The sequence below is a fragment of the Xyrauchen texanus genome, chromosome 5 (genome assembly GCF_025860055.1).
Source record: "Xyrauchen texanus isolate HMW12.3.18 chromosome 5, RBS_HiC_50CHRs, whole genome shotgun sequence".
NCBI classification, from domain to species: Eukaryota; Metazoa; Chordata; class Actinopteri; order Cypriniformes; family Catostomidae; genus Xyrauchen; species Xyrauchen texanus.
The window spans coordinates 27,143,835-27,215,923 of record NC_068280.1 but is presented as its reverse complement, the minus strand read 5'-3'; the positions used below and the strand labels follow the sequence as shown (position 1 = coordinate 27,215,923).

The following is a 72,089-nucleotide window of genomic DNA, read 5'->3' as shown; positions in this document are numbered from 1 at the left end:
GACTGTTTGCGTTATTGCAAATCTATGTTGCATTATGTCTAATGTTTTAATGCTCATAAAATAGTACCCCCTACAGACGATGATTGTGGTAGATCTCCTTGCGATACTACAAAATATTGTCGTAAATGCAATAAACGTTACCATACAGCCAAAAACCCCAAACCTCATAACTGTCCAAATGATAAATGTCTACATTGCGGGGATGATGTAAGCCACGAAGGCCTCCACCAGTGCTTCATACAGCCTACCATACCCAAGGAATATACAGATCGTTACATTTTCTATGATTTTGAAACACGATGTGATAATGGTAAACATATAGCAAATTATGTGTGTGCCATGACTTTTGATGGTGAGACATTTGAATTTGGAGGTGAGGGATGTGTGAGACAATTCGTTTGGAGGTTTAGACAGCCGAGGTACAAAAATTACACTTGGATTGCACACAATGCAAGCGGGTTTGACAACTTTTTAATTCTGGAGTATTTTTGCAATGCAGGACTCCAACTTAACATAGTAATGCAGGGCTGTAGAACAATTTTCATGTATGATGAGACTTTTAGGCAACGTTTTATCGATTCTTACTCATTCCTCCACATGGCTCTGTCTAAGATGCCATCTGCGTTAAATTTGGAAATGAAGAAAAAGGCTTCTTTCCTCACTATTTCAACAGACAGGAAAATCAGACTTATATAGGTCCATACCCTGCTAAAAACTACTACGGGTACAACTCCATGACAGATAGTGCCAGGACAAAATTTGATCAGTGGTACGAAACAGTCGATGGTGAAGTCTTTGATTTCAAAAAAGAGATTGGCATCTACTGCATGAATGACGTCGTTTTATTACGTGAAGCATGCATTAAATTTAGAGATGAATTCCTACGATGCACGCAGGTAGATCCTTTCAGCTACGTGACTCTTGCTAGTTGCTGTATGGGTGCTTTCAAGATGCAATTTCTCTCTAGAAATACACTGGCTCTGACACATAATAATGCATACGTCAATCAGTATAAGACATTCTCTAACATCTCTATTGAATGGCTTGAGTATGTGAAAAAACACGTGACGTAGACATTCACCACGCGCTAAATCACGGTGAAGTGAAATTTGGAGGGTACTTTGTTGATGGATATTACGAAAAAGATGGTGTACTGAAAAGCTCTAGAATTTGCCGGATGTTTTCACCACGGTCACGAGTGTCGTTACAGATCTGACTATGTAAACCCCCTGTCAAAAGTGCCTTTTGGAGTGCTCAGGATGCAGTTTAATGACAAGATTGATGTTTTGCAGAACGCATACTGTTTAGACATTGAGGTGATTCATGAGTGTGTATGGAAGAATCTTAAGCAAACTGACCCTCATGTAATTGCGTTTATGACTACTTATTCGGCACCTGAGAGACTGAAACCACGTGATGCACTCTTTGGGGGGCGTACAAATGCTTACAAGTTGTACCACAAAACTTCAGAAAATGAAAAGATCAGATATGTTGATTTCACGAGTCTTTATCCTTACTGTCAGGCTCGAAAAAGCTACCCTGTTGGACATCCTGAAATAATTTTCAAGGATTTTGAACCCCTTGAAAATTATTACGGACTTATTAAGGCCACAATGCTACCCCCCCCCCCCCGAAAATTGCTTCATCCTGTGCTTCCTTACAGGTGTGCAGGGAAACTTACGTTTCCTCTATGCAGAACATGCGTTGAGAAACAAATCAATGATACATCTTGTACGCATACAGATGAGGAAAGGTCTATCTCAGGCTGCTGGGTGAGCATTGAATTGTTGAAGGCGATTGAGAAGGGGTATCTTGTAATGGAGGTCTCAGAGGTGTGGCACTTTGCAGAGAAATCGGAAACACTGTTTTCCGATTATGTAAAGACCTTTCTGAAATTTAAACAGGAGGCCTCAGACTATCCCTCTCACGTAGTCACCGATTCAGACAAAAAAGCCTATATCAATGATTACTTTAAAAAAGAAGGGATTAACCTCGATCCTGCAAAGATCTGTCACAACCCTGCTCAGAGATCTATCAACAAATTGTTGCTGAATAGTCTGTGGGGGCGTTTTTCAATGAGAGAAAATCTACCCACTTCTAAACTTTTGAAAGACCCAGAAGAATTTGCTCACATCATATTTGGCTGTCAGTATGACGTTAAATATTTCACATTAGGTGTCTGATGAAATTGCGCTGGTGCAGTACAAACATGACGATGGAGCCATGTACAACACACGGGATGTGAATATATTTCTGGGGGCCTTTACAACAGCACATGCACGGTTAGAATTGTATAGCCTTATGGATAAATTGGGTGACAGATTGTTGTATAGCGACACAGACAGCGTTATCTTTATCTCTAGAGACGGTGATTGGGAACCTCCTCTGGGTCCTTATTTAGGAGATCTGACTGACGAAATCGGCAATGATGATCACATCACAGAATTTTGTTCAGGAGGGCCTAAAACATACGGATATCGCACTGCAAAAGGTAAAGTGTGTATGAAAGCAAAGGGTATAACTTTGAATGCTGAAAATTCTATGGCGATTAGATTAGACACTTTGATCGGTCTTGTTGACAGTTATGTAAAATCGCATGACACCAAACACGTCCTAGCCTACACAGACAACATCGTGAGGAATAAAAAGAACTTCACTTTGCAAAACAAGTCAGTTGTTAAAAAGTTTCAAGTGGTGTATAATAAGAGGCTGCTTTTCCCTGATTATACAACTCTACCATATGGCTACTAATAATTTTTTAAACCACCGCAGTGTGCGGGAGGTTGATGGTTTTGATTTTAGACTTCAACATCCTTTTTCATGTGTAATAAGTGGACCTTCAAATTCTGGAAAGTCTTATTTTATAAAAATGTTGTTGGAAAATGCTGTAAATATGATTTCTAAAAAGATTGAAAACATTGTGTACATTTATGATTGCTGGCAACCTATGTATGATGAACTGTATAAATTGTATAACATTAAATTTGTGGAAGGAATACTGCAGTCTCTGAATGATGATGTTTTATTACCTGTCAATAAAACAAATCTGTTAATAATTGACGACATGATGAAGGAGGCAAGTGGAAACTCTGAAGTGGAAAAGTTATTCACTCAATACATTCACCATAGAAACCTCAGCGCTATTTATATTGTGCAGAATTTATTTTTCCAAGGTAAATCCAGCAGAACCATCAGTTTGAATACAAATTATTTAATATTGTTTAAGAATCCTCGTGATAACAATCAGATAAATGTGTTGGGAATACAAATGTACCCCGGAAATACAAAATATTTTATGGAATGCTATCAAGATGCTACCAACCAGCCTTTTGGATACCTCATGATAGACTATAAAGCAAAAATCCCTGAATGTTTTCGTCTCAGAACAGGGTTGCTTTCAAACCAGCCAGTAGTTTACATTCAAAAAAGAAAACCGTGATTTTGGTAAAATGTCTGCTAGACTATCTAGAAACCTCCCCCTGTTAAAAATGCTATTTAAAGCGACCCCCATGCAAAGGCGTCTTATTATGCAATCAGCATCTGACGAGCTCATTTTAACATTGTGTGAGATTGCATTTAATGTACTCTATGGCACAATCCCACTAACGAACCAGCAACACAAACGGTTGAAGAGGAGAAAGACTGAAATTAAATACATAGCCAATAAAAAGATTGGTGTGTCCACAAAAAACGCATGCTCAACCAGAAAGGAGGATTTCTTCTTCCGCTTTTGAGCATAGCAGTCCCCTTTATTACAAGTCTGATAATGGCTAAACAAGGTTGAAGATGGAGTATGCTGAGAAGCTGTTTTTAGTGTCTCAAAACCAAATAGATAAACTGAAGATGTCCAATACCCGAGAGTCTATTCAACAAACCGTAGAAGACGATCTGGATGTTGCTATAAGAAATATTTTGAATAAAGACAATTTGGATACTCATGAGAAGGCTAAGCTTTACACCTCGGCTTTACAAAGATTTTTAACGGTAGTTAAACAGGGTGATCGAGATAGTAACACATTAACGCTTGCATTAACATCCCCCAATGAGTCTCGCAAAGAACAATCTGTTAACCCTGTTGAAGATATTATAGCAGATGTATTGAAAAAATGTCCCATTGAGATGTGTGAAAAATGCAAGATACATCATGGATAAAATGTCTAAAGCCAAAGAAATGGCATCTTGGAATGATTCGGGGGAGTTTGTATTTAAACGCATTACTATACAGGGATCACACGTGATGGATCTTGTAAAGAGTATTACGGCTCCGCATAATATTAGGGATGACCGTAGACCTCATGGATGGACTGAGTTTTTGCAGGCAATTGCTACTTTAAACATCCCCTATTCAACAGTGCCAAACGATAAGGTTAGACGTGTAATAAGTTCATTTAAAACCAAACCGTCTACATCGCCCTCTACCTCTACGGGTCAAAGAATGTATTTAAGTACGCCTTCTTCTAAGGATTCAGATGTATCACCGTTTAAATCACCGTCTCTTGATCAAAAGCGTATGGCTGTCATTTTGATATTGTATAATTGTATATTCATTTTTGTACAAATTAATCATATGGTATTCAATAAAGCTATGACATTGGTACATTTGACATTGTGCTCTTTTTATTTATTTGAAGCAAACATTTACAAATCATGTGTTTAACATAAACGTTTCACCCATTTGCACACATTGCATACACTTAAATGTAGTACTATTACAATGAGTTATCCTTAGTTTTTTCACAAAATGCGATACATATTCATCATTTTTAATTAAATCATCGCTATAAAGCATCATAACATCATCATAAGCACGACCTCGAATCATATGATATAGAAAGAAAATACAATGATGACCGCATGTGTCAGACATAAAATGCTGAACTTGTTTAGCTGAATATTGAATGCGTGTTGAATTCGTTTTTAGAAAGGCAGTGATTGATACAGGAAAACGAATAAAATCAGGACTATTACCGAAACTGTCAAAGAAAAATGCTGAACCATCCTTATTTATGTAAATTGCTAACCAGTGTTCACCGGGAGATGTGCAGGGTCTGTGTTGATTATGGCTGACGTAGGTAATGTTCTTAAGGGGTCCTTCGGTAAATGATCACACGGTAGTACTCCAAGAAAATGCGTGTTTTGTGTGATTCTGTCTATAGCCGCTGTAAGTTGTATGGTATTCATGTTTTCAATTAATAGTAGTCAACAAGTACCTGTCTTCGGTTAGAAACTTCAATGATGTTGTCAAAAACAGCATAAACAATCAGATTAATGGTTCTTGGAAGCGGTTGTCTGAAACGTACTTCTAGTCTGATATTCCCAGACTTAACAAGCGAGATGTGTTGACCACATTCTTACGTCTGGAGTGAGGTTGAAACCATAAAGTGTATAACCCTGCAGAAAATCTTCTCTGTCGATTACCAACGCTTGGTTTTTAGATGTCTTCCAGACGAAAGTGCAAGCTGGTAAAATTCTCGCACGGCGGTGCCTGCTCCAAAGTCAGGTTGTAATGGTTTGGCGGGGTGTTGCTGACCATCCACATAAACAGCTAGAAACTCCAGATCGTAATGCTTAAATGCAAAAGGGTTTTTATCGTATGCCCCTGTAAAAGCATCATTATCGACCATACCCAATATGATGGATTTGGGTAATGTACCTAAAAACAGGTTTTCCTGGTTTGATACACGGCCTCCAGCTGGTATGGAGAAATTTTTCAGGCAGACCCTGTCAATGGGGTATTTGGCAGTTGTTGAGAGTAGTGCTTGAGCGTGCCCCAGTCTCACTCCTGGTGATACAGATACTTTTTTAACAAACAGAGAAGCTGTCAAAATACGCAGTTTGTATGCTATAGCATCACTCCTCATTAGACAAAATTCATCTTTGCCTCTTGTCAGACGGATTTTAATGTCCACCCCATTAAGCATTCGTTTTTCTTGAAAGAAAATATCACTGTGTATTGGTGATAAAAGCTCAACTACTGCACTTTCGTTGCTAAAGGCAGCCCTCTTTGTCAGACCAATGTTAGCCCCTGCCGGATCGCCTGCATCCATATGTCCGGCAGAATCTTTGTAAAATAAACCTGCTGAGAAAACACTTTCCAATGTATCTTTACCATAGTTTAAAAGGCATTCTATAATACATCGATATGGGTAAGTGTTTGTACTCTCTGAAATTAACCTATCACCAAGCGATACGTCAACCTGTGAAAAAATAGTGTTTCCTGGATAATTGACCAGTCCAACAGGAGTCCCATCTCTTATATTTGAACCGTCCGGATTTGTGATTTTAACACGCATGTAAAGCAGTGTATTATTTAAATCTATATAATCTTCACCATTCCCCGCTATGAAAAATTCCAATGGAGCGCTGTCCGATATCGCAGATAGAGGAGGGATTTCAATGTATGTGTTTTTTTCAATAGCCGTCTGAGTCATCGGTACTGTAAACAGATCCAGTTCGGATTTAATACACTCTTCGGACATGGTGTGTAGTAGTGCCATGGTTTAGAATCTAGTTTTAACAGATGAAAAACGCTTCACAGCTCTCTTTCGTTTTCGTTGCCTAACTGCGGTTTTCTTAGGGGGTTTCCTGGTTTTCTTTACCGCCTGACCACTCCTCCCCCTCCTCATTCCAGGTGGTTTAGACCTCCGTTTACGTAACATAACCATTAACCCCGAACCTTCTTGAGATTTATCATTATTATTAAAGGAATGTGTCATAGCTCTGGTAACAACGTCGCTGGCTATGTTTTTAGCAGCGTTTTTAAGGTGTGGTTTGGCTATGCTGAAACCTCTTTTTAACAACGGAAGAGCCATTCGAAACAAACCCCTGAAAAGGCCTCCGAGCCCCGCCCCATACATGACCCCTCCCCCAGAAAACCCCGGCATTCCACCGCCTGCTTGAGTTTTATAATAGTTTACATAATGAGTGGGGTCCATTTGGTACGGATTATAATACGCCATTTTTAAAGGATCGGTTGTTTCACAGGCCTGAAGTGTAGTTTAACGATGACTTTGCCGTAAGAAAATGGCACTTCCCTGTTTCTGTCGTCTTTGAGCTCAATACAAATCTCTCCAATATAATGTTTATTCACTGACACGTAGTGTACTCTGTCATATGCAACACTGACTATTTCACGATCCGATCCGGTTATATGTACACATCTCAAAAGCGGGGCATGTGCATCACCCACAGATTGATATTCGATAATATCTGTGTACATGTACATGGTGTAAAACCCTCCATTTATGTCTGCTTGGTGTGGCGCGTACACTGGCGTAAAACCGGGTTCGATGCTTTCATTTCCAGTATAATCATTTACAGCTACCAATGGTTTCTTCGGTATTACACCCAAAATAATGGCTAGTTTACCGTGGAATGTTAAGGAACTTCCTGGTGCCGCCATCATGAACACTTTGTTTTTCACATGATCGTAGCCAAGACGTGCATGCCGAGGTAGCATAGCATTTAGCTCCTTAATTACAAACAAAACTTCGTCATAATAACCACTTTTCAGCTTTATCTTCACAAGATGACTGAGTCCGTCGATAACCTCTCTGAATTGGACTTTCGCGTCATCATCAGTAATAGTGTACCATGATCTAGGGTATTCAATTTCAGCCACACCCACCTCCCAAGGACCTTTTATGTTTATAGGTTTGGCTAATCTTGTTCTGTAATTTGAAATTCGGTTTTCGGGGTAAAGATCTAATGAAGCATTGCATGGCAATGTAACATAAAACCCTGCTTCATCCATGACCGTTTACTGCAGAAATGAAGTCAGGTAACAAATGTTTTATTTTTATATGCTTTAAGAGGTTTGTAGATCTACAACAGCTTTTTCATTAACCCAGCTGTCAAACTTCGGAGGCCACCCCACCCATCGTACGAGCACCATGGATCTTTTATCACGCTTCTTCTTGTCAATATCTTTTCTACTTTAAAAGCTTTGTCCTTATCCACAATAATTTTTTGTAACTCCTCTTCATAAAATGATCCATCGATAATCAGATAGTAATCAGATGGTGGTTGTCGTGGTATACATTCGGTTATAGTGAAGAACTCATCTGTGTAGTTTTGTTCATAACCCTTGGTAAAAGGACCCCTCATCTTTGATATTCTAACCACGTCGCCGATTTTGAATTTAAATACAGGCATCTTCTTACACACATTACCATACAAATTGTCATAGACGACCGGTTCATTTTCTTTGTTGACATCTACAGGCCTCATTTTAATACTTCTGTGATAACTACTGTTGTATCCTTGAATAATGTCTTGTAAAACATTGATGTAGCGTTTAGAGTTTATAGCTGTTAAATAACGCCACATCCGTCCTTTTAACGTTCTATTAAAACGTTCAATAACGCTTGCTTTCAATTCACTCCCCGTGCTGAAATGGTAAATGTTGTGTTTTTTAGTTAGTTGTTGGAAATGTTTGTTAAAAAATTCCTTCCCCTTGTCAGTCTGAATTTTCTGAGGGATTCTACCCTCTTGTAGTATTGAATTAAAGGCATTGGTCACCGCCAATCCAGTCTTGTTCTTTATACAACGTACCCATGCATATTTGCTAAACACGTCTATACATGTGAGAAGAAATTTAGTCTTGTCATTTTCCGTAGAATATATTGACATATCTGCCAGGTCCATTTGAAACTGTGTATCAATACCATAAACAACGACCCTATTCCTTTTAAAATGATGTCGCAGTGGTCTGTGGAGTGTATAAGCATCTTGACTGGCTAACCAGTCTGAAACTTCTTTATCACTTAGCAAATCACCACTTTCCTCTAATACACCACGTTTTAATCTACTCACACCCCCTAAAGAGCCGGGGTTTGATGGTGTGTAGTACACCTTATGCAATTGCTCAGTCATGTTATCAGATCAGACACCACCTAAATAATGAAACAGTGATTCTATAAAAGTATCCTTTTATTTTAAAATTAGGGGTAATCATACAATACATGCTTAAATAGTCAAATAGAAACACCAACATCAACCAATGTCTAGATATTGTAGGAAATTAACGCATGTATCAGTATTTTTGTCAATCAGGTAATTAACCAGTATCAACATTTTCAAAGACATGACTATCACTCCTTTCGTTTCTTGACAATAACATCACACATGTATCCGTCACAAATGTACATAAGCATATTATATCAGATATTTTACAGACATTATCGCATTCAAACAATGAATTTAGAATGTTTTTAAGCAACAAACAGAGAGAATCATTCTGGTAGGCATAGACTATATCCATGTGTTTTTTTAGACAAATCAGCCGTTTGTTAATATAGGGTTCATTTACAAACTTGTTTTGTCCAGAACGTTCATCATTAATGATCTTATACAGCATATTGGTTATTTCACATTGAAGTCGATGTCTCAGAATAAATGTAATCAGGCCAGTAGCTCCACAGCAGTTCCCCATTGTTAGCATCAAACTTTGGACCCAGCCGAACAGCCTTTCCAACCGTCCACAGCGTCGTAGACAGCCTGTTCACAAGTATCATTCACCAGCTTCTCACGGATTTCACGTACTCTCTGTAGAATGTTCGGCTCCTCTCTTAGTTCACACAACACGCCTTCGACAACTCCATGGATTCTCTGAGGATGCGGTGTCAATCCAAATGGTTTTAAAGCCTGGCCGATGACTTGGTTTAACATAGGTTTAAACAGTTTACTGGAAATTTCTTCAAAATGAGTGTAAAAGAAATACTTGTCAGGATCAAACAAGCACGTGTGCTGGATCTGACTGGGGTGATCCACTTCACAACCGTAGCACAACTCTTTTAACTTTAAATCGAGGAGATGATCCAGAATGACCACTATGACTGCTTTTATGAAATTGAACCCCTTCACACCAATAATGCCATCCGTGTCGTCCTCTCCCTTAAGAGCCGCTGCATCCGGAAGTGGGCATCCTGATCCGTGGGATGAAATGAACGTTAGATTGCTGTAGCCAAGCTCCATGCAAAACTTGTCAAGCCAATGGCCGATGTCAGAAGACCCTACAACAGGGTCATCTCTTGCTGAAGTATCTGGGTCATTGGGTGATGCGACGGGCCCAGGAAGATATGTAGTAAAGTGAGACATGTTTGTTTGAATGTTGGTTTGAAATGCGGTCAGTCACCGCCAGCCTTTAAGGTCTGTAGAAGGTGGGCGGAGTTACACGGTCACTCCCACGCTTTTTCGGGGTCAAACAGGCTGACCTTAATTACATTGTATTGGTCATTTGCATCACACCATTTAAACAGTTTGTCTATCTTTGAAAAAACATCATTCAGTATAGGAATATCTTTCCACTGAAACAAAAACTTCATTTGGAAACATTCATTGTGCTCTGTCTCTGGGAAAGGACACCCTCTGTCACTGAGACCCTGTTTGTCCTCGCTGGTAAGTATGTAGACATGGTCAGCCACCCTCTTGATAGTGTGGTTACCAAACACACGGTCTCTTGGAAATGATTCTGGAGATGCTCCATTATTCAGATCCCTCCAAACACGACTGTAAAATACATCCCAGTCCTTTTCCGTGAAATACAAACAATGGTCTTCATCCATTGCATCACCCTTGTTGAATAACTTAACAGTACAAGATGTTCTGTCAAAGTCGTACACACACAACTGTGTGTTGTTTAGATGAAATTCATATTTCAGATCTTCTAACGGCTCATGGAGAGACCTGGTCATGCCTGGACCATGACATCTCCTCGAGCCCAATATATCTTAGTAAGTCTTTTTACATCATTTAACATTGTTTTTTTAGGAGTGCTGGGAGCAGCCATTGCACAAGTGGAAATCACAAAATACTTGCTGAATAGTTGCAATGAACAAACCTAACCCTTTTTAAATACACCGATGGGGGTATCAGAACAGACACGCCATATCACAGCATGTAGCCTACAACTGCCGGAGGGAGGGGAGGGGAGGGGGGCGGAGGGAAAGGTCAAATGTACAGCAATTAAACCATAAATCAGGGCCATAAATCATTTTTTGTCACAACGTACATAATACATACTACTGAGGGGTGTGGCATGCAAAAGGTGAGTCCAATTGCACTAACAAGGGAGTTGAAAAAATGGTGGGAGAAATTAGATTTGCCAAAGTGTTACAGGATGAAGCGTTAATGGAGGCATGTTGCAATGAAGTACAGAAAAACAAAGCAATGAGGATCAAGTCCATTTGTAAACAGAAGTGGTGATTAGTAAACTAGTAGGGTATAAACAATGGGTTATTGGAGTGATTACTGGAGTGCCATTGGGAGTGTCTATGGAAGAGTTAAAAAGTCATTTGAATGGAGGGTTTGTAGTTGATGCAAGATGTTTTTTGATGAATAAAGAAGGAAATAGTGTGGAATGTCTTTCAGTAATATCGAGATTCAAAGGTGTAATTTTGCCGGAAAAGGTCAAGCTTGGCTATATCAGCTACACAGTGAGGCTATATGTGCCCCCTCCGTTAAGATGTTGTAATTGGCAAAAATATGGACATGTAGCAGTAGTATGTAAATCCAAGAAAAGATGTGCGCAATGTGGTGGTGAGCATAATTATGGGAAATGTGGAGAGGCAGTGGGGGTTAAATGTTGCAATTGTGGTGGAGCTCATGAAGGATGGGAGGTAAGTAAAAGAGCAGTGGAGGTACAGAAAGATAGAGCGTGGAATAATAAAATGCATGCAGAAGCGGTGAAGGCAGTTGAGGCAAGATCCAAAGATAAGGCAAAGGAGACAGAAGTGCAAAGGGGAGTTAATGAAGAGTTAAGAAATTCATGGTTGGAGGGTAGAGATTTGGAGGATATGATGATTGTGAGTAAAATAAATGTTTTGATATGCTTGGCAGAAGTAATCAATTGTACAGCCCAGACAGAAAGGAAGACAGTTAAGATTCAGATTATAGTAAGAGCAGCTGAGAGATTCTTAGTGAAGGGTGATGACATGGGAAACTGTTAGGGATGGCCTGGTGATGAAAACACTGGCAAGTCAAGAACTGTGGTTTGGTTAATAGTTGTAATGATTTTAATTTTACAGTGGAATGAGAGGCGTTTTGTGAATAATGGGATGGAGTTTAAAGGTTTTAATAATGAGCCCAGGATTGATTTTGTTATAAAAGGTTATGTGAGTGAGAGAAGAGATCGCAAGGTGTGTAATGATGGGGGTTGTATCACTTTGATCAAAGAACGATTATCTTATAAAGTGGTAGGTAGATGAGTAGATAGGGGAGAATGTGGTTGTGGAAGTATGGGTAGAGAAGAAAAAATATGTAATAATAAACTTTTACAATCTTTGGCAGAAAATATTATTGAGTGAACTAGAGCAAATAGAGGGTCAAAGTAGAATAGGGGAATTTGGTGTGGTGATTTTAATGCATAGAGTACTTTATGGGGGGGGGGGGTTTAATAACATAAATAAAAAAAAGTAATCAACGATTTGTTGGATATGAGAAATTTGGTCTGCCTAAATGATGGGGCATATACAAAAGGGAATTTGGTTACAGGTCAGGAATCAGTAATGGATCTAACATTGGTATCGGATTCTCTTGGGGGGATCACTAATGGAAGGTTTTAAGAGAGAGTACGTAGGAAGTGATAATTTTCCAATATTAAGCTCAATCATGGTAAATGTAGGTAGAATAGAGTCAAGATAAGGTAGGTAAATGCAGATATGATAAAGCAAATTGGGAGGAATGTATGAAGTTGAGTGAAGAACGGTTGAAGAACATAAAAATTGGAAAAGATGGATCAGTAGAGATGATTAGAGGGCAAATAATACAAGTTATACAATCATCAGCAACAAAGTATATTCTAAGTAGTAAAGGTAGGAGGAAAATTAAAATAGTTCCTTGGTGGAATGATGAGTGTTCAAATGCAATAAGAAGGAAGAAGCAAGCATTTAGGAGGATCAGGATATCACATTATTTTCAGCATTTGATAGAGTATAAACAGGATCAAGCAGAAGTCAGAAGAACAGTAAGAGAGGCTAAGAGGGTATATTGGAGTTCATTTTGTAGTGAAATAGGGAAGAATATGCCAGTAGAAGAAGTATGGAGCATTATTTAAAAAATGTGTGAAATCCAAAAGGAATATGGGTACCCAGTTATATATATGGATGGAAATTTAGCAGTTAAGGATGAAGATAAAGTGGAAATGTTTCTGAAGGCTTTTGTCAGGGTAAATAGTTCAGATAATTGAACAGAGCAGAGTAAGAAATTAAAAGAAGATATAGTGAATGAATGTCCAGACTTAATTAGGAAAAGAGAGGCAATGTATAATATTTGGATGTTCCATTCTCTATGTCAGAATTAAAACGAGCAGTGAGAAGAATGAAACAAACGACCCCGGGGCAGGATGGGATTAGTTACTGTATGGTGAAGGATTTTAGTGATGTTACAATGGAAGTGTTGTTAGCATTTTATAATAGAATATGGACGGAAGGTGTATTGCCAAAGAGCTGGTAGGAGGCATTAATTATAGTGAAGCCAAGCAAAGATCCAAGTATCCCTACAAACTATCCCCCAATAGCTTTAACTTTATGGACTGAGACAGCCCGCGGACGGGCCCTTAAATGTACAAAATAAAAGTATGCGATAAACAAAACTGCTGTGTGTACATTGGTACACATGCCACATATCTTTGGAAAGCTACATTTCTTGATTTTCTATTGATATAAACCATTTTAAGATACACTCACAACAGCAGGTACAATCTATATCTTTGTCAGACCACCAACATATAAACAACCAATAACAAAATTTAGGCAACTCACCTATGAAGCCTCATAGTATTCCACTGATCCATAACTTCCCGACAAAAACGGTGTTGTTTCATTGTCAAATGTCCAAACGATCAAATCAAGTAAAATGTTTAGTCCAAATCACATTATTACATCAATAAAACATCCACAGACTCTTGTTGCATCATTTCAAAGCACCTGGCAGCTGTACCTAATCTTTCACATATTATCGGTAATAACTTCAGTTCAGATGTAAACATTTCCTATATCCGGTATCAAAATGGAAGCACGCACTCTGACCTTTCGATTGACACCTCATTTGACCCAATAGGAGCTTCCATTTCCTGTCCAAAGCCTTCAATACCCAACCACAGTCTGTGTCGAATGTATGGGCATACCCACTTTCCTTTGTTTACTGATCAAACCAATTACATCGAAGAGTGGAAATGACTGACGCATCGTATAGCCAATGAAATTCTGAAAACAGTGATATGCGGCTTTAGTGGGACGATTAGGGCATGGTCTGTAATGTGTGTGCGCAAAATTGCCTTGCCATTACGGAGTGTTTTGTGCATCTGTGCGTAAAAGTATTGGAGAGCTGTTTTGGAACTGTTTACACATTTGGCGATTTAAATATGGTGAAACGGACGCGAAAAACAGCATTTTCACCCCAGGATGTGATATAAGAAGGCATTTACTGTGAAAATGATGAGTTTGGAGGTGAAATTTCTGAAAACAATACAGATAATTCGGAGGCAGATGGAGAGATGAGACATTGCTCTGGACAAGTAAGTGTTTTCTTGTGTTTTATAACATATATTACTGTATATTCCGCATAAATAAGATTTAGTTTGAATAATGAATACACATTTTGTAATTACCCTTTGTCGTATGTTTCCTCAGTGAGTGTTTGAACCGTTTGTGCGTGTTTTTTGTATTTGTTTGTGCGTGTGTGAGGTTTTAGTTCATTGTTTGTTTCAGATCTATTGACATGCAATATAGATGTTTTGTATATTTACTGTAAATATGTATTTATATATATATATATATATATATATATATATATATACATATATATATATATATATATATATAAATGGACACTGAAATACATATATAAATAAATCAATAAATATAAGTTGAAAATAAGAATATATGTTGTGTTTGAGATTCTATTTGTTACAATGCGGGAGGTGGGGAGGGTAGGCCCATCTATTTGTTACAATGCTGAATTCATGGGGGAGGTGTAGGCCCATCTACTTGTTCCATAGTACACTGGCAAAGTATACAGTATTTACAGTAAATATACATACAATAATACATATTTACACAGTCGAAAAGAAAAACTATATATATATATATATATATATATATATATATATATATATATATATATATATATATATATATAGAATACAGAAAAGATGGAAAAGTTGTGTCTAGCTTTGTAAATTACATTTATTTATTCTCACTAAATCAGATAGCGATTGGGAGCCGGATGCGGGCCACATAAAGTGGAGCAGCAGGACAGCACCTCATCAAGAGAGGAGGGCTTTCAGAGAGACCCTTGCTGAGGAGCTGGCAGAGTTGGGGTCTCACTCCACAGCCAGACCCGTATCTCCTGCTCCACGAAGAGCACATCACAGGCCGTTGCACATCACCAAATCTTGCACCGCTGGTCGTCTGAAGTGCAGGCAGTGTCATGCAAAGACACCAGTGAAGTACTCTTCCTGTGATGTGCCTTTGTGCTTTGTACCCAAATGTGACTGCTACAATGACTGGCATGTTGCTAGAAACATGTACAATTTTATAATGGTTTGTAAATACTTTGTGTAAAAATTCATGTAAATAGTTTGTTGTGTATTTTTTATATAAACAAATTGTCCACCATAGCACTAGTTTTGACTGTTTTATATGCACAACATTTAGTTTCAAGAAGGGAAAAGGCACTCTAATGTGTTTATGCATCAGTTACTCTGTGTCAGCAAAACTAATAGTGGATCGGGATATGGAATATGATAGCTCTAAGTGTCATCTTTCATTAGAGCCCAAAATTATGACTGTACGTTGAAGCGTTCAAAAGTAGTAGCCTTTTTGTCCTAGGTTACCAAAGGGTCCTTTTGGAGTATCCACAAGGCACTTTTGTAAAACGCCTGGGTGTACCCTTAGAAAAACATGTGTAAAATATTCATTTTTTATGGTATTGTTATAACATTTGAACTTGGACTAGGTAAGGCTTCATGCTGTGATCCCATTGTGTTCTCAAGCTAATAGCTACAAGTTATAGTCATTTGCAGGCATCTGTATGCAAAAACAAAATTTCAGGCGGAAAAACAAACTTCTATTTCATTGTGTTCAAACTTCTATTACTCAAAATCAGTAGCACTTACAGTAATTCTGACTGCTGGGGAAAAACTTCAGAGTGTCCCCTTTCAAATGTGACCAAAACCATGCATGTACTCCAAACGGTTCAAGAACAGCTTTAAATTTACTTTGGGTATGCCTTGATTAGGCGTTTTAGGCTAATTTTACAGGATTGGGAAGAATTAACTCCCCATCTGTGTAAAATAATGGAAAGAATGGTTACTGTTAGACTGACATTATTTAAAAACAAAAATTACTTCTCTCCGTATCAGAGTGGGTTTAGGGGTAGACGAGGGACACTGGATCCAATGATATCGTTAGAAGCAGATATAAGAAAGGCACTTATTTATAAAGAATGTGTAATTGCTGTATTTTTTTTTATACAGAAAAGGCATATGAGATGTTATGGAAAGAGGGATTGTTAATCAAATTAGTGTGGGTGGGTATAGGAGGAAGAACGTACATCTGGATAAAAGAGTTTTTAATTGGAAGAAGAATTAGGGTGAAGGCTGGGGTAGCTATATCCTTTAGTGGGGTTGTGGACAATGGAATGCCTCAAGGTAGTGTAATAAGTCCTCTATTGATTATCATTATGATAAATTACATTTTTTCAGTGGTAGATATAACAATTGGTAATTCATTGTTTGCTGATAATGGGGCTCTTTGGTATAAAGCAGACATATAGAGTATAATGTGAAGAAGATGCCGTCTGCATTAAATAAACTAGAAGAAGTTTTCAGCAGAAAAGAAACAGATTACACAGTGTAAACATTTGTTTTATTTCCTAATTGCTTATGCCTCAAAAGTATAGAAAATGGCTATTATTCCACAAAAATTTTGCTTTTGTGACCAGGACAGTGATATTTTGAAATTTACATATTTTCCAGAACATTCCAGTAATATAAATAGTTGTATAAATACAGAGGCCTTTAGCCCACCAGTTCAGTTTAGTTCCAGCTGCCTAAGTGGATACATATCTGCATTTTTCTGAGATGACATCAAGAGACTGCAAGCATCCGGCAGACACATTTTGCTGTGTCTGCGGCCAATTTATAAAGACAAGAGCGAAAAAGTACTGTGGAAGCATCTGCTAAGATGTGTGAGGCCTACAAAGCATATTTTGGCATGCCTGTCATAGACAAACCCTGGGCACCTCATTTCACCAGTGAGCACTGCAAAACAACTCTGGAAGGTAAGATGGACAATTGTTGCTTGGAATTTTATGTTATAAAACTTAAAAAAAAAAAATTGCAAAAGTTTTTAATTTTAAAATGTTTTACACTTTTCAATGTTATTTAAAAAATATATCATATATGACAAATGTCTCTGAAATAAATGTATTTCTGTAGGATCGTACAGAGGGGAAAAGAGAGCCATGAAGTTTGCTATCCCAAGAATGTGGTGGGAACCCACTGACCACTCAAGCAACTGCTTCTTCTGCATGGCGGACCCTTCCAAATGTGGGACTGGCAAGAAAGCACCTTCTGTCAGGTGTCCAGACCTTCCTTCATCCATCGCCCCGGTGCCACACTGCCATGAGCTCCCCGTACCACTCCTCTGGAGAGAGAGCTGCCGTCTTTAGAAGAGAGCAGCAATCAGAAAGTGAGGAAGACGATGTAGATCCAGATGACTATTTCACACAGGATTTCCCAAGTAAGGCTTGATATCTGGGCAGATTTAGGTTAGAAACTGTGACATTTCTTATAAAACTAAATCATATATTTGATGCTGAATATTTGATGTTTTGATTACAATTGTTTGGTTAACTACGATCGCTGATTGCTGTTTTGATTTGTGAGATCGTCATTTTAGGGTGAAATGTTATTTTATTGAGTGATCTGAACTAACGATTCAATCTCGCTGTTACCGGTGTGTATCCTTCGTTAAATGGCATGCACCCCTGTTTGTACGCTCTCTCTCACACACACATTGAAATTCACGGAGCGAGCAGCACTACGGTTAATGTCCAACTCAGGCTGGTGTTTTCAAATTCTCCTGCCTGTTTCCTTCAGTTCCTTTGTGTGTCTGCTCATTACCACTTGCACGTGGTATTAGCTCCGTTGCTCTGGATCTGATCCAGCCATCTTTCTTTCCGAATGGAAAGGTGGAGCTGAGGAGAGAAACCCATACTACCCCAACCAAAAAGACCTCAATGGCTTGATTAGAGATCTTGGTCTCACCAAGTCCAATGCCAAGCTTTTGAAGTCTAGGCTCAAGCAGTGGAACTTGTTTGATGAAATTGTGCAAGTCGCATATCAGAGGAAGCATCACCCATATTTTCCAGCTTCTTCACCCATCAAGATGGGCTTAACTACTGCTGCTTGACTTCACGGAGTAAGGATCATTATGAAATAAATATTAGCCACAGAAGAGGTGCAGATTTTGCAATCAATACTGGCCCAAAGACTATAAGAAGAGACAACTACATAATTATGAATTGTGCATTAACTATTCCTTATTCCTTAGTCCATCAACACACGAAAATTGGACAACTATTCTATAACCTTGCAGGAAGTCTATGCCAGTCTTTACTGGGTGTTTTTAGGGTATATTTGCATTTAATCACATGCGACTGCAGTGTTTCCCACGGGATTTTGTGAGACTATGGGGGGGTGGACCTCCGACTCAGACTGCTAACGTTAATTTATGTTAATCATCATGATGCTAACTTTGTCAGTAATATTATCTGTTTGCTCTTGTACACTGATGATGATACATTTTGTGTCGAGTAGTGTATAAATGCAGTGGATACATTTAATGTTAGTTAATAACCCTCTATGATCATGTTGGAGAAAAAATGGTCATTGGATAGTACATTTTGGATTTTACTCATCAGATATTTGACCTCATGTAAGCACAATGTAACTAAAAAATATATTAAGCAAACTGAGAGAGGGGGCCTATTCATATATATTCACACAATATAGTATATTGTAATTTATATTTGAATTTGCTTTATAATTTTAATCGCATTTTAACTTTTTAAAAATGTACACATTTCACATTCTATTTTTATGATGTCATGAAATTACATTTTTATTAATGAGACAAGCTGTTGTCACATTTGAAATGTCATACATATTATTAACAAAAAAATAATGAAAATTAGGGGCTGACAATTAATTGTCAAACAAATAATTGCGATTATGATGATTAATTGCCTGTTTTAGGTGTTTCACTAATATGACAATTAATTGCCATATAAAATCACTATGACCCAGCCAACCTGTATAGCTGTTATATTATATTGTATTGTATTGTATTATATTGTATTGTGCAATAGTAAAATATTTCTGCCTTAAATTCTTCACTTTCACACATTATTTTAAGGCTCTCTGATTAACTCACAAGCCATTATTTCTCATGATGGAAGACACTGAGATTGTGTTTCTTGCATTTGATCATCTCAACAGAAATAGAGCAGGACAACTCCTCTGTCTCACTGTTGCACTGCGTGAATAAACCCCATTTGCATTACATGGCCGTTAATTGAAACTGGAGTCCTTTGCTTTCACAAAATTAATAAGTTTATACCTTGTTTATTTTTCACGGGAGTTTGGCGAAAGTCTCTATAGACAACATGCACATCAGAACGCTTGAGCAGTGATTCATCTTCACAGCTGAATGACACAAGTGCTTTTTCCTGTGCTCATCAGACAGCATGCAGGGAAAGACGAGGCTGAATCCAGCTTCAACTGTTTGTATTCAGTAAAAGGGACTCTTTATAAATCTGACTCTAGTGACTACACAAATCTATCACTGGCGAGTGAAATGTTAATTTCATTATTAAAAGTGCGGCATCATTTTATTATACCTCACTTTACTTGTTGCCATGCTGTGGCTAATAACGTCTAGGTTACGTATGTAACCTCCGTTCCCTGATGGAGGGAACGAGACGTTGTGTCAGAGAAGCGGCACTAGGGGTCTCTCTTGAGCGGCGATATCCACCTCTGATCTATGAAAAAAGGCCAATGAGAAGTTGGCAGCCGGTATTTGCATGTCACACCCCCGGACATACGGGTATGTAAGCGGCGCAAATACGGGAGTTCATTCAGGATTTTTCTGAGGAGCCGGCAATGGTCCGGCCACAACAGTGGCTCGGCTCAGCGACGTGGCGGGGAAGACACAACGTCTCGTTCCCTCCATCAGGGAATGGAGGTTACATACGTAACCTAGACGTTCCCCTTCTGTCGCTCTCTCCACATTGTGTCAGAGAAGCGACACTAGGGGTCCACTTATAAAAGTGCCATGCGCTGAGCCTCTTTTCTCTCTATTTTTCTTGCATAGAGCAACTACGGCCAGGGCCCTTACACGCATTGAGGGAAGGGGGTCTTAGCTCTTCTTTCAGGGGGCGAAGACCCTGCGGAGGCCACACCTACCCGGCAGGGGAGGCAAAGAGTGGCAAATGCATCACATGGCCTGTTAGGGCCTATGTGGAAAAGTTGGTGCAGTGGTAGATCCAGCCTCGTAGAGGGGGGAAGCATACAGCGCACGGCGACCGAGGCAGCTATAACTGCCTAAGGGAGACATGGGGTACCCGTAGTGGCTTGGGTCGGCGAGTTCCTCCGCTGAACTGCGGACCCAAAAGGGCTAGGGAGGAGTCAACCAGCGACCCGAAGATGGGGTCTCCTGGGAACGGAGGCGCACTATTTTACCTTGGCTGAGAGAAAGGGTGCCAGGCGCAAGCGATTCACCCGGTCAGAACGTCAGCATGTTACCGAGTTCTACGGGCTCGGACCTGAGAAAACACGGGACGATACTGACTCAACACAGAGATTGTAAAACCTCAAGAAAGTGTTAGGTGTTGCCCACCCTGCTGCTCTGCAGATGTCTGCTAGGGAGGTGGCCCTGGCCAGTGCCCATGAGGACGCAACACCCCTAGTGGAGTGAGCTCGGACCCGCAAGGGGGGAGGCATGGCCTGGGTGTGATAAGCCCATGAAATGGCGTTGACAACCCAGTGGGCAAGCAGACAAAGAGCTGCACAGAGCGTCTAGTGCTCTGCGTGCGGTCCAGATAGATACGCAAAGCACGTACTGGACACTGCAACGAAAGGGTTGGGTCTGCCTCCTCCCGGGGCAGCGCTTGCAGGTTCACTACCTGATCTCTGAAGGGTGTGGTAGGAACCTTGGGCACATAGCCCGGTCGTGGTCTTAGGATCACGTATGTGTCTGCCGGACCGAACTCCAGGCAAGTGTCGCTAACAGAGAATGCTTGCAGGTCCCCGACCCTCTTGATGGAGGCGAGCGCGATCAGCAGGGCGGTCTTGAGAGAGAGGGCCCTGAGTCCAGCTGAATCTAGCGGCTCGAAGGGGGGTCTCTGGAGGCCCGTGAGGACGATCGAGAGATCCCAGGAGGGGAATAGGTTAGGCCGGGAGGGAGTTAGCCTCCGGGCACCTTTGAGGAACCTGACAATTAAGTCGTGCTTACCAAGAGACTTGCCGTCTATCGTGTCGTGGTGAGCCACGATGGCGGCGACATACACCTTGAGGAAGGAGGGGGACAGCCTCCTCTCCAGTTCGCGAACAGACACCACTTTAGGGCGTAAAGATGCCTGGTTGAGGGGGCTGTGGCTTGGTTGATAGTATCTATGACGGTCGGTGGTAGGCCGGCTAGATCTTCCGCATCCCGTCCAGGGGCTTCCTCAGGGGAATTCGCCAGGGAGGGGCTGTCGCGAGGAGCGTGAGGTCCGAGAACCAAGTCCGGGTGGGCCAGTAGGGGGCCACCAGAATGACTTGCTGTTCATCCTCCCTGACCTTGCATAGCACCTGTGCAAGAAGCCTCACTGGGGGAAATGCGTACTTGCGCAGCCCCACAGGCCAGCTGTGTGCCAACGCATCTGCCCCGAGGGGAGCCTCTGTCCGGGCATACCAGAGTGGGCAGTGGGAGGTTACTTGGGAGGCAAACAGGTCTACCTGGGCCTTGCCGAACCGGTCCCAGATCAGCTGGACCGACTGGGGGTGGAGCCTCCACTCTCCGCCGGGCAAGCTTTGTCTTGACAGCGCATCCACTATCACATTGAGGTTGCCGGGGATGTGAGTGGCGTGCAGTGACTTCAGTCGAGCTGTGACATGTGGAGGGAGAGTACTCCGCCTTGGCGATTTATGTAGGCTACGACCGTGGTGCTCTCTGTCCTGACTAGGACGTGTTTGTCTCGAATTAACAGGAGAAACTTCCTCAGGGCAAAGAAAACAGCCAGCAGCTCTAGGCAGTTGATGTGCCAACGCAGCGGGGCCCGGTTCCAACGGCCTGCGGCTGCGTGCCCATTGCACACGGCGTTCCAACCCAATTTGGAGGCGTCGGTTGTGACCAGAACGCATCGGGACACCTGCTGCAAGGGTACCCATGTCCGTAGAAAGTCTGTCCAGGGTTTGAGGGTTTGGCAGCAGGCGGTGGTAACTTTCACATTGTGCGTGCTGCGGCGCCATGCTCGTCTCGGGACTCGAGTCTGGAGCCAGTGCTGAAGTGGTCTCATATGCATAAACCCCAGCGGCGCGGCCGCCACGGAGGATGCCATATGCCCCAGGAGCTGTTGGAATCGTTTTAGAGGGACCACGGTACCTGGCTTGAGGGAAGCGAGGCATTTCAGCACCGACTGAGCACGCTCGTTGGAGAGACGTGCTGTCATTGAGACTCAGTCTAACTCCAAACCAAGAAAAGAGATGCTCTGGACTGGGGTGAGCTTGCTCTTTTCCCAGTTGACCTGAAGCCTCAAACGGCTGAGGTGCCAGAGCACCTGGTCTCTGTGCGCACATAGTAACTCTCACGAGGGGGCCAGGATGAGCCAGTCATCGAGGTAATTGAGTATCCATATGCCGGCTTCTCGGATGGGGCAAGAGCTGCCTCTGCAACTTTCGTGAAGACACGAGGGGACAGAGACAGGCCGAAGGGCAGGACTATGTACTGATACGCCTGGCCGTCGAACGCGAAAAGTAGAAAGAGTCGATGTCGAGGGCGAATCGAGACATGGAAGTACGCGTCCTTCAGGTCTACCGCTGCGAACCAATCTAGATGCCGAACGCCATCTAGAATTTGTTTCTGGGTGAGCATTTTGAATGGGACTTTGGACAGGGTCCGATTGAAAACTCGCAGGTCCAAGATCGGTCATAAGCCGCCACCTTTCTTGGGTACAACGAAGTAAGGGCTGTAGAAACCCTTCTTTGTTTCGGTTGGAGGGACAGGCTCTATCGCGTCCTTGATTAGAAGGGAGGCGATTTCGCGCAGGGACTGGGCATGTTCGCCGTGTACTGCGGAAAAATGAACGCCCACGAAGGGGGGCGGAGGCCTGGCAAACTGAATTGCGTAATCCGGTGCTGAGAATAGACTCAAAGCACTTACCTTACTCTGCGCACCCGGCAGGGGGCGGGTTCGTGACTGAGGAGGAGGTCTGATGTTGGCGTCCTCTGGACTCGTCTGAACCAGCCGGCCGGGGAACAGTCATGGGGCTGGAGGCGGGGACGCCGCGTCCAGGAAGCCGGGACTGTTGAGGCCTGAAAGCAGAGTGCCGTGAGAACGGCATTTGCGGGCCATGTGACCCAGAGACAAAGGAAATAGCTCTTTTATTGAGAATTTGGCAAATGAAAAAAACACAAAATTCTCCTCCCGGCCCTCCACCGGGGGATGGAGCGGTCTTACCACCTCTGGAGCTAACGTCTTGGACTCTGGGTGGGCTGTCTCAGGAGCGCCTGGGAGCCTTCCGGGTCCTCGAGGGGGTCCGCGAGACAGGGGGCGCGCGCTTCCCGCTGTTGGCTCGATGCTGGGGCTGAGAGCTGGGCCCGGGTTGAGGTGGAGCTGAAGGTTTCCTGGCCGCAGGAGGATGCCCTCGGCGAGCAGAAGGGGCATGAGCCGTAGCGGCAGGTTTGCGGCGAGGCATGATGTGAAAGATGGCCTCCGTCTGTTTCTTCACCATGGAGAACTGCTGGGCAAAGTCCTCGACGGTGTCGCCGAAGAGGCCAAACTGGGAGACAGGAGCGTTGAGGAAGCGAGTCTTGTCTGCTTCACACATCTCGACCATGTTCAGCCTTTGTTGACGCTCCTGGACCACGAGAGTGGCCATCGCCTGCCCGAGTTCCTGCAGCGTGTCGAGATAAGGACCAGCAGGAGAGCCATGGCATGCAGGGCGGAAGCGGCGCGTCCGGTGGCACTGTAGGCCTTTGCGGTCAGCAAGGATGTTGCTCTACAGGTCCGGGAAGGGAGTACAGGGCGGCCCAGCCAGGTGGTAGGGCTTCAGGGGCATAAGTGTAGCGCAACTGCCCTATTCACCTGGGGAATCGCCGTGTACTCGTGGCGCGCTCCGCTGTCGAGGGTGGCGAGGGCGGATGAGCAAGTGGCGGTGTGACGAGTGGAGAAGGGTGCTCTCCACGAAGACGTCAGCTCATCATGCACTTCCGGGAAGAACGGGACTGGGGTGGGACTGGGGTGGGATGAGGCTGTGAGCGGCGTCCAGACCCCAGGAACCAGTCGTCCAGCCGTGATGGCTGTGGGGAGGATGGAGGTTTCCAATCCAAGCCCACGCTAGTGGCTGCCCGGGAAAGCATGTCGGTCATCTGTGCGTCGGCCTCAGCCTGGGCGTGCAGGCTGGAAAGCGGCAGCCCAGGGGAGTCCTCAGCGTCAGATACCACGCCCTCCGATGCCGCGGCGAGCTCATCGGCTTCGATGTCAGGCGAGTCGCCGTTGCCTTGAGCACGGACGGGAGTCAACGAGCGCTGCCATTCCCAAACACCCGCTGCCATCCCCAAATCGCCTCCATCGCCAACCGCATCATCCTCAATCCCGTGGGAAGAAGGAGCGACGCGGGGGGCGGCTGGAGTGGCTTGCTTACAGTTGTAAGCGAGCCACGACTGCAACGTTGTCATGGTCATGTTCTCGCAGTGAGAACATGAACCATCCACAAACGCAGCCTCGGTGTGATCGCTACCCAGACACACGAGACAACGCCTGTGGCCGTCTGAAGCGGAGAGCACTCTACCGCATCCAGGAACAACACAGGGGCGGAAAGGCATCTTTATAAAGACTCGTCCTTAAAAGGACGTTCAACGCTGCTGTGTTTTGCTCTTTTAGAGGAAATTACTCTTTTAAATAAAATCACTCTTTTATGAAAAAAACTCATGAGAGTTTTTTAATCTGGACTGTCGAAGTGCACAGGGGCAGGAATGCAGCATGCAATCCAACAGCATGCAGCAGAGGATTGTCATGAACTCGGTGTGTAACACGCAGCAACTGCAGACACGACCATCGGCTCCAAAGAAATTTTCTGAATTAACTCCCGTATTTGCGCTGCTTAAATACCCATATGTCCGGGGGCAGGACATGCAAATACCGGCTGCCAACTTCTCATTGGCCTTTTTTCATAGATCAGAGGTGGATATCGGCGCTCAAGAGAGACCCCTAGTGTCGCTTCTCTGACACAACGTGGAGAGAGCGACAGAAGGGGAACAGATGTTTTTTGGTGATTTATTTTTATCTTTATTTATGTAGAGGGCTGAGTTAACGTTACTTGCCTCAAAGATTGTTTGTCGTCATCAACCAAATAACGGACGGAATAGTTCTGCAAGTGTTAATAACTGCACAAGGGTAGTTCCGCTATGGGATTGATGCAGGAGCTGCGCTCGGTGACCAACCTTGCCCTCCGGGCAATGAAGGTCATGGTCTCACGATCTCGCGGTCTCTCGGGCAGACGATGTCCACACTGTTGGCCCAAAAGCGCCACCTATGACTTAACCTGGTCGAGATGCACGAGGCCGACAAACACGCCTCTTGAACGCCCCCGTCTCCCAGGCTGGCCTATTTGGCGACACTGTCAAGGACTTTGCCCAGCATTACTTGACAGTGAAGCAGCAGACAGATAGCGCCGTGGTTCAAGAACCCGCACTCCATCTGCTCGTCACCGGCTCCACCTCGGTCCGCCCCCACGGCCCTGACGTCGAGCCCCCTGCAGGAAGCAGATGCCACCCATCTCACGTTCGGCCGCCAAGAAGAAGGCTTCGAAGTGCCCCGGAGAAGGGCGACCCAGGGACCAGGAGACCCGCTATTCCGGAGCTGGTGAACAGACCACTCCTTCCCCTGGTGGAGGGCCGGTAGGAGAATCTTTTGTTCCTTTCTCATTTAATTTCGCCGCATGCTCAAGTAGCTGTGGTAACTAAGGAACAGTTTCCTCAGTCCCTGGGTCACATAATGGTGTGTACGGCCATCACCCTGACTCTCTTTGGCAGGTCCAGCACCCCGCCCCTGCGCACCAAGCTGTGGCAAAAACATACTCTAACACGGATGGTTTCGATAGACTGTGGGGACAAAACACCCCCCCCCCTCGTCCGTTCCGCCGGTGAGTATCAAGAGTCACATTAAGACGCATTCTAACGAGCGACCGGCATCAAGATTGGTTCATGGAGAGACGCGTGTACATCCACGTCTCGATTCTACCACGACACAGACCCTTCCTGCATTTGCATTCGAGGGTCAGGCGTACCAGTACAAAGTTCTCCCTTTCGTCCTGTCCTTGTCCTCTCGTGTCTTCACGAAAGTCGCAGAGGCTGCCCTTGCCCCGTTAAGGGATGTGTTGTGTGCACACAGGGACCTGGTGCTCATGCACCTCAGCCGGCTAGGGCTTCGGGTCAACTGTGAAATGAGCAAGCTCCTCCTGATTCAGAGCATCTCTTTTCTCGGTTTGGAGTTGGACTCAGTCTCAATGATGGCACGCCTCATGAACCAGCGCGCTCAGTCGGTGCTGGCCTGTCTGAAGGCATTCAGACAGAAGACCGCGGTTCCACTGAAACTATTTCAGAGGCTCCTCGGTTATACTGTATCCTTGGCGGTGGCCACACTGCTCGGGTTGATGCATATTAGGCCGCTTCAGCACTGGCTCCAGACTCACATCGACACAACGTCTAGTTCCCTCCATTAGGGAATGGAGGTTACGGATGTTTTATTTTTATTTTCGTTGACTACAATGTTATTATTTTTACTTACTGACTCATAGCGATTGAAATCACAGGAAGGAAAGGGACTGTCCCTGATAAGCTTTCCTGTAATTTTCTTTGTCAGTCAGTGAACACCCTGGAGTTCTGTGCTCTCTGCTCATATGCTCTCTCCATGTTCAACTGTTTAGAATACATTGTAAAAGGCATCTTAAAACGGTGAGTGCTGCCTTTTTCAGTTGCTCCTCATCTTTTCTCTTATAGGCCACTTGTTTTAGTCAGGTGTCTTTGACAAAATGAAATATATCATGCTCAACAGCTGTATTTGGGATGATATATGTATAATATGTTAATTTTGTAGAAAGCTATTTTTGTCTATTTGTGCATTTGTTTTGTCTGTTAAAATGTTTAACAAAAGAAGGATTTTAATTATTTGACAAGCATGCATTTACCAACCTTATTTTTAACTTTTGTCCCTGCATTGTGTTTGCCCAGACTTCTGCTCATTCTCCAACTAATACAATGGAAAGTTTGAGATTTCCTGCTTTGCTCTGTGTACTCTTGAACACAGTAAGCTCTCTATATTCTTATAGTGTGTGACACGTTACACTGCAGTTTCCAAATGTTTTTCATAAACCTGCAGAGGACTTGCCTTTTCAAATATATGTTGTTGTTGTTGTTGTTGTTTTTAGATTGTATGGACCATTCTACGAAATTGGTTCTAACTCAGTGTTGAAGATGTCTTTAAAGTTTTAAAAGTTAAAAAAAAAAATTAAACTTTGATCATATAGATATTGTACCATATCTTACAGTAGGTACACATAACTAGTAAAAGTTCAGTCAGTTTTCATATTTATTTATTTATTTTGAGGGGGGAGGGGGGGTCCTCTTCTAAAATGTGTCACTACCAAAAAACAGTGTAAGCTGCACTGGTTGATTAGATCAGTTTTACTATTAGATATATCGAATAATTAATGTTTATTAACTCATTAAATTCTATCCTCGGGACACCACTCTTTGACAAGAGGAAAATTATAGTAAGTGACTGATCAAGTCTCATAAAATTACCATGAAGGTTGAGTATCCTGATTAATAATCAAAATACTCAAAAAGGGAAGAAGCTATTAAAATTATTGCCGTACGAATCCAACAGTAATCTGGTTACCGTTGGCTTCTAACAACAACAATTTAACAATACTGAAGTAATACGGGAGTTCTTGACATGGCAGAGGCTGGCTTCAACACAAATATTCAAACAAACAACTAGGAGTACCTATTATAATACAACAAGATTTATTATAATCAAACAGCAATGAACACCACCAATACTATATGAATATAACACAAAAACATAAAATGGAAATCTTAACTAAATTGTGGAGCTATAGGCTAGTGTATGAATGTGTGTGGGTGTGTGTCTAGATTCAGTAACAAAAGACACAAAATGGCAGATTAGACTCCACGTGGGTTTAACTAGTTTCAAAATGGAGGATCGGTTTCAACATGGAGAACGAGGTTCAAAATGGCAAACTGAATTCAAAATGGAAACTAGTTTCAAAATGGAGGATTAGATCATAAAGGCTGGAGCCAACCATTATTTGAATGTGGAGGGAAAGAAAGATTGCTGGATCAGATCCAGAGCAACGGAGCTAATACCACGTGCAAGTGGTAATGAGCAGACACACAAAGGAACTGAAGGAAAAAGGCAGGAGAATTTGAAAACACCAGCCTGAGTTAGACATAAACTGCTGCTCGCTCCGTGAATTTCAAGGTGTGTGAGAGAGAGCGAACAAACAGGGGTGCATGCAATTTAACGGAGGACACACGCTGGTAACAGCGAGATTGAATCATTAGTTCAGATCACTCAATAAAATAACATTTCACCCTAAAATGATGATCTCACAAATCAAAACAGCAATCAGCGATCGTAGTTAACCATACAATTGTAATCAAAACATCAAACATTCAGCATCAAATATATGATTTAGTTTTGTAAGAAATGTCACAGTTTCTAACCTAAATCTGCCCAGATATCAAGCCTTACTTGGGAAATCCTTTGTGATTTCAGCAGGGTTGTCCGTTTGAATTCCTGTTGCGTTGAGCAGTCAGGAGAAAACGATATGGATTGGGTCCTCTGTCTTATGCTCGTCAGCGGAAAGACATGTTTCTGCATTATTTCTTGTGTCCGGTCATGGAGAGAAATGCAGGAGATAGTCAACATTGATAGAAAATGATTGAGAAGGGAAGCTGGTCGCCTTTTCCGTTTTCTAAATAAATTCACTGTTGTCTCACGGTGAAAATGAAATGAACCAGTTGTAATAAGTATACTACACGACTGGAACAAAGCTAAGTTAATCTTACTCTACCGTGGCCAAATGGTGAGGTCTCTTTGTCCAGAAGGAGGGAAACTCCTTTGTATGTGTAGATACGCGTCTCTTTAAACCGCAGGCTTGCACAGCTGTATGCAGAGAGAGTGAACTCACCGCTGTTTGCTGGTTTTGTTGACGAAATGACGTAATCGGTCATAGGCCGCGTTTTACCAATGACGTTTGAGGCCAACCTTCTGATTATCAGTTTACCAGTTATGTGCATTAGACCACTACACTGACCATTGTGTCCTTGAGCAAGGCACTTAACTCCAGGTTGCTCCGGGGGGATTGTCCCTGTAATAAGTGCACTGTAAGTCGCTTTGGATAAAAGCATCTGCCAAATGCATAAATGTAAATGTAAATGTACAACAGAATTACACCATTATACATAGGATTACATTTATATATAATTAATTTGTTTCTATCCCACTTCTAAAGATTTTCATTGCAAAATCAACTACAAATATAGTTTCTAGCAGCAATTAATCGGGTTGAAGCCTTTTAAGAACTTTTAAAGTATGCAAAAAAGGAAAGCATTTGTATATGTATATGTACTTTGTCAGTTGCTGAATTTGCAAACTGGTGTTAAATATATTTTACTTTTTAACTGTTATAAAGCCACAAAGCACCTAATCTCCAAAAAGGTTTTAAAAGTTTGAATATTTATAGGCTTTTGGATACAATTGGTCAAACTTACATGATAAATGCAACCCCTAAATAACTAAATTAATAACTAAAGTTCAACTTTTCTATGAAAATTATTGACCTAGGGAGTCCTAGATGTAATTCACAATACCAGATAACATTGGATAATATACAATAATTTACACACCATTTATATTTTTGCTGAAATATCATTGGCTGCTGGTGGCCATGTTTTTTTATTTGCCTGAGTCATATTGAAGACTATGTAATCATTTGGCCCCTTCAAGAAGCATACAAAATTTCAATTTCATTGATAATACAGTTGCGAAGTGAGCATTTTTCAGTTGTAGGGTCCCTACTGGCGAATTTTTTCACGATTTTGTATGCAGACTCAAAATGTGCTGTTGTACATGTGTATCAAGTTTCATAACATTTAGCCTTTTTTGGTAGATATTGGTCAATACACACAAAATGGATGATGCCTGACCAATTCGTTGGCATATATTTTCGCAACGCTTCGGCAAATCAAAATTCCTTTGATAACTTTTTGTCAGGAAGGTTCTTAGTATACACACACCAATTTTTGTGAGAATGGGTTATACGGCCTTAGATTTGTTAATCACTGATTGTTAATCAGAATGACAGCCTCATTCTATCACTGTCTACAAATATCTCAAGTTTCGTAATGGTCAGCCATTCAGATTTGATATTATTAGCTGCTGAAATTTGATTGGCTGTTGGCGGCAATGTTTTTTTATTTGTCCAACTGATATTGTATGATATGTTAGCCTTTTGGCCCCTACAAGATGCAAACAAATTTTCATCATATGGTTGCGGAGTTATAAGTGTTTTTTTGTCAAAATCTTTCACGACTTTGTGTGCATCCTCATAATGTCCTTTTGTCTAAGTTTAACAAGTTTTGTAACATTTGGCCTTTTTGTTTGGTAGATATTGGTCAATACATACAAAATGTTACATATACCTTGTCTTGTTTTACCGTTGCCCCTTTGTTTACAATTTTTGTCCCTTTTGTATTCCGTAGTTTTCACTTTTGTCCCTTGTTTAGCTCCACAGTCTCCCTGTTAGCGTTCGTGTTCTCTGTCATTGTTTTCACCTGTCCTCATTAGTTTACCATTGGTTTCTGTTTATTCCCTCGTTATCTTGTTGGAGTTCTGTTTGTTCATTGGCCCCTTTTGTCCTATGTTCATGTATTTATACCTTGGGTTTTGGTTCTGTCCTTGTCGATCGTTGAATGTTTATGTATGTTGTTAGCCTGGAATGTTTCCCCTGCCCGTGTTTTCTAGTTTTCTGTTTATTTCCCCATTGAGGGTGTTCCTTTGTGTTTGTTTACTAATAAAGATAACTGCATTTGGATCCTAAACCTTCGTCTGCCTTCGTTGCCTTACATTCGTTACACAAAATGGACAATGCCGTATCTTCGCAACATCTTCGCAACACTTCGACGAATCAAAATTCCTTTGATACATTTTTGTCAGGACGGTTCCTAGTAGACACACCCCAGTTTTCGTGCAAATCGCAAATACGGTATAGGAGTTCTAAAAAGTAGTTCATGACAGAAATGAAATTCGATATAAATTTTGTTCCTGTTGAGCCAATTAATCCAACGATATAAAACACTTGAGTGTGCGACAAACGGTTTAGGAGTTCTGGGCCAAAACGTAAACATGATCACTAAAGTGCCACCTTGAGGTCGATCGGGCCGAAACTCCGATTTTTCTGTAGTACTCTAGGGGACTACCATCCCTCAAAGTTTCAGCTCTCTACGACTTAAGGTTTGGTCAGCATGATTAGTTTTAGGGCAGAGTAATAAAATTAATAATAAATATAGCCACAAGCGGCAACCATCGGGGTCCAAGCAGGTTTGGGATCCAACAGACTAATTTGAAAGAATAGATATTGTGCATGGTGTTTATAGACTGCATATAAGCCTTCAGTAAGCAATGTGTAGACAGAAGTTGCAGTTCAAAACTTTGTAAGTGGACAAATATTTATATGAAGTACTTAATTTTAGACAAATATGTATTTCTATAATAAACATATGTGGCCCTCTAACTTATAAAACTATGTAATTTTGTGAATTGTTGTGTTGAAAGTCTAATGTGCAACATGTCTATGGCAATGAAACTAAAACCAAATTAATGCAAAAAAAATTATAATTATTAACTTACGTGTGTACATAGGTTATGTGTATTTGTACATTGATATAACTCATATGAAACTGCTTATTTTATGTTGCAATGTAAAATATGAATGTTGATCATTAAGAAATGACATATGGCCCAATGATAATAGAAATTCTTTCATCTTATATCAAAAATTCTAGTGTGTGTAAATGAGTAGGAAAAGATATGAAAGCTATATGAGTGAACTTATAAAAACACAAGTAATAACCTACTGTTTTGTAATGGTTGTGGATGAAGAGAGCAGAGTTCCATTGAGCTGTTCTCTTGTTTGTTTTTCATGTATAGTAGCAGCGAGTAAACATTTTTAAATACATTTTGCAGCAATTGTTTTCAACAACCATTTGCTGCTTTGTCAAGTCATTTTTATTTGTATAGTACCTTTCACCACACATATAGTTTCAAAACACTTTTACAGAAGATTATGCATTAACAGAAGATTAAACTGTAATATCTATTATCTCTAAGAGTCATTATTGTGTAGTTTGATAAAATACTATTAATTTTGTTTAAAAATAAGTAATTCAATAATAATTGTATTATATTGATTTGAAATGTATTTATGTCATGTGAAAAGCAAGCTGTGATTGGTGGTTTTATATATTGGTCAACTGAGTTCTTGTCTCTTGTAGTTACTGTAAAGTGATCAATGGAAAGGAGGAGGTGAGAACCGGCTTGATAATATAAATAATAGTTTTAATGTTAAACTTAAAAGACAAACACACACACGACGGACATGTCCGTTAACGATCTCTCTCTCCCGCACGATCCTCTGCAATCGACCTTTATCCCTCTCGGAGGCTTAATTAGCCTAATACGGTAGGATCACTTCAGTTAACTAAACATGGCTGAACAAATCCTTAGATCTGCCATTACCACAGTTTGTGCAATCTTCTCAGATATATCTGGCATACAGTCTTTTTAGTGACAAAAAAATTGGATTTATCTTTAACTTACCCATTACAAAGGAACAGAAATTAGGGTAGAAGGAGCTGGTAGTCGATGGCTTGTCAACACACCAGCCACTGAGGTCCTACTGTCATATGACCACCATAATACAGCCACTAAACTAAGGCTACTAAACTAAGGTTCTCCAAGGAGCCACCATGCACAATGACGATATTGTCGTCCATCATCTCAACGTCAACAAACCTGATGCAGAAATTGAGATTATGGATGCATTTAGAGGTCACAACCTCACCATTGATGACACCCTTCAACAGCAGCTTCAGGCTCAAGGGACAAATTAGTAAAGTGCAGTCTCAAAACAGACTGGCTTGACCACTATATTTCATAGTCATAAGCAGATCGTCATCGAACCAAGAACACCATATCAGTTTAGTTGCCTTCGGGCTCCTCCTTTAGTGGTTGAAACATCATGGCAGGTAGTGTTTATATCCAAACACTACACATTAGACTGGATGAAATGACACCCATTCCACAGCGTTTCGAACACCTGTCTACCCCTCTACCACTAACTGTTCCTAACTCGTCCCAAGGACAACCTTACTAACAGTAACAATCTCTTCCAATTTCCTTTTCATAATCATTGAAAACTCAGGGATAACAAGGGGTTGTTGCAATGTTTGATGTGTTACCAATGCAAAATGCTATGTTGTGATAAAGTTATGTTCATTAGCCTAGTTAGAATTCATCTGCCCCGATGTTTTCTACAATGACTGCCCAGAGGTCAAAAATCGTTATGAACTGTTAATACTTCCAGGAACTAAGCTCTTGCAAACTCAGGACACATGGACTGAACAACTTTCGAGATGTTCTCAGTGACTGAACTATTCAACCTTCAAGTTTTTTCCAGGGACCTGGGAACTGTTCAACTGTTGGGTCTCCTTAAGACCAAAAGAGGAGGATGTAGGGCCTTGCCCAATATAAATGGCAGCAGAGACCGGGTTGGCCCTTTTTTCTATGATCAAAGGTGAGACATTGAACTCGGTTTCCCAGAATGCTTCACAGTCGGATGGGAAATCCCGCCCATGGACCCAATCTCAAATGTCATTGGTCAAAAGCGGCCTATGACCGATGACATCATCTTCACAAAACTAGCGTACAGATTTGATTTCGGTCTCTATAAAGCTGCGCAAGCCTGCAGTTTAAAGAGATGCGTATCTACACAATAGTGCGTATCAACAGTGAATTTATTTAGAAAACGGAAAAGGTGAGTAGCTTCCCTTCTCAATCGTTTTCTATCAACGTTGACTACCTGCTGCATTTTTCTCCATCACCGTACCCGAGAAATATCGCAGAGACATGTCTTTTCGCTGACGAGCGTAAGACAAAGAACCCAATCCAGATAGTTTTCTCCTGACTGCTCAACGCAACAGGAATTTCAAACGGACAACCCTGCTGAAATCACACAGGATTTCCCTAGTAAGGCTTGATATCTGGGCAGATTTAGTTTAGAAACTGTGACTTTTCTTGTAACTAAATCGTATATTTGATGCTGAATGTTTGATGTTTTGATTACAATTGGATGTTTAACTATGATCGCTGATTGCTGTTTTGATTTGTGAGATCGTCATTTTTGGGTGAAATGTTATTTTATTGAGTGATCTGAACTAACGATTCAATCGCGCTATTACCAGCGTGTATCCTCCGTTAAATTGCATGCACCCCTGTTTGTTTGCTGTCTCTCACACACACTGAAATTCTTTGGCGTGAGCAGCACCGCGGTTTTATGTTCCCCTCCTGTGATCTCTCAGTAGTCCTCTTGGGCCTTCAGAGACCTCCCTTCGAGCCGCTAGGATCAGTTGGACTCAGGGCCCTCTCCTTAAAAACGGCCCTGCTGATCACGCTCGCCTTCATCAAGAGGGTCGGGGACCTGCAAGCGTTCTCTGTCAGCGACACTGGCATGGAGTTCGGTCCGGCAGACACACATGTGATCCTAAAACCACAACCAGGCTACGTGCCCAAGGTTCCTATGACCCCCTTCAGGGACCAGGTGGTGAACCTGCAAGCGCTGCCCCAGGAGGAGACAGACCCAGCCTCTTCATTGCTGTGTTCGGTACATGCTTTGCGTTTCTACCACACGCAGGGCTTTAGATGCTCTGAGCAGCTCTTTGTCTGCTTTGGTGGATGGTGGAAAGGGAACGCCGTCTCCAAACAGAGGTTAGCTCATTAGGTTGTTGAAGCTATTTCCCTAGCCTATCACACCCAGGCCGTGCCCCCCCCTTGCGGGTTCGAGCACACTCTACCTTAGGGTTAGGGCTAGGGTCCTTAGCAGACATCTGCAGAGCGACGGGCTGGGAAACATCCAACTCCTTTGCTAGGTTTTACAACCTCAGGGTTGAGTTGGTCTCGTCCCGTGTTTTGCTAGGTCCGAGCCGGTAGAACTCGGTAATATGGAACAGCCGACCAGGTGTTCCACTTGCACCTTGTGCCCTTCACCAAGCTGATCCAGTGTGCCTTCTCTCCCAGGTTAGCCAGTAAGCTCTCGCTTCCTGGATGCTCTTCTTCCCTAGCCCTCTGGCCGCAGATTCAGTGGAGGAATCCGCCACCAGACCCACCATGAGTCGAGTGCTCTGTGATGGGCTTGGGCTCCACAGGCATAGTTCCCACTCTAGGCAACTCCCTGTAACGTATTTTCTGCAGTATGGTTCCCTGCTGGCAAGACCCGCTTCTCCCTTGGGCAGTTCTCGCTGTCCCCCAGTCGCCGTGTCTGAGGCAACTCCTCCCTTGTCAGGCAGGTTCTACCACAGCACCATGTCCACGGGTGGCCCCCCAGTCTGGGCAGGTCATGGTCTCCGCAGGGCCTTTTCCCCCTGAAAGAATAGGAATGGGAAAGGACGGCGTAAGCATTGTAAAGGATAGCATTAAGATAGCCCCAGCCACTTTTTAACTCTATGATGACAAACATAGAGCGAGAAAAGGCACGCGTGCCATGCCGGTCATGTCGCCTTTTTCCGTATGTGTACGGGGAACCTAAGAGTGGTATATGACCCCTTTTTGGGGGCGTTGGGGGATGGTTACGTGCAGCCGATCCTGTTGCTTCTAGCACGAAACAGCCTGCTTGCACCTGACTCGGCAGCCACGTAAAAGGGATAATGCATGGCATTTTTTAAGTGGGACTCCTTGTGTCACTGCAATCGACACAACGTCGAGTGAGTTACAGAATGGGAACGTCATGGTTACTGTTGTAGCCTCCATTCCTACTACCCAGGAGACTACCCAGGTGCAGATCTTTATGTGCCTTGGCTTAATGGACCTGCAGGAGAGCCATGGCATGCAGGGCAGAGGCGGACTGTCCGGTGGTGCTGTAGGCTTTGGAGGTCAATGATGATGTCATCCTACAGGCTCTGGAGGGGTGTACCGGGTGGTCCCACCAGGAGGCGGCCATCCAGGGTAGTGAGAGCGGAGGGGTCGGTTGTGGTCCCGTCCTCGATCGCATCAGCTTGTCATGCACTTCCGGGAAGAACGGTACTGGGGGGGCATGGCTGTGAGTAGCGCCCGGAGCCGAGGTACCAGTCGTCAAGCCGCGAAGGCTGTGGGGAGGACGGAGGGTTCCAGTCCAAGCCCACGCTCACGGCAGCCCAGGCAAGTGTGTCGGCCATCTGCGTTTCAGCCTCAGACTGGGCGGGCTGGCCCAAAGGCGGCAGCCCAGTCGAGTCCTCCGTGTCAGACGCCTTGACGCTCTCCGATGCAGCGCCAATGTCATCATCCAATTCCAGGAATTGCAATTACAATTAATGACCTTTTAAATGAATACCAAAAATAAATTATTTAAATCTTTTAGGGTGGGTTTCACCAACAAGGACTAATCTTAAACTTGAGTTACAGTAAATCAAGGTTTATCTGATAATTCTGTTGCGCTAAACTTGTTTAAAGTTTAAATTTGTTTAAGAATAATCAGGCTTACATTTAAACCATCGCTTTGACCCTGATTTTAGTTTTTCACAGTAAATGTAGATTAACTATAATCCTGTTGCTCCATTACTTTAAACTCTGATTTAAATCTCAATTAGGGATTAGCTTTAAACATGCAGCTGAGGTGATTTAAATAAAAGACAGACCTACAGTTAAACAAACTCTGATTTGTTAAACCGTATATAAAAGTGGTGCAAAACAACTTAAATTCAAATAAAACTTTATGAAAAAACGCAAGCTTTTTTATATATATATATTTATTTATTTTTTATATATTTTTTAAAATTATTATTTATATAAAAAAGAACCAGTAAACAGGATATGTTCAGTTATCAAATAAATAAAATGCCACTATACATTACCTATTTTATTTCATCTCCTTTGTAGATCATGCAAATTCACAGTAAAAATAATACAGGTGATAACCAGTTTAAAAACAGAGAGTTTAAAATATTTTTAAAAAGTTCATTATAATAATGAAAAGCTTTTATAAACCACAGAGATTAAGGGTGTGTGTTTGCAGTTGAAGCAAGCAGTGTTTCAGTAATTAATAATTATCATAGATAACTATCAATTATTAAAATCAAAAGAACATTGGTTACAATCAATGTTAGCTTTTTAATCCTTTAAATCAACTATCATCAAATTTAATAGAATAGTAATTATTATCCAAGATAATAATGAATTATTAAAATTAATTAAACATTGATTCGACTTAACACTAGTTTATTTATCCTTCAAATTGAACAATCATCAAAGATAATTGACAATTATCAATATCAATAGAAAATTTATTAGGATTAATGTCGACGGGGCACCACCCTGGAATCAGGGACTAATAACCAGACAGTTAACAGTCTCAATATTAGATTGTTCTCTTAGGAAAATTGATGTCCGTAGATAATCAAGATTCAAAAGGAAACAACGAAGGTTTGAATTTGAGCACTGGCATCCCCTGCCAGCCTTTGACACATGTCTATGCAAAACAAACCAAAACACTTCTCTTTGAAATATAACAAAGTTTCCCCTTCTGTCGCTCTCTCCACGTTGTGTCAGAGTAGTGACACTACGGGTCTCTCTTGAGCGCCGATATTCACCTCTGGACTATGAAAAAAGGCCAATGAGAGTTGGCAACCAGTATTTGCATGTCCCGCCCCCGGACATACGGATATTTAAGCGGCGCAAATACAGGAGTTCATTCAGAAAATTTCTTCGGAGCCGATGGTCGTGCATGAACTCTGCTGCGAGTTACACACCAAGTTCCTGTTTTAATCCTCTGATGCTCTGCATGCTGTTGGATTTGACGGCGCACAACAGCGGCTTTCTCATTCGTGCACGGCTGTGCATTCTTGCCTCTGGGTGCTTCGACAGCGCAGACAACTCGAAAGAGTTATTCTAAAAGAGTAATTTTCGCTCTAAAAGAGCAAAACACAGCGGCGTTGAACATCATCCTCAGGACGCGTCTTTTTAAAGACGATTTTCTGCCCCGGTGTAGAAAGGATGCGTTGATTCTCCCCACCTCTGACGGCCATAAAAACTGCCTTGCATTCCTGGGTTGCGATCACACGCAGGCAGCGTTTTTATGAATGGTCTATGTCCCAGTTCCGTCCATTTGGCGACGCCACTTGACGACTTCGCCCAGCAGTCCTCAGTGGTGAAGAAACAGACAAAGGCTATTTTCACACATCTTGCCCTGATGCAAACCTGCCGCCAGGGGCCATGCCCTGTCTGCTCACCGAGGGCGTCCTCCTGGGGCTTTCAAGGAAGAAAGAAAGTGGTGCTCCGCCTCAACTAACAAGTGAGTGGGCCCAGCTCTCAGCCCCAGCATTGAGCTCCCCACGGAAGTTGGAGGCCCATCGTCTCACGGACCCCCTTGAGGACCCAGAAGGCTCCCAGGCGCCCCTGAGATGACCGACCCAGAGACCGAGACAGTAGCTCCGGTGGAGGGCCGGAAGGAGAATTTTTTGTTAAATTCTTTACACATTATAAAGCTATTTTCTTGTTGTCTCTGGGTCGCATGGCCCTCAAATGCCGTTCTCACGGCACTCTGCTTTCAGGCCTCAACAGTCCCGGCTTCCCGGATGCGGTGCCCCCGCCCTCAGCCCCACGACTGTTCCCCGGCCGGCCGGTTCAGACGAGTTCAGAGGACGCCAGCATTAGATCTCCTCCTCAGTCACGAACCCGCCCCCTGCCGGGTGTGTGGAAGGTAAGCGCTTTGAGTTTGTTCTCAGCACCAGAGCCTCGGGGTGCCACGTTGCCCCCCGACGGCACGTTACCTGTTCCGCACCGCTGCGAAGCCCTGCCGGGTACGTCAAAAAAACCCGTCCCCATGGTGCCCCTTGCACGGTGCTTAGAGGCGTGGCTTTCACTGCCCAACACGTAGCGATGGCTGCACCGGACCATTCGACTCGGTTACGCAATTCAGCTTGCCAGGTCTCCGCCCCCCTTCGTGGGCGTTCGTTTCTCCGCAGTGCACGACAGACACGTTCAGTCCCTGTGCGAAGAAATCGCCTCCCTTTTAATCAAGGATGCGATAGAGCCTGTCCCTCCAACCGAAACGAAGAAGGGTTTCTACAGCCCTTACTTCGTTGTACCCAAGAAAGGCGGCGGATTACGACCGATCTTGGACTTGTGAGTTTTCAATCGGACCTTGTCCAAACTCCCATTCAAAATGCTCACCCAGAAACAAATTCTATCTGGTATCCGGCATCTAGATTGGTTTGCAGCGATAGACCTGAAGGACGCGTACTTCCACGTCTCGATTCTCATTCGACGGCCAGACGTATCAGTACAAAGTCCTCCCCTTCGGCCTGTCTCTGTCCCCTCATGTCTTCACGAAGGCCCCGCTCCGAGGAGCTGGCATACGCATACTCAATTACCTCGACGATTGGCTCATTCTGGCCTCCTTGAGGGAATTACGATGCGCACACAGAGACCAGGTGCTCAAACACCTCGGCCGTTTGGGGTTTCAGGTCAACTGGGAAAAGAGCAAGCTCACCCCGGTCCAGAGCATCTCTTTTCTCGGTTTGGAGTTAGACTCAGTCTCAATGACAGGTACGTCTCTCCAACGAGCATGCGCAGTCAGTGCTGAAATGCCTCGCTTCCCTCAAGCCAGGTGCCGTGGTCCCTTTAATACATTTCCAACAGCTCCTGGGGCATATGGCATCCTCCGCGGTGGTTGCGCCGCTGGGGTTGATGCATATGAGACCACTTCAGCACTGGCTCCAGACTCGAGTCCCGAGACAAGAATGGCGCCGTGGCACGCACAACGTAAAAGTTACCACTGCCTGCCACCAAGCCTTCAGACCCTGGACAGACCTCTGCTTTCTAAGGGCAGGAGTACCATTGCAGCAGGTGTCCCAACGTGTTCTGGTTACGACCGACGCCTCCAAACTGGGTTGGGGCGCCGTGTGCAACGGGCACACAGCCGCAGGCCAGTGGAACCGAGGCCCGCTGCACTGGCACATCAACTGCCTAGAGCTGCTGACTGTTTCTCTTGCCCTGAAGAGGTTTCTTCCATTAGTTCACGGCTGCACGTCCTAGTCAGGACAGACAGCACCACGGTGGTGGCCTACATAAACCGCCAAGGCGGAGTACGCTCCCTCCACATGTCACAGCTCACCCGTCATATCCTCCTTTGGAGCCAACAGTGACTCAAGTCGCTGCGTGCCACTCACATCCCCGGCAACCTCAATGTGATAGCGGACGCGCTGTCAAGACAAAGCTTGCCCAGCGGAGAGTGGAGGCTCCACCCCCAGTCGGTTCAGCTGATTTGGGACAGGTTCGGCAAGGCCCAGGTAGACCTGTTTGCGTCCCAGGAAACCTCCCACTGCCCGCTCTGGTATGCCCTCACAGAGGCTCCCCTTGGGACAGATGCTCTGGCACCTCCATGTCTGGCCCCTGGACGGGACGCGGAAGAGCTAGCTGGCCTACCACTGGCCGTCATAGACACTATCAACCAAGCCAGAGCCCCTTCGACCAGGCATCTTTACGCCCTAAAGTGGCGTCTGTTCACAGACTGGTGTTCTTCCCGAGCCGAAGACCCACAGAAGTGCGCGGTTAGGTCAGTGCTCATGTTTCCACAGGACAGGCTGGAGAGGAGGCTCAAGGTGTATGTCGCCGCTATCGCGGCCCACCACGACACAGTAGACGGCAAGTCTCTTGGTAAGCACAACTTAATTGTCAGGTTCCTAAAAGGTGCCCGGAGGTTGACTCCCTCCCGGCCTAACCTGTTCCCCTTCTGGGATCTCTCGGTTGTCCTCATGGGACTCCAGAGACCCCCCCTTCGAGCCGCTAGACTCAGTTGGACTCAGGGCCCTCTCTCTCAAGACCGCCCTGCTGATCGCGCTCGCCTCCATCAACAGGGGCGGAGACCTGCAAGCGTTCTCTGTTAGCGACTCTTGCCTGGAGTTCAGTCCGGCAGTCACTTCTGTGATCTTAAGGCCACGACCGGGCTATGTGCCCAAGGTTCCTACCACACCCTTCAGGGATCAGGTAGTGAACCTGCAAGTGCTGCCCCGGGAGGAGGCAGACCCAGCCCTTTCACTGCGGTGGCCAGTACGTGCTTTATGTATCTATCTGGACCACTCGACGCTCTGAGCAGCTCTCGTCTGCTTTGGGGGACAGCAGAAAGGGAACGCTGTCTCCAAGCAGAGACTCGCCCACTGGGTTGTCAATGCCATTTCCTTGGCTTATCACACCCAGTCCGTGCCCCCCCTTTCGGATCCGAGCTCACTCCACCAGGAGTGTTGCGTCCTCATGGGCACTGGCTAGGGGCACCGCCTTAGCAGACATCTGTAGAGCAGCGGGCTGGGCAACACCCCAATCTCCGAGTTGAGTCAGTATCATCCCGTGTTTTCTCAGGTCCGAGCCCGTAGAACTCGGTAGCACGCTGACGATCTGACCGGGTGAACCGCTTGCACCTAGCGCCCTTTCCCCCTAACCAAGGGAAAACAGTGCGCCTCTGTTCCCAGGAGATCCCATTTTTGGGCCCTGGTTGACACCTCCCTAGCCCTCGCGGGTCCGCAGTTCAGCGGAGGAACTCGGCGACCCAAACCACTGCGGGTACCGCAAGCTAACCTGTACTGGTATAGGTGCTCCGCAGGTAAGGCCTCCTTTTCGGATTCCCCCTGTGTGTAATACCACGGTACTGTCCCCTCACGAGCTGACTCCCGTGTCTCCCTTAGGCAGTTACAGCTGCCTCGGTCGCCGTGCTGTATGCTTCCCCCCTATGAGGCTGGATCTACCACCGCACCAACTTTTCCACATAGGTCCTAAGTATAGGCCATCTGATGTATTTGCCACTAAGGTTTGCCTCCCCTCCCGGGTAGGTGTGGCCTCCGCAGGGTCTTCTCCGCCCTGATGAGGGCTAAGACCCCCTTCCCTCAATGCGTGTAAGGGCCCCGGCCGTAGTTGCTCTATGCGAGAAACATAGAGAGAAAAGAGGCCCAGCCAGGCTGGCCCATTCCCATGTTGGCGGCCATCACCTTGTTCCCCCCTCCAGGGTAACGATAAGGAGTCTGATGGCTTAAATGGGGCATTGGGGAAGGGTAAGTGTAGCCTGATGCAGTTGGTCGTTTTGCACGTAGGTATACCTGCTCGCTCCTGCATCAGCAGTTCACGTACACGGCTCAGTGCATGGCACTTTATAAGTGGATCCCTAGTGTCGCTTCTCTGACACAACGCGGAGAGAGCGACAGAAGGGGAACGTCTAGGTTACGTATGTAACCTCCGTTCCCTGATGGAGGGAACGAGACGTTGTGTCTCCCCTGCCACGTCGCTGAGCCGAGCCACTGTTGTAGCCGGACCATTTCCGGCTCCTCAGAAATATCCTGAATGAACTCCTGTATTTGCGCCGCTTAAATACCCGTATGTCCGGGGGCGGGACATGCAAATACTGGTTGCCAACTCTCATTGGCCTTTTTTCATAATCCAGAGGTGAATATCGGCGCTCAAGAGAGACCCCTAGTGTCGCATCTCTGACACAACGTCTCGTTCCCTCCATCGGGGAACGGAGGTTACATACGTAACCTAGACATTATTGATGCAGTAAAATCAATGAATAATTAATACAATGCTGTCAATACATTTCCGAACTACAACTACAAACTAAACAGTGATGTGATTAGCTATGGTAACCAAAATAAGCCTATAACACATGAGAGGATGTGTGTGTGTGTGTGTGTGTGTGTGTGTGTGTGTGTGTGTGTGTGTGTGTGTGTGTGTGTGTGAGAGGAGTGACGTGCACAAAATGGCGGACGTGACTCTCGTGGAGAGTATGGCACGTGAGATTTCCGGCCAGAGAGAATGGCCGCGAATGTGGGCGGAGAGAAGCCGGTTAATGGCGTTTGCCCGTTTACAGAGTGTCTCCGCTTGCATGATAACTTGGGGACAAAGCTGAGCTTTATCACAAAGTTATCTACTAGCCAAATGTTTGTGAGGGGTGTGTGGTTAGTACGACAGAGAGAGAGAGAGAGAGAATAAAGTGGTGGCGCTGAAGCCGGTTTCGCGATCGTGGGAGAGAAGGCAACTGTTAGTTTTTCACTCAGAGACACGGTGAATGGCTCAAAACCCATCCCGTGGCCTTTGCTCCTTTAATGGAAAAACACAGTCTCATCCGCGATGGCGTAAATACACAACAGTCCAACATGGTTGGCTTACAACACAGCAAACTCTTATTTGTGGTAACAGTATGTTACATTAATACCTTTAGTATTATTAGCAACAATGCGGTGGTCCGTAAAACTATACAAACAATAAACTTTATCCACAAGAATAACACACCTAAACATCCTATCTCTGCCCAGACGTTAACCTCTTACTTGGATCGCGTGTGGCTCGGGTGATGACGGGAGGCCGTTTCCTCGCTCTGTCGGCGGGCAGTACGGCTGCTGATTCTCTGCAGGGTGGCGGAGAAATCAGCGACGTCAACTTGCGTGAAGAGGGAAGGAAATTCTTCTTTCTTCACTTCTGCAGGCCAACAGATGAAGATAAATAAACTTAACTGCAGATTCTCCTCCTGTCCCTCCACTGGGGGACGGAGTGGTCTGCTTACCAGCTCCGGAGCAAACATCTTGGTCCCTGGGTCGACCGTTTCAGGAACGCTTTGGAGCCTTCCGGGTCCTTGAAGGGGTCCGTGAGACGGGGGGCATGTGCCTCCTGCGGGGTGCTCGACGTTGGGGCTGAGAGCAGGGCCCGGGTTGAGGCAGAGCGGTACATCTCTGTCTGCTTTTTCACCGCTGAGAACTGCTGGGCTAAGTCCTCGATGGTGTTGCCGAAATGGGTGAACTGGGAGACAGGTGCATCAAGGAAGCGTGTTTTGTCCACTTCGCGCATCTCAACCATGTTCAGCCACAGATGACATTCCTTATCGCCTGCTCCGCCATCGAGGGTAGTGAGAGCGGATGAGCGAGAGGCACGGTGATGGGTGGAGGTGTCCTCCACGAACTCGTCAGCTCACCATGCACTTCCGGGAAGAAAGGAACCGGGGTTGTGGGCGGCGTGCAGACCCGAGGGTCCAATCATCCAGCCATGAAGGCTGTGGGGAGGACGGAGGGTTCCAGTCCAGCCCCATGCTGGCGGCGGCCCGGGCAAGCATGTCGGACACTTGGCGTCAGCCTCAGACTGGGCATGCGAGTCATCCCCGTCAGACGCCGGACCAGTCTCCGATGCAGCGGCGAGCTCATCTGGCTCGGGGGCCTCAAGAGGATAGGCAGGCTGGCCGTGAGGTGAGCCGCTGTTGCCTCGAGCCCGGACGGAAGTCAACGAGCGTGTCGAGGGGCAGGTGGTTCGCGTGGACGTACCCGGTGAAACAGAGTCAGCTGCCATCCCCAAATCGCCTCCATAGCCAGCCAGGTCATCCGCAATCCAGTGGGAAGAAGGAGCGACACGGTGGGCGGCTGGAGTGGCGATCCTTCTTAGGAAGGAAAACCGCGACCGCAACGTTGCCATAGATTCTCGCAGTGAGAATATGAACCATCCACAAACGCTGCCTCGGTATGATTGCTGCCCAGACACACGAGGCAGCACCTGTGACCGTCGGGAGTGGAGAGCACTCTACCGCATCCTGGAACTACACTGTCGAAGCGCCCAGGGGCAAGCTGCACTGCTGTTCAGAGAAGGAGAAAGCCGCTGATATGCGCCGTAGATCCAACAGCAATCGCTCAGAAATGGGAGGAAACAGACTGTGACTCGCAGCTCGCTGCATACACAACCGATCGGCTCCGAAGAAAATATCTGAATGAAACAGACGCATTTCCCTCCCTTTATACCCGTATGTCCTGGAGCGGGACATGCAAATCTGTCTGCCAATTTCTCATTGGCCTTTTCTCATAGATCAGACATGGAAAAGGCTCTCAAGAGAGACCCCTAGTGTTGCTTCTTCGACACAACGTCGAAGTGAGCGACAGGTGGGGAACTCTAGTCCGCTGTCAAACGCAATTCCTCTCATGCCCACATAATGATGCTTCATTATCACACTTGTAGTAAAAACATTCAGTCAGTGAACTGAATTAATGAATAGAATACAACAGGTGTATTGTTTTACTCAATGACTAAAAGTTTATTTGTATTTAGGAACTGTTAAATAAGATTACTAAAAGATAATTATCCTGTTTTAAACAAGTCAAAAAACACTGTGATAAGATGTGTAGAGGTACTGTAATCTTTATGGAGCATGTTTGACATCTGAACTAGTGAAAGGAGGCCGTGTGGCTGCTCTTGGTTCCTAGTGCCTGCCAGGTGTCCTGAAAATATATGCTACCTATCAGGATGTGCTACCAATGCTCTATTTGCAGTTTTAGGGTTAGGGCTTAGTACAGCCTCACACCATAACACACTATCTGATAGTTATGCAGGTAGCACACCCTGATAGGTATTATCTGCCTGACAAGATGTGCTACCTAGGTTTTTAAGACATTTCATGCTGTTGTAGTACACACTGACAGGTTCTCCTATGCCTCCCGACATGTGCTACCCTGGTTTAACATTGCATATCACTGTTTTCACTGCTGGTAGCACATCCTGAGCAGGTAGCACAGATTTTCATAACACTGGATCCAACCTCGACCTATGTGCTTTCTCTCTCTCTCTCACTCTCGCTCTCTCTACCAACAATGTGATGTTGGCCTGGTGCAACTTATAGTCAGGTGCGACTTTATTTTTGGAAAATACAGTCAATTAAAATATATAAAACATTTATGTGCTGTGCTGTTGCGAACATTAATTTGCAAGAACAAATCTACTAATTGGAAAAGACCATTATCATTATTATCATTATCCAATTAGCACTCTTGGCATCTGTGACATTATACAGCATACCTATGATACTTTTGTTTTTCGCATAGCTGAATTTCAAACATTACACGTTGACACTACTAAGACAGACAGAAAACATGGACAAGTTCTTGAAAAGGAAACTATCCACAATGGTTATGTGGGATAGTGGTGTGCCATGTGATTTTTTTAATTGTAAAAAGTGTGCTGTGGCTGAAAAAAGGTGGGGAAACACTGACCTAAACCACAAAGAGTTCATCTGCAAAAAAAAGTGTCCAAAAGAAAACACACAGATGTATATAAATTCTGCAATGCAATGCTTACTATATATGTATATATATACACTCACCTAAAGGATTATTAGGAACACCATACTAATACTGTGTTTGACCCCCTTTCGCCTTCAGAACTGCCTTAATTCTACGTGGCATTGATTCAACGAGGTGCTGAAAGCATTCTTTAGAAATGTTGGCCCATATTGATAAGACAGCATCTTGCAGTTGATGGAGATTTGTGGGATGCACATCCAGGGCACGAAGCTCCCGTTCCACCACATCCCAAAGATGCTCTATTGGGTTGAGATCTGGTGACTGTGGGGGCCATTTTAGTACAGTGAACTCATTGTCATGTTCAAGAAACCAATTTGAAATGATTCGACCTTGGTGACATGGTGCATTATCCTGCTGGAAGTAGCCATCAGAGGATGGGTACATGGTGGCCATAAAGGGATGGACATGGTCAGAAACAATGCTCAGGTAGGCCGTGGCATTTAAACGATGCCCAATTGGCACTAAGGGGCCTAAAGTGTGCCAAGAAAACATCCCCCACACCATTACACCACCACCACCAGCCTGCACAGTGGTAACAAGGCATGATGGATCCATGTTCTCATTCTGTTTACGCCAAATTCTGACTCTACCATCTGAATGTCTCAACAGAAATTGAGACTCATCAGACCAGGCAACATTTTTCCAGTCTTCAACTGTCCAATTTTGGTGAGCTCTTGCAAATTGTAGCCTCTTTTTCCTATTTGTAGTGGAGATGAGTGGTACCCGGTGGGGTCTTCTGCTGTTGTAGCCCATCCGCCTCAAGGTTGTGCGTGTTGTGGCTTCACAAATGCTTTGCTGCATACCTCGGTTGTAACGAGTGGTTATTTCAGGCAAATTTGCTCTTCTATCAGCTTGAATCAGTCGGCCCATTCTCCTCTGACCTCTAGCATCAACAAGGCATTTTTGCCCACAGGACTGCCGCATACTGGATGTTTTTCCTTTTCACACCATTCTTTGTAAACCCTAGAAATGGTTGTGCGTGAAAATCCCAGTAACTGAGCAGATTGTGAAATACTCAGACCGGCCCGTCTGGCACCAACAACCATGCCACGCTCAAAATTGCTTAAATCACCTTTCTTTCCCATTCTGACATTCAGTTTGGAGTTCAGGAGATTGTCCTGACCAGGACCACACCCCTAAATGCATTGAAGCAACTGCCAGGTGATTGGTTGATTAGATAATTGCATTAATGAGAAATTGAACAGGTGTTCCTAATAATCCTTTAGGTGAGTGTATATATATATATATATATATATATATATATATATATATATATATATATATATATTCCAATAAAAGAGGTGAATAAAGAGGAATCTTCATTTGTTTTCTGTGGATGTTTTTATGGGAATGTGGATCTTTCAGATCCATTTGAGGAGTGCCTATGGTTTTCATGTTCCACATTTTATCGTAAGTGTGTCATTCAGTGTGCATCAACTCGCACTGGTCTGGTCTTGGTCTTGACCCAGCATTGAGGGTTTGAGCATGGTCTTGGTCTTGTCTCGGTCTTGTCTTTGTCTCGGTTTAGGTGGTCTTGACTGCAACACTAGTAGCAGGTTTTATTTTATCGGAGAGACTGTTTTCACCAGGTATAAATATCAGTGTCTTTTTCTCAGAGGAGAGTGGCTCGGGGTGTAATGACAGTGTAAATTAGCTTTTTCATCCCAGTGACCCTGGTTCAACTTGCCTTTTGTCCTACTCTTTTTCACATTATGTTTCCTGACTCCACTCTTAATATTTTCTTCACTACTGCTTAGAATTAGAAATAAAAATGTATACAAATGCTTGACTTTTCTTGTAGTGACTTGGTCACTGTGAAGGTTGGTGAGTTGAGAGAAGAGTTTGATCTGGGGTCTGTCGATCGCATGCATCACTTCTTCATCTAGGGCAAGAGGGGTAATGGCTTTCTCCAGTGGCTCAGCATCGGCCATGTGTATATTGTATCACTCCTTTTGCAAAAGTCGTGGGAGACTAACCCGTACAAAAATTATTCATAGTTTTACTATAATATGGTGTTCATATAGTAACCAATTTTCTGTGATGGACTGGCCACCTGTATATTGTGTTTCCCTGCCTTCTGCCCGAGACAGCTGGGATAGGCTACAGCACTACCCGTGACACTACATAGGACAAGTAGCTATAGAAGGTGGATTAGATGGATGAATTTTTAATTTTGTGGCTATTATGATTTTATTACAATATACAATGTTGAAACTATGGCTACTGTTGTAAAATTAAGTTACATTTTTGATGATCAGGGTTAGGTTTAGGAAATTATCCAGCAGATCTTTTACGTCATCACTTAATGATGTCACTAATACATAATTTTAACATCACAGTGTCATGGTATACACGCTCACACACATTAAAGTAATGCCATATGTAAGCGAATAAGGCAGATTATTCTATTTTATTCAATTAAGTTATAATAATAAGTGAGTTTATTGTCATCAGTGTTTCATTCAGTGATCCTGCACATTAAATTCAACAATTATTGGATATAACTTTTCTTGGATACGTTTCCTACATTAAAGATTTTCACCTACAGTTAATAAAATTGTCTTAATGAACTTGATCAAAGAAATGTATGATACAGATCTTAACCATTTAAAATATAATCTGCATGCACAATACTCTATAGTAACATCTCCCAACTCAACAGTTTTTGCATGTTTTAATAAAAAACATATTTAATAAAACAAGATTTATGCATATTTCCTGCACGTTTTATTTGTTATTAAAGAAAAATTTCTTTACAACAAAGTCTCTAGAGAGTCGCATTTGCTGTTACTAAGGTGTAAATTATGTTTAGATTAAGGGATAGAGCTAGGTTTAGGGTTCCTGTGGGACCCCAACTAAACATATTAAAGACGTGCGTGAATGGTGCACGCAACTCTGGATAGACATTCGGCATCTGGATGGTTACCTTATAGGCACAACCAGCAGATTTATGACGAAAAGTCCGGTTCCGGTTTACTTGGGAATGAAGTGTCCATCAGTTGACCTCTATGGAAACATTCGTTTCTAAGGGCTCTTCAAAGCAGCTATTTATGACCACTTCATTTTAGAACGACCATTCAGCATGGCGGCAATGATTGTTCTTCCTTTGAAGTGCCCTTCGGAGCCTTATTTATCCCATTTGGAATGAAGGGGGCAGTCTTACTTCCAGACCTTTCTTTGCTAATTGTTTCACTGTAACTAGCATGTTAACATGAAAACAAAACTTAGTATAATGAACGTTTTAACATTGTAGGGCTATTGTTTACATATTATGAAAACTGAGGAAGAACATTTAGATCTGCTGAAGCCAGAATGGAAATCTAATATAGAACTGCCTTTTTACATGAAATAAATGTAAAACTGGAAAAAAATATAAAAAATAAAAATCAGTGTCTGTTCTAACTTATCCTCCCATTTAATGAGGGGAAAATGAGCTTTTCCTTGCCTGTGAATTTGTGCAGGAGTCAGATATTTGTGCAGATAATCTTTAATAAACGGATTAATGATTTGAGGATGTTTGGATTTGAGAATGCTGACATCAGTACATAAGCTGTATATAGAAATAAAGACAGTCAGGGCATGTATGAAGGTCCAATGGCGCTTCACGTTAGCACTTTTATCGAGCACTATGGACCGAGAAAAAATCCATTGCTGTACAAGCTTAAAAGCACGCTTTGGTCTGGAACTAGATCATGGATTACTTCTGATGGCACCTGAATGATTCTGCACGCACCGTTTAGTGTTGTTAAACTCACCACTGGGTTTTACGTAGAGAGTGCTCAGGGTAACACTTTAGAATACTGTATCTTACTTAATGCATAACTAATAAGGAATTACTGCAGAACTAATAGGTAATTCTTCATTAACACTTAATTCACTACAATTAACTACTAAGGAAGATGTGTTAACTAATCAGTATGTAATAGCATTTTATAGTTGTGTTAAGTAACGATTAGCTAATCAATAACTATTGAATTCAGTCATGCCTCCTGATGAACTACTTTTAATTATCTACTAATTCAGCAACAGGAGAAATAACTATTGAGTAACTGCTAATGAACAGTCGATTAATTACAATTACAATAATATCATAACAATTAGCCATTACAATATTCAGGTTGTGGCCCTTTCTTCTTCCTTACTTCTAATGTTATTTTTACTATGGAAATGCAATACGCATTTCGTGGAATTACTACACTCCCAAAATGAGTCATTACAGCAAATTTAGTAGTTTTGGCCTGTATGGTCAATTGCTTTGTGAGTGTGGTCTGTAACCAGAAATCAACAACGGAATGGAACCCCATCCCCACAATAGAGATTGCTAATGTGACGTCATCGTGACGTATTACCAGTGGTGAACGCAAAGCATTTTGGGAATCCGCGGCACAAACAGAAGGCACCAGACTTGATTGCATGGAGGGAAGAACGCAGTGTTCAAGGTGCCGTCTACCTGCTGTGTTATAAACTGCAATAGTCGTTCTCACGATAGAAGTGGCATAAAGCTTAATATAAGAACGGAAAATCCTTTTATCGTTTTCCAGCGTGGAAAAATAATAGTACAAGCCATGTTTCAGAGGTGACAAAAAGTGTGACGAATGGCATGGATAGTAGCAGTAAGGAGGTCCAAGATTACCTTCGATAACACTCCACCACACATGATGGTGTGTTCAAAGCATTTTCACAAAGTTAAATTACAGAGCGTAATTGTAAATGATATGTTGTGGGCAAATAACCAGCGTGTTTTGTTTGATTTAACCAGACCATTAGATTTGACGTTAGGCCAATGTTAACCGTTAACTAGCATGAAATGGCTAGAAAATGAGCTTAAGTTACCAATGTACTAAAGCGTAACGTTAATCAGTTTTAAATGTTGTACATCTAGGCTACATAGCAATTTATTTGGTGACTGTGTTTGCAGGCAAACCTGCCTATGAAATGTTGGAGTGTGATCCTGACTGGGCCTGGGATATGTGGTGCCTTGTGAGGGGGAGGATAAGACTTTGCTGGATAAAATTGTGATTGTGTGCTGTGCTTTGACCAATATGTGTCCAAGTATTGTTGTGAAGCCGTCGTGTTAGAATTATACACCATGCTCACATCTAATATGTAAATTATTATTTTTTTTTCAAAAGATTTTGTAATGTCACTTCTCACATGTAATTATTTTTAGCCATCTCTGTAAATAAAATACACAAAGACTGAATGAAATTCTGCCTCCTTTATCTGTATTAAGGAAGAATTGTGCAAAATCAGTTTGGATTGCAATACACAATTACATAACTTAAATGGTAGTAACAACCAACTTAATTTCAGTTTCTTTACATATTTAACATGTAAATACATTTAGATGAAGACATTTATAAAGAGTCCATCGAAAAGATAACTGGAAATGTATGAGGTAGGTTGTGGATGATAAGTCACAGACATGTACAAGCATCGCATTGCCATAACTCTTCTCTGGCTGGTGCGCTGCTGAATCCCACGCAACCTAAATGGAACCACTGTATAGGATAGTTCTGATTATCGCAAGTAACCATGTCTGCAAACATTCAGGCTGTCTGCAAAAGCACCACAACACAGCCTTTTCAGGTTGACCTCCCCTGACCAGTCACTATGCTCGTAAGAATTCAGTCCTTTGATTCCCTTTATTTTCTCGTCATATCTCGTCTTTGCATTAGGATGTAGTTTTAGGCGGTATGGTCCGACAATGTTTTCTTTAGCCCGCTGCATTTTGTAGGATTATATTCTGTTTTTCACGCTAATTTTTCTATTATTTTCATGCCACTAGCCTGCTATGCGATGCCAGCCTATGTAAACGGGCCAAACATACCCATAATTATTTGCGTTCTGATGACGTTGCCGCCCAGTTGGTCACATGTCTTAGCAATCTCTATAAGTGACTAGCCAACTCTAAAGTGAAAATACAGGGATCCCCATTAATGAATGATTATCTGGTAATTCTGTATTAAATAATCATTGGTTCCCTGTAATTTCACTTTAGAATACTGTTCCGGGTTGTAAGTAATTCCCTCATAATTATGTGGTAATTCTTTATTAATTACTCAGGGGTTCCCTGTATGTTCCCTTCCCCTCAGTCATTGCCTTACATACAGGAATAATTTACCCAAATGTAATGTGATATGTGCTGAGGAAAACAAGAGACACACACACTATACTGTATATAAATCATAAACCTACCAGAGGTAAGATGGCTAGTCACTTATAGTGGGGATGGGGTTCCATTCCGTTGTTGATTTCTGGTTACAGACCACACACACAAAGCAATTGACCATACAGGCCAAAATGACTAAATTTGCTGTAATGACTCATTTTGGGAGTGTAGCAATTCCACAAACTGTTTATTGTATTTCCATAGTAATAATAACATTAGAAGTAAGGAAGAAGAAAGGGCCACAACCTGAATATTGAAATGGCTAATTGTTATGATATTATTGTAATTGTAATTAATCGACTGTTCATTAGTAGTTACTCAATAGTTATTTCTCCTGTTGCTGAATTAGTAGATAATTAAAAGTAGTTCATCAGGAGGCATGACTGAATTCAATAGTTATTGATTAGCTAATCGTTACTTAACACAACTATAAAATGCTATTACATACTGATTAGTTAACACATCTTCCTTAGTAGTTAATAGTAGTGACTTAAGTGTTAATGAAGAATTACCTATTAGGTCTGCAGTAATTCCTTATTAGTTATGCATTAAGTAAGATACAGTATTCTAAAGTGTTACCGTGCTCAGATGTGTCAGACTTTGATGTGATTTTATCAAAATCAGGCGGAGGGTCAGATAAAAGTTATTGACGGGCAGGATTTGGCCTTTGGGCCGCCAGATGACTAGCCCTTCTATAAATTATGATATTGTATATATTTAGCTTATTATTATCTAAATGAATGCCTTGTGTTTAAATAGGTCATAACATGTTCTTCTGAAATATCCAATGTCAGAGTTCTTAATTTTAAAGTTTTTTAATAGTTATTTCTATTGTGGGACCACAGTTTGAACAAATTCTGTAGAATGGCCCATGTGATAGGCCAAGATGAACAAAATAGTCCTTCTTAAATTTCAACGATGCTCTAATCCAATTTCTAAGATTTTTCTTGTGGCAACCCTGCTTTTATGCTGAACATTAACTAAGGTAAAGCGTTAGTTAACTGTTTCATCAAACTTGGTGCTTAGCAGGCTTTGAATTTTTTCAAATTTTCCGCTGTGATTTAATTCTGCTTTCAGACTGTGGTGCAGGTAGCTGATGAGGTGAAACAAATGGACATGCTTCATAAAGCTGTGGATTTCTCATACAGCAATTGTAGGGACGAGATGCTGCAAATGGTCACAAAACCAGGAGGTCTGCTCCAGAGAGAGCTTAACAATAATCTATATTTTAAGTCAATGTGGCAAAGTAATGCAACATGTACGAAGAGGATTCCAGGAGGTACAAAGGAACACACGTCTGCATTGCAGAGCTATGTAGATGCTGATCCTAAATTTAATAAAGTATTCAATGCACATTTTTACACCAAAGGCAGGAACAGCACAAGTTACCAAGATTTTCCTTTCAAATCACTTTATTTCCTGCTGACAGATGCCATGCGACTTTTAAGCAAAGATATGTGTCAAACAGTCTACTCTGGCACAGAGGAGAAGTATATGGCAACAGTTGGAGAGATGTTCAGTTTTAGGAGTTTTTTTCCAGCCAAATTTAAATTTAGTGATGCATCTGAAGATACCGGAAATAATGGCGGGACTGTTTTCAGCATCACTTCCTGTTTTGTGGTCAGCCTTGATGAAAATGTATGTGAACCAGGGGAAATGGATCTGCTAATATATCCCACTGAAGTTTTCACAGTTAAGGCTATCAGGACTGTTAACAATAGTAATGATAAGTTTACAGAGATCACCTTAATACATTCAAAGGTTCACAGTCCTTTCAACTGTACCTCCCTTCTCAAGTAAGTAAGAACAGTAATGGATTGTTTCATTTAAAAAAATTCTAATAATTCTAAAACACTTTCATATGATATTTTTTATTATTTATTTTTATAAACTGAGCACATCTAAAGACAAGCTACTGACCTAATTTTCTCTTTCTGTCTATAGCTTTACCACACCTGAGGAATCCTCTTCAAATTTGCTGAGTTCCAGCTTATTGGCTCCCTTTCTCATGGTTTACTTTAACACTCTGGCTCTTTAATACACACAACTCTGTATGGTCACAAAGATGCATGAACTTATATGAAACAAGTAAAAACTACATTACTTTTCCTAATGAACACAAGTATGGAATGTTCCATCAAGTTTAAAAATAAAAATAAAGCTTTTAAAAAACATTTTGTGCTTGCACTAAACACAGGTAGCACATGTACATCTTAGATATATCTGTTTTAGATCTTTTCATCTGGAAAAAATCACAATCTAATTAATATCTGCTAAACATATTAAAAAGATCAGATTCTAAACATCTAAAACATCTTAAAGATATCTACTGAACATCTTATTAACATCCAAGACAGTACTTATTGTCATACATCTTATAAACGTATTGCAGTTGAGCAAACAAAGTAAAAAAAATACATCTTCTGATGTAAACACGCACACATCAAATAGACGTCTGGTTGATGTATGTATGTTATCAGTGAAATTGTGAAGCCTACACACATTCAGTGCACTTAAAATCTATTAACACCCATTTTAATTTTAATACACAGGAGGACACATAATATTTAGTGTCGATAATATGTGAATAACGGGCTTATTTCTTCCCTCATCTGGGTTCATGCGCATTGTATTTTCAGATTTTTGCCATTGACATGCAAGTGCCATCTTTACAGGTCACATACAGAGGTTGCTCTACAAATATTTGGTCACTTTGTTCAGATCCAAAAAAAGTAGATGGATGGTCATGCTAGATCAGGGGTCGGGAACCTATGGCTCTTTGTTAAAAAACTAGTGGCAAGCAGGGTGTCTCACCATTCACCAACACGTGATCGTTTAAAACTTTCTAGAGATAATTTTCCAGTAGAAAGTGTGGATGCGATTCCAAATAAATTTTTAATGCCGAGTATTATGCTGACGTACCAGCCACTGTGGAAGGCGACCCGTCTAATTTTTTTTATGACGTCTTTCTAAAATAAAAAATAAACATCGCAATTTTCCCCGGCACTATGTAGGCAGCAAAGACAGTGACAGGTCCACCTGCACTTGACCCACATGTGCACAGTTTGATTGACATCAAACACAGCCCCTTGTTGACAGCATTCCCTGCTTTCTTCACAGCCATTGGATACAATTATTTTATTGACATTTTAGATTTGTTTCCAGTGAGTTTATATAGTGATTTTCCTGTTGTAAACATAACTGTTGCTACTCTAGAAACAACATTCTTTCAAAAAATATATAAATATATTTTTATCAATTATTTAACAATTGATAAAAAACAAACCGATAAGGAGTATCAATCAGAGTAATAGTATTGATAAAATCCTAACGATACCCATTCCATACTTATGTGGCCATTAGGGGTAATAACCCACAATAGTATACCCCAAGTATAGTCTAACTACGCCACTCCCATTTATTGGACTGGGGTGGGAGGCCCAACTAATACCCCAGAATAAAGATATACCCCACACTAATGATATTCAAGTAAATGAACCAATTGAAGGCTGATGTAACAAAAGCAACGTAAACAATATTTATTTGAATCCTTTCAGAATGGTTAAAATATTTCTTTATATACAAAGCAACCATTAATGACAGTAATACATCAGCGGCACTTACATGAATTCTCATAAATAAATATTCATATGAAACACTACAATAAATGAGGTTGGGCCGGACCACAGTGCTCAATGTTGACAGGGATCCACGTTTAATTCACCATGAGTACAATGCTCCGAAGGAGTTCAGCACACCAAAACAGCAACCGAGGTTATACTATATCAACCATAAAATGTTTTATTAGGACACAACAATTCTAAATCACACCACACAAATGGTCACCTTAATACATTGAGCATTGAGCCCTGCCCACTAATTATAAGAACATAAGCAATGACCGCTTCAGTATAATAACAAATAAAGTGATATGATCAGCTGTACAGAAAGCTGTCCAAATTTCACATACCACTAGCACTTCCCTACCCCAAATTTAGATATTGCACACTGCCCAAATACAACAAGTTGTCTCAATAGTAAAATATCCATAATCAGATGAACATGACCTTAATCGTAAAGTTCCCAGGCCTGATATAACTGAATGATAAAAACATACAAAAGTTTCATACATGAGAAAACAGTGGCTGGATGTCCAAACAGAGTACACAAACTGCAAAGACCTAGAATGACAAAAACACACTTATTTATTTATCCCCATAACCCCCACCCATGCACCCCACTGGTGATATACATTGAAAACACTTGTAAACCTTTGGAACACTCACGAGAGACGGTGTTCATTCACAAAAGGCTCCTAATGACCCTGTGTGCACTGAAGCTCACAAATGCCGGAGCGGGCACCAGCCTGTGTGCACGGATGAAGGAACGCACGGGGCCTGGTATAATGATGGGCTACACATAAAACAAACATGAGTCTTTGCAAGACCAAAGTCTAACAATTAATTGGATATCAGGCTAACAGATACCTACTTTGGGCTAAACCGCCCGCACCAACACACGGCAGCAATTATGCAAACACTCTGTAACACCAGCACCGTCTGTTAAAAACCATAGGATATAAATATACTCAGCGCGTAAAGCAGGGGACCGTCTCAATGCCTTGACTATACGTACCTAGACACGAGAGAGAGCATTCCCAGTGTAACAAACTTAATTTTGGATTTTAGTTAATTGTTGTTACATTGAGTGCCTTTACACTCTATGGTGTATATGTGTGTGTGCAGTACATTATCCCCTCGGGGCTTGCCGTAAATGGTGAGTGTGCATGCGCACAGAGTCTGTTTTGTTGTTGTGTGCTTATGTCCGGTTTGTTCGACTACTGGTGTGTAAGCTAATAAAGAGAGAAGCTCGGATTAAAACTCTGTCTGCAGTCGTTTGTTATTTTCTTATTTCTAAGTATCTAGGCGAACTCCACGCCAACGCTCGGTTACACCAGCGAATATCAAACTTCGTTCTGTTTACCCGCCCATTCTACAAAATAAACCACAATATAAATCACACCACAGCATCTCACGGCTCACATCAAAACCACACTCTTTAAGGGAAGCATACCTACCGGCGTTAAACTCCGAGCGCTTCCGTGATTCCATTACTGGTGACTGCACATGCACACACACACTTCAACACGCGGGACGCCAACACCTGTCTGCCTACGCTCACCTATAATCGCGGTTCCACTCCCCTCCGTTTCCTGTCTAAGCGGCCGACAAAACACAAGAACCAGCCCTTATGGACACCTCTACATTAAAGCCCTTGCTGCTCGCTCCTGGGTCCTAAAGTCCCACTGGCTACACTTATAAGGCAATTATATTGCAACCTGCTGGAATTACTAAAGCTTGCAATTAGTTCATTTTTAGGCCTGAAGTCAGCGAGAAAATAATTGGAAAATGTTGTCTCTGTCCATAAATCCTGATGGCGGCCCTGCTCCTAGACACGCACATTCATAAAGTTTTGAGCCTCCTTTCCCAATAACTATTGACCTTGGCTGTTAAGAGCATTTTCTACGAGCGATTTTCTGAACGTTCGTTATTTTTTATGTGCACCCAGGGGGTGAAATAGCACCCGCCACACGCAAAATACGACAAGACTCAATTCAGTTTGCGAGCTCCTCTCCAAATGTATTCCATGCGTGAGTAATTTTGCTCATCTACCCAACAGGTGGGTGACCTGTATGATGTCTTGGAGTGACACATGACAAGAAATGCTGTTAGTCAAAAAGACGCAATTGAAGAAACACACTTTATTATATTTTTAAGAACAGACAAAAGAAAAGCTGTCAATGCTCGTGTCTGATTTGGCGTGCAACGGGACCCTTTCTCGTGAAACAAGCATGTAAAGAGTTATCACTCCTTTGTTTCTGTTTCATTCAACTGAAAACTGTTTAGAAGAATAATGTAATCTATGAGAATGCTGCAAATAATCTCCGATCATTTCGAGAAGTACTGTAACGGAGCAATTCGCTCTTACACATTGTAAAGCGCAACTCTGCAGGTTGATTAATATATACAGATATCTTTGTATTAAAGAAACAAAGACGAAAGTGATTAAATCATAAAGTAATACAAGACACGTTCACCTCCAACCTAAAATGTTGTTTCCTTTAAGCAGCATTTCTTTTCTTTAAGCAGCATCAACTGTATTACCAAAACGCAATGCAAACACAATCCATAAGAAAAAACATTTGGCAGCATTTTTTGGGAACACAATTGAATTTTTTAGGGTCATTTATTATGATGATTATTATAATTATCTTTACATTTATAATAGTATTTAGTTCTTGATTTGCACCTGTTGCCGCTTACTGATACTTGCATGATGGCAAATGCGGCCATTGGAGACAGTAAATGATTGGATTTAGGGAGGTGGTTATATATAAGGTTTTTTAATCACTTTGTTATTTTAATTGCTTTTTTCATTTTGTTTAAAGTTCGATTTGAATTTAGAAATGTTTTTTGTTTAAGTTTTTCGTGTTTCAATGAATTTATATAAATTTCAAAGCAAAATCAATAAAGTAAAAATATTCACCGACCTTGGGGTTGATCATATAATCAGATATTTTACATGCAATTATTATTCAAATATTTTTTTCATATCGCCCAGCCATAAGAGAAGTTACAATTTTCATGAACAATTGCAAAATGAATTTTATGGGGACCCTTACTCAATTCCAAATTGCAACATGTTCAAACAACCTATTCATTTTTGCATATTTGTTTGTTTTTGAGTAGTCTATGGGCAATATAAACATTTTATTTTAATAAGGCCAATGAGAAATTGGCAGACAGAATTTGCATGTCCAGGAGAACAGGGAACAAGGAAGCTTGCATGTGTCTGTCAGTCAGGTTTTTGCACTGAGGAGCCGAGAATAAGGCATAGCCTTTTACAGTGGTAGGTCTAGAGCCGTGGCAGGAGGGACACAACGTCTTGTTCCCATCCCTCCCGTGATGTTCCCCTTCTGTGACTCACTCGATGTTGTGTGGAATGAAGTGACATAAGGGCTCCCATTCAAAAGCGCCACTTATTAGTCAGTGTTACGTGAACTGCCGACACAGATTCAAGCAGGCTGCTGCATGCTAGAGGCAACTGTATCGGCTGTATGTAGCCCTCTCCAATGCCCCCAAAAGAGATATCATATACAGACCTTAGGTTCTCAACACCCCTGAGATGGGAACAGTTCCTACATGACTAGCATGGGAGTAAGCCTGGCAGCCGCAGCCTTTTCTCTCTCTATGTCTCTCACATAGAGTGTGAAGCAGCTGGGGTTATCTTAGCACTATGAAATGCGTCGGGGAAGGCGGTCCTTCCCGGTCCGATTCTTTCAGGGGGAAAAGACCCTGTGGAGGCCACATCCTGCCCAGACTAGGGGGAGGTAATATGTGGCAAATACACCAAGAGGGATGTGAAGTCCTATGCAGCACGGAGGTAAGTCCTGCCTGATGAGGAAGGAGCTCTACAAGCACGGCGACCGGGGGCAGTGAGACTGCCTAAGGGAGACGCAGGTCCGCCGACAGGGGGATCGTACTGCGGAAAATACATCACAGGGAGTTGCCTGAAGAGGGAACTAGGCCTGTGGAGCCCTACCCCAGTACAGAGCACATGTGGCTCGTAGTGGGTCTGGATGTGAATTGCTCCACTGAATTTGCAGGCCAGAAAGCTAGGGAGGAGAGCATCCAGGCAGCAACGCTTAGTCTAACCTGGGAGAGAAGGTGCACTGGATCAACTTTTTGAAGGGCGCTGTGTGCAAGCGGAACACCCGGTCAGCCGTTCTGCATTACCGAGTTCTACCTGCTCGGACCTGACAAAACACGGGATGACACCGACTCAAAATGAGATTATAAAATCTTGCAAAGGCACTGGGTGTTGCCCAGCCCGATACTCTGCAGATGTCTGCTAGAGAGATGCCGTTGGCCAGTGCCCACGAGGATGCCACACTTCTCGTCAAGTGTGCTCGAACCCGCAAGGGGGTGGGCATGGCAAGCCAGTGAGATGGCGTCAACTACCCAGTGAGTTAACCTCTGTTTGGAGATGGCGTTCCCTTTCCGCCATCTGCCGCTTGCAGGTTCATGACCTGGTCCCTGAAGGGGGACGTAGGAACCTTGGGCATGTAGCCCGGTCGCGCCCTCAGGATAACGTGAGAATGTGCTGGACTGAACTCCAGGCTCTTGCTGACAGAGAACGCTTGCAGGTCCCCAACCCTCTTGATGGAGGCTAACGTTATCAGGGGGGCCGCCTTCAGGGAGAGGGCCTTGCGCTCAACTGAGTCAAGCAGCTCAAAGGGGGTCTCTGAAGGCCCGAGTGGACCACTGAGAGATCCCAGGAGGGGAACAGGCTTGGACGGGGAGGGTTCAGTCTCTGGGCACCTCTAAGGAACCTGATAATCAAGTCGTGCTTACCCAAGGACTTGCCATATACTGCGTCATGGTGGGCCATGATACACAGGGACGGAATGGCATCTTTATAAAGACGTGTCCTTAAAAAGGACATTCAATGTCAGCTGTGTATTGCTCTTTTAGAGAAAATAACTCTTTAAGCAGCGCTTGAAGCGCCCAGGGGCAAAGCTGCACTGCCGTGCAGAGAAGGAGAAAGTCGCTGATATGCGCCGTAGACCCAACAGCATATTCTATGTAGAGATGAGTGGAACAGTATGTGAATGCAGCTCGCTGATCACACAACCGCTTGGCTCTGAAAAAAAAATCTGAATGGACAGATGGCATATTTCCATCCCTTGATAGAGGGACATGCAAATTCTGTCTGCCAATTTCTCATTGGCCTTTTCTCAAGTTCAGAGATGCAAGAGGCTCTCAAGAGAGAGCCCTAGTGTCGCATCTTTGACACAACGTCAGAGTGAGTGACAGACGGGGTCCCACAGCGTTTATCTGATCTTTTCTAAATTTTTGTCAGAGTACCTTAAAACACTGCTGGTAAAAGTTTTCAAAAGGTTTTAGACCAAAACAGTACTTTATAATGTATAAACGAATTCAGCGGCGAAGACACCAAACAGGAAGTGAGGCAAAATCTTGCCAATGCTTTGTTCTATAGAAATTAAATGTGGAATGCTTCATTATGACCATGATCTGAGGGTACATGGCATGTTTGGGTACAGCGCCACCTATGGAGCAAGAAATATAAAAATAAATTAAAATGCTAATTCGGCCATACATTTGTAACCTTATGTCCTAAAATAATAAACAGCTTTTGGATTCCTTTGGTCACACAGAATACAATTATACAATTTTCCCATGATTTCCATATTGCCTTATGCACCATTTTGAAAATTGCAAAAACCAACAGTCTAACCAACAGTTTGGTGTATCAAAACAAAACCTGCTTTTAACATTATTAGCACCATGCCCTGAACTGACCACAGCTAGTGTTAAAAAAACACCATCTGCTGTTTCAAACTCCTAAAGTCCTACAGCTTTCATCAGATCCTTTCCAAATTTTGGTCAGATAATCTGTCAATCTGTAATCTGTTATGAAGATGTCCATCAGATGTGAAACTTTATCTTGGCAACACTTTTTCCAATTCTCACTACATTTGGCTCAAATGATTATCAAACCATGCCAGAGAATCAGTTGCACAGGTAGCTGTCAAAACCTGCTAGCCGTTATAGCCTGCCGCACCTCTGCCAGTGCCTACAGTCTAGCTTCAGGGTCATCAGCCAGGAGACACCCATCACAGTAGTTTTGTTCCATTAATAACAGAACATCTCCTGGTGGTGAGGTAGCAGTCAGGGACGTCACCCTGCCACCCCTGCAGCTGAAAAATTATCCTTTCCATTGTCTCTCATTCTTGCCTTCCATCAAGACAATGACTCCCCCACAAAGAAATCCAACCCTCCATCCCAAGGCCTCTGCCATGCTTACATCTACACATACTATACCATACCCACCATACATACCATATACTATACTATATACTAAACCATACCAGAGACCTACTTCTTGCTCCTGTAGCTGCCAGCCCATTAGTCAAGTTTGTGTTTGTTGCCTGCTAAAGGCCCAAATATACTTCATACAAAATTGAATGGGTGTGACATAATTTAGAACAAAATCTGGCCAAAAAGTCTAGGTTTTGCATTTGTTTCATTGGTTCATAACAGCTTGTATGGATGAACTTTTAGGAAAACTTCTAACCGACTGCTTAACAACTTCTTATTGCCATTGGTCCATGTCATCGGTATGTGTGCCCTGGAGCTCCGCCTACCTTGACGCTGACATCTACTTCTGTATATGTTGTTCAGTCAGTCAAAACCTGTCAACATGAACACATCGGCGTGTAGCTGGCACACATTATGGTCACATATAGCATATTAGCACATTAGCACCATGTATTCAAAAAATGTAAACAATAAATTAATAATTTTGTACTGCATATTTATTACTTTAAATAATCATTAAGTGGTTAAAACAGCTTATTTTACTGTCATAATGATAATTATACTAATATAATGAGTCATAAAGTTATTAATAACACATTTTTTCACATTAATTTAGGTTTTACATGTAGCATCCTCATTGAAATGCTCCTCTAAACGCCTCCCACAGCGGTGTAGCGGGTGTCTGAATGTTCCACTTTTTTCTCCACTTTACTGTTGCTTACAAACCACAAACACCTTTTTCATCAAACAACTGCAGTAAGTCATGGCACCATCACATGCAATCATTACTTGTAATTCATGCCACATGTTTTGCATAGCTTCATCCATCAGCAGTGAGGGATACACTTGATAAATGTAAGGAAGCAGTTATGCTGGCATTGAAGATTACCAAGTTAGAGACACACATCTGAATGCTAGTGGAGGTCAGTGAGAAAGAGAGGCCATTAGATACTGTTTCGGATATGGCCAGTACCGCGAGTCATGTACAGTCTTCAGTTCCAGCAGTAAAGCCCTGCAACTGGGCAAATGGGTAACGACTTGACAGCATAGTTGCAAGCCAAAGCATCATCACTCTCCTGTTCCTGTTAAGGTTTCCAACAGGTCCTTCCCACTCAGCTATGCACCCATTGAGAATCCTGTTGAAAGTGCCCTTGCTATAGGGGATTACATTTTAAGGAATGTGGAAATAGAAACACCAGCCATATTAGCCAAATGTCTCCTAGGGCCAAGATCACCTGACATTAGAGCAAATTTAAAAGTGCTGGCTAATACTAAACATAGATTTTCTAAGATTGTTATTCACGTCGGCACTAATGATGTTTGTCTTCACCAGTCGGAGATCACTATAGATAATGTTAAAGAGGAGAGTGAACTTGCAAAAATTATGTTAGACACTGTAAATTGTTCTGGACCCCCTCCCTGCTTATCATGGTGATGAGATATATAGAGATATACAGAGATTATCATCACTGAATGCCCCAAAAACTCGGGGTAGACCTGACCTGCTCTTCTATCTTGTAATTTGGCTCATAGTCTTATAATTGTCTTATATAATTGGGCCCAGGTCAGGAAGCAGACAGACTGGCTAAACGATCGATTGCTAGCTGCCTTAAGTCATAAGAGACACCTTAAGAGATGTTCTTGGTGTTACTTAGAGTCAGGGTACACTTATTTTAAAATAATGTGTTATTGTCCGATGTAAGTAAAAAATCTCAGTTGTCTTTTGTTCTTGCTACTGTTTACAGACCCCTAGGGGCCTATACAGATATCCTTAGAGAATTTGCAGATTTCCGTTCAGATCTAGTAGTTCCCATGGATAGAGATTTATTTGTTGGTGACTTCAACATTCAAATAGATAATAAAAAGGAGGTAACTCAATCTACATGTTATTGATCAGTTAGAACTATTCTTTTGACCACTAAAGATAGCTCAACTAATAATTTTCTAGATCTGACTCAAATTTTCAGTATGCCAAAATATTAAAGAGAACTTGATGTTGGGGGCCTGGTATCTCAGCAAGTGTTGATGCTGACTACTACTCCTGGAGTCATGAGTTCGAATCCAGGGTGTGCTGAGTGACTCTGGCCAGGTCTCCTAAGCAACAAAATTGGCCCAGTTGCTAGGGAGGGTAGAGTCACATGGGATAACCTCCTCTTGGTCGCGATTGAGTTCTCAATGGAATGCGTGGTATGTTGTCCGTGGATCGCGACAAAATATGAAGTTATATACACAGAAAAAAAGAAAAGCATAAGGTTAAATCATATAATTTATGAAACTTGCTCATTTTGTGGTTTTGTTGAAGAAACAGTTCCCCATTTATTTTGTGATTGTAAACTAATAAGGGCTCTCAACGAACTCTTCTCTTGTCAGTATAGTGTACTCGGCTGTTACAAGACACAGTTGATTCGTTGCAAGCTGTTTCCTGTTTTGAAGGGTGTGTTGGTAAACTGCAATCTATAGAAATGTGTTTCTTCTCTGTCCTAAGAACAAATTTTATTTCATATCAAACATGTATGTCATGTCCAGATAAGGTGAAGAATGTTTCTATTGGTTAGTCCAGTGGAATTTTGTTTTGCTGGACCATATAATGAAGTGCTGTACAAATAAACGTTGAAGCAGGATTTGATAGAATTGGTTCTCTGTGTCATTTCTTTCTTCCCTCAGCTGATCCGCATTGAGATGGGGATTGCAGATCAAGAAAATAAATTTAATATATTGAATGACGAAACGATCTAACAGATTTGGGGGCTTGTCTGGGATCTCTCCAGACAGGTAAGACTGATTTAATTATCAAGTATTAACCTGTCTGATGAGAGATTGAATAAAACATAGTTTAATTTGGCTCAATATTAACTCGGTTAATAACTCTGCTCGGGGGCCCCTTCAAAGGGATGATTTTGCCCTATTATAAATAGGAAGGAATGTTTTGCTCTGTTATAAAAAGGAAAAACCCCACGACAGCAGCAGTTTAACCTTCTGGGGTCTGAGGGTGGTTTTGGCCCTGGAGAAGTTTTGACATGCACTGCAAAAAATTATTTTCAAGACAAGTATTTTTGTCTTGTTTTCCTGTCAAATTATCTAAACTTTCTTAAAACATGACTTATTTACTTGTCAAGCAAAATGGGATAAGATATTAAGTCTTGTTTTAAGATAAATCTGACTAAATGTAGTGAACTTTAGACTCAAAACAAGAAAAAAAATCTAAAAAAGTTTATTTTGCTTACCCCATTGGCAGATTTTTTTCCGATACCATTCTTCCCAGAGGTGCATGATGAGCTGACGCGGTCATGGAGGGCACCTTTCACTGCCCGTAGCCGACCCGCTCGTCTGCTGGGCGGGCAGGCCCATGGGTACACGGAAGTCCCCCAGGTGGATAGAGCGGTAGCGATCCATCTGTGCCCAGAGAATGCCGCCAACTGGCGGGACCGCCCGGTACTCCCCTCCAAAGCCTGTAGAGTGATGGCATCCCTGACCTCCAAAGCCTACAGCGCCACCGGACAGGCCGCCTCCATCCTGCATGCCATGGCTCTACTGCAGGTCCATCAAGCCAAGGCACTTAAAGATCTCTTGCCCCCCTAAGGGAGGTGGGAATCCGCATACTCAATTACCTCAACGACTGGCTCATCCTGGCCCACTCTCGAGAGTTACTATGCGCTCATGGGACCAGGTGGGCTTCAGGTCAGCCCTTTCGTTGCTGTGACCGGTGCGTGCTTTGCGTACCTATGTGGTCTTCATGCAGAGCTCTAGATGTTCTGAGCAGCTCTTTGTCCAAACAGAGGCTAGCCCACTGGGTCGTTGATGACATTGCCTTAGCCTCTCACACCCAGGGCGTGCCCGCCCCCCTGCAGGTCCAATTTGGACATGACCATCTGTCCGATGAACGCAGATGGTCATGTCATTTTTTCCAGAGATCGCTAGAGTTTTCAATTTGAAGCAGTACGTCCAACACTGGAGTAAATCTCTCGTGATATCCCCTCTGTCTCCTCCCAGGCAAATGAAGGATGACGATGATGACAATACATTTATTATTTACGCCCAGTAACCCCTTAACAAATCATATGTGCCTTTAGCTTATATTGTCATGAGTATCTGGCAGTTTTCAGAAATAAAATTGAAGATTGGACGGTGAAGAATCTGAGACAGGAACCATGGGAATAGTTGTTCCCAAAGTTGAACGCTCCAGCATGAAAGTTAAAGGTTCTAATCCGTTCATATAAAACGATATGTTTTCATTAACAAATATTGCATCCGCAACTCAGTTGATGTATATATTGAGTGGGGACACATTGTTTGCATTTTTATTATGGGATTCGACTGCAAAAGACCTCAACCAACTCATGAAATCAGTCCCCACCCATTCTGTACTCAGACTCAGAACTGTTGGGAATCATTCAACAATGGAGCTTGGATGCCCTCTATTGAACATTTCTTGTAATTGCCAGTCAGATAATTAACAGACAGCGGATTAGACATGTGTTTTCTTGTATTTTTACATTTCACTTGATATTTGTAATATATTTTATTTATATAAAATGTAATAAATATGTTTATTAACATTAAACTTTGAAATTAAATTATGCCAAATACCTAAAAACAGCACAAAAAGGATGATGACATTTAATGAATTGCCATTGCAACAGTATTTATACCAAGAAACCCTTCAGAATTTAAAATGTGCAATTCCTTGACATTAATCTCTATTTTTTTAAGCAATTCAGGAAAATGTCTGTTAAAAGTGACACACTTCCTTCCTCCAGTAGGTGGCTTTACGACCGTGACCAACAATAGTCACATCAAAGTGATCAGCCCTCAAGGACAAACATTTGGCTCAATTTTAATGTTTTAAATTTTGTGCACTTAGAAGATATGAGAATTTTCCTTATTCCATTTTTTTATGTTTTTTTGTCACTTCGCCATGGCAACACCGTTCGATATATAAAAAATCCCTTTGCAATTTAGCATCATCAATGTCTTGACATGATGTCGCCCACATTTGGTACCTGTACCATTAAATCCCTGGGAGGAGTATTTCAAATTCTTCAGGATGACTTTTTCAAACAATCCAAAATGCCAGCTTCCTTTTGGGCAGAGCCTATGACTCTCAGCATGAAAGTTGTGGGGCTTGATGAGATCTATATGTGTACAATGTTTGGTGACTGTACCTCAAAAGGGATGTGCTAGATAGCCCCACGAAAGTGACTATGTTCTAGGTGGCGCCGAAGAGCCCCTTCTTCAACCCCCCCCACCTGTAACTCTGCCACGCCCTAATGGTGTGCAAACTTTCAAGAGTTTTCATGCATGTTATGTACCCCAAAATGTACTGAAAACTTTGAAAAGAAGCGTAATAAGAAGAAGAATCCTTAGAAGAACAATAGGGCTCTGCACTTTCACTACTTGGGCCCTAATAATCCTTAGAAGAACAAAAGGGCTTCGCGCTTTCAGTGCTCGGGCCATAATAATCCTTAGAAGAACAATAGGGCTTCGTACTTTCAGTGCTCGGGCCTTAATAATAAATATCGGGGTCCAAGCAGGTTTGGGAACCAACAGTGAAATTTGAAAGAATAGATATTGTGCATAGTGTTTATAGACTGCATATGAGTCTTCAGTAAGCAATGTGTAGACAGAAGTTCAAAACTTTGTAAGTGGACAAGTATTTATCTGAAGTACTTCATTTTAGACAAATAAATATTTATATAATAAACATATGTGGCCCTCTAACTTATAAAACTATGTAATTCTGTGAATTGTTGTGTTGAAAGTCTAATTTGCAACATGTCTATAGCAATGAAACTAAAACCAAATTAATGCTAGAAATGGTATAATTATTAGCTTATGTGTGTACATAGGTTATGTGTATTTGTATATTGATATAACTCATATGAAACATCTAGGTTACGGATGTAATCTCCGTTCCCTGATGGAGGTAACGAGACGTTGTATCGAAGAAGCGACACTAGGGGTCTCTCTTGAGCGCCGAATATGCCTCTGATCTATGAAAAAAGGCCAATAGGAATTAGGAAAACAGTATTTGCATACCCCACCCCGTATATACGGGTATAAAAGCGGGAAAATACGTCAAGTTCATTCAGGAATTTTGTGAGGAGCCAGAATGGTCCAGCCACTACAGTGGCTCGGCTCAGTGAAGTGGCCGGGGAGGACACAACATCTCGTTCCCTCCATCAGGGAACGGAGGTTACATCCGTAACCTAGACGTACCCTGTCTTTCGCTCACTTCGACGTTGTGTCGAAGAAGCAACACTAGGAGTCCAATTCAAATCACGCCATGCGCTGAGCCGTGTACGTGTACTGCTGACACAAGAGCGGGTATATTTATGTGCAAAGGCGACCAGTTGTGTCAGACTGCACGTACCCTTCCCCAATGCCCCATAAAAGACATCGGAACCCTTTTGGTTACCCTAAGCAGGGGAACAAGGCGACGCTTGCCAATCTGGGAACGAGCCTAGCCGGGCCTCTTTTCTCTCTATGTTTCTCGCATAGGGCCAAAGCGGCTGGGGCCCTTACACCCATCGTGGGAAGGGGGTCTTACCCAGTTTCCTATTCTTTCAGGGGGAAAAGACCCTGCGGAGACCACACCTGCCCAGGAACGGGGAGGTAAGTGGCGAGATACATCACATGGGCCCCTCAGGTCACATGTAGAAAAAATGGCATGGTGGTAGATCCAGCCTCAATGGAGGGGGGAGATGCTACAGCACGGCGACTGGAGGGCAGCTGGAACTGGCAAAGGGAGATGCGGGTCCACTCGCAAGGGGACCGTACTGCAAAATATACACACAGGAGGAGTCCACGCAGCAGTCCGGACCTGTGGAGCACCTATTCCAGTACGGGTAGATTAAGTACCCGTAATGGACTGGGTCAGCGAATTCCTCCCTCGAATTGCGGACCCATAGGGCTAGGGAGGAATCATCCAGGGATCCGAATATATGGAATCTCCTGGGAGAGAAAACGCGGGAAAGGGCGCTAGGTGCAAGTGATCCACCCGGTCAGTTCAATAGGGTGTTACCAAGTTCTACCGGCTAGGACCTGAGAAGACACGGGACGATACTGACTCAACCCTGAGATTGTAAATCTCGCTATGTCTGCTAGAGAGGTGCCCCTGGCCAGTGCCCACAAGGATGAAACACTCAGACCCACAAGGGGAGGGGGCACGGCCTGGGTGTGGTAGGCCAATGAAATGGCATCCAACACCCAGTGGGAGAGCCTCTGTTTGGAGACAGCGTTCCCTTTGTGCTGTCTGCCAAAGCAGACAAAGAGCTGCTCAGAACATCTAAAGCTCTGCGTACGGTCCAAGTAGGTCCAAAGCACATACCGGACACAGCAACGAAGGGGCTGGGTCTGCCTCCTCCCGGGGCAGCGCTTGCAGGTTCACCACCTGGTCTCTGAATGCCGTGATAGGAACCTTGGGCACATAGCCTGGTAGCGGTCTTAGGATCACATGGGTGTCTGCCGGACTGAACTCCAGGCAGGCATCGCTAACAGAGAGCGCTTGCAGGTCCCCGACCCTCTTGATGGAGGCGAGCACGATCAGCAGGGCTGTTTTTAGAGAGAGGGCCCTGAGTCCAACTGATTCTAGCGGCTCGAAGGGGGGTCTCTGAAGGCCCGTGAGGACCACTGAGAGATCCCAGCAGGGGAACAGGCTTGGCCGGGAGGGATTTAACCTCCGGGTGCCTCTTAGGAACCTGATGATTAAGTTGTGCTTACCCAAAGACTTGTCGTCTACTGCGTCGTGGTGGGCCGTAATAGCAGCAACGAATACCTTCAAGGTGGATGGGGATAGCCTCCCCTCCAACCTCTCCTGCAGGAATAGGTGCACTGACCTAACTGCGCACCTCTGTGGGTCTTCAGCCCGGGAAAAACACCAATTCGCGACCAAGCGCCACTTCAGGGCGTAAAGTTGCCTGGTAGAGGAGGCTCTGGCTTGGCTGATTGTGTCTACAACAGCAGGTGGTAGACCAGTTAGATCTCCCACGTCCCGTCCAGGGGCCAGACGTGGAGGTTCCAGAGGTCTGGATGCGGGTGCCAGAGCATGCCCCGTCCCTGAGAAAGAAGGTCCTTCCTCAGGGGAATTTGCCAGTGAGGGGCTGTTGCGAGGAGTACGAGGTCCAATAACCAGGCCCGGGTGGGCCAGTAAGGAGCCACTAGGGTTACTTGCTCCTCGTCCTCCCTGACCTTGCACAGCACCTGTGCAAGAAGGCTCACTGGGGGAAATGCGCACTTGCGCAGCCCCGAGGGCCAGCTGTGTGCCAGTGCGTCTGCCCCGAGGGGAGCCTCTGTTCGGGCATACCAGAGCGGTCTCTTGGGTGGCAAACAGGTCTACCTGGGCCTTGCTGAATCATTCCCAAATCAACTGAACCAACTTGGGGTGAAGCCTCCACTCTCCACCTGGCCAATGTTGTCGTGACAGCGCATCCTCCATCGCATTGAGGTCGCCGGGGATGTGAGTGGTGTGCAGCGACTTGAGTCGCGGCTGGCTCCAAAGGAGGAGATGATGGGCGAGTCGCGACATGTGGCGGGAGCGTACGCCGCCTTGGTGATTTATGTACACTACCGCGGTGGTGCTGTCTGCCCTGACTAGGACATGTTTGTCTCGAACTAATGGGAGAAACTTCCACAGGGCAAAGAATACAGTCAGCAACTCTAGGCAGTTGATGTGCCAGCACAGCGGGGCCCCTTTCCAATGGCCCGCGGTTGCATGCCCGTTGCACATGGCGCCCCAACCTGATCTGGAGGTTTTGGTCGTGACCAAGACGCGTTAGGACACCTGCTGCAGGGGCACTCCTGCCCATAAAAAGCAGAGTCTGTCCAGGGTTTGAACATTTGGCGGCAGGCGGGGGTGAATGTTACCCGGTGCGTGCCATGGCGCCATGCTCATCTCGGGACTCGAGTCTGAAGCCAGTGCTGAAGCGGTCTCATATGCATCAACCCCAGTGGTGCGACTGCCACGGAGGATGCCATATGCCCCAGAAGCCTCTGGAAAAGTTTTAAAGGGACCATTGTGCATGGCCTGAAGGTGGCGAGGCAGTTCAGCACTGACTGCGCACGCTCGTTGGTGAGACGTTTTAACATCGAGACTGAGTCTAACTCCATGCCGAGAAAAGAGATATTCTTAACCGGGGTGAGCCTTTTCTCGGTTGACCTGAAGCCCTAAGTGGCTGAGGTGCCTGAGCACCTGGTCTATGTGAGTGCATAGTAACCCTCTGGAGTGGGCCAGAATGAGCCAGTCGTCGAGGTAATTGAGTATGCGGATGCCGGCTCCTCGGAGTGGGGCAAGCGCTGCCTCTGCGACTTTCGTGAAGACGCG

General features: G+C 43.2%; 1 protein-coding gene across 1 annotated transcript; it reads left to right on the top strand.

Moving 5' to 3' along the window:
- The first annotated feature begins 27,079 nt into the window (after positions 1-27,079).
- On the top strand, positions 27,080-59,350 carry si:ch211-145b13.6 (uncharacterized). The gene is made up of 4 exons (XM_052127415.1): positions 27,080-27,220; positions 27,497-27,571; positions 53,946-54,664; positions 54,813-59,350. The coding sequence occupies exons 2-4, from the start codon at positions 27,524-27,526 to the stop codon at positions 54,904-54,906; spliced, it is 861 nt and encodes a 286-aa protein (XP_051983375.1). The 5' UTR covers positions 27,080-27,220; positions 27,497-27,523; the 3' UTR covers positions 54,907-59,350.
- Positions 59,351-72,089: the final 12,739 nt, after the last annotated feature.

Excerpts from the sequence above, each read along its gene's own strand:
- si:ch211-145b13.6 (XM_052127415.1), top strand. The coding sequence starts at position 27,524 with ATGGAAAGTTTGAGATTTCCTGCTTTGCTCTGTGTACTCTTGAACACA. Across the intron at positions 27,572-53,945 it reads TCTGTGTACTCTTGAACACA|ACTGTGGTGCAGGTAGCTGA; the intron begins GTAAGCTCTCTA and ends TTCTGCTTTCAG. Across the intron at positions 54,665-54,812 it reads AACTGTACCTCCCTTCTCAA|CTTTACCACACCTGAGGAAT; the intron begins GTAAGTAAGAAC and ends TTCTGTCTATAG.